This window comes from Cervus canadensis, chromosome 11 (genome assembly GCF_019320065.1).
Source record: "Cervus canadensis isolate Bull #8, Minnesota chromosome 11, ASM1932006v1, whole genome shotgun sequence".
Taxonomy (NCBI): domain Eukaryota; kingdom Metazoa; phylum Chordata; class Mammalia; order Artiodactyla; family Cervidae; genus Cervus; species Cervus canadensis.
Window position 1 is genome coordinate 12546014 of NC_057396.1, and position 72089 is coordinate 12618102.

Below are 72089 nucleotides of genomic sequence, written 5' to 3' on the forward strand. Positions count from 1 at the left end.
AGAAGGGGATGACAGAGGATAGGGTGGTTGGATGGAGTCACCAACTCAATGGACATGAGTTTGAGTAAACTCTGGGAGTTGGTGATAGACAGGGAAGCCTGGTATGCTGTAGTCCATGGGGTCACAAAGAGTCAGACACAACTGAGTGACTAAACTAAACTGAGTATTCCATTGTATATCTGTACCACAGCTTCTTTATCCATTCTTCGGCTGATGGACATTTAGGCTGCTTCTGCATCCTGGCTATTGTAAACAATTGCTACTGTAAACATTAGGGTGCATGTATCTTTTTGAATTATGGATTTCTCCAGATACATGTCCAGGAGTGTGATTGCTGGATCCTATGGTAGCTCTATTTTCAGCTTTTTAAAGAACCTCCATACAGTTCTCCACAGTGGCTAATTTTTTGTTCAGTCACTAAGTCATGTCCAACTCTGTGACCCCATGAACTGTAGCAGGCCAGGCTTCTTTGTCCTCCCCATCTCCCAGAGTTTGCTTAAATTCATGTCCATTGAGTCAGTGATGCTATCCAACCATCTCCTCTTCTGTTGTCCCCTTCTCCTCCTGCCCTGAATCTTTCCCAGCATCTATGTCTTTTCCAGTTAGTCAGCTCTTCACATCAGGTGGCCAAAGTATTGGAGGTGCAACTTCAGCATCAGTCAATGAATATTCAAAACTGATTTTCTTTAGAATTGACTGGTTGATCTCCTTGCCGTCCAAGGGACTCTCAAGAGTCTTCTCCAGCACCACAATTTGAAAGCAACAATTCTTTGGCTGTACATGTTTTCATTCCCACCAATAGTGTAGGAGGTTTCCCTTTTCTCTACACCCTCTCCAGCATTTATTGTTTCTGACTGGTATGAATTGATATCTCATTGTGGCTTTGATTTGCATTTCTCTAATAATTAGTGATTTTGAGCATCTTTTCATGTGCTTTAAATCATCTGTATGTCTTCTTTGGAGAAATGCCTGTTTAGATCTTTTGCCCATTGTATTCTGATTGAGCTGTTTGTTTTTTGATAATGAGGTCCATGAGCTGTTTGTATATTTTCGAGATTAATCTCTTGTCAGTTGTTTCATTTGCAAATATTTTCTCCCATTCTTCAGGCTGTTTTTTTAATCTTGTTTATGATTTCCCTCACTGCTCAAAAGCTTTTAAGTTTAATTGGGTCCCATTTTTGTTTTATCTTCATTACTCTAGGATATGGATTAAAAAAAAATCTTGCTGTGATTTACATCAAAGAGTGTTTGCCTGTTTTCCTCTATGAGTTTGTAGTATTTGGCCTTATGTTTATGTCTTTAATCCATTTTGAGTTTATTTTTGTATGTGGTATTAGAGTATATTCTAATATACTCTTCACTCTTTCACATGTAGCTGTCCAGTTTTTCCTACAGCACTTATTGAAGAGACTCTTTTCTCCATTGTATGTTCCTGTCTCCTTGTTATAGATTACGTGACCATAAGTGTAAGGGTTATTCTCTGGACTTTCTACCCGGTTCCATTGATCTATATTTCTGTTTTTATGCTAGTACATACTGTTTTGATGACTGTAGCTTTGTGGTATGGTAAGTTTCCTACCTACAAACCTTCAAGTTGTGAACTTTCAAAGATGCAAACATGAGTTCACAGTCCAATCATATAAGTCAGTTCAAGTGTCTGGGATGAACGACTGTATTTTCAAGGTACTATACTATAAAACTAAAAATTGTTTTTGCTTTTTGTGTTTGTTTTTTATGTATTATTTGTGTGAAAACTATCATAAGCCTATTTCAGTACACTACTACATAGGCAATTGCATTAGTTTGGTACCTAGGCTAACTTTGTAGGACTTAGGAACAAATTAAACTGAGGAACACACTCTCAGGATGCAACTCATTTGTATGTGGGAGATTTACATATAGTCTGAGCTCAGGGAGCCTGATTCCTCCAGCTCCATTTTCCTTTCTCCCTTTGGCTGGTCCTGATCTTTTGTGTTTCCATACAGATTTAAAATTTTTTCTGTTCAAGTTTTGTGAAAATGCCATTGGTAGTTCGGTCAGATTGCATTGAGTCTGTAGATTGCTTTGGGTAGTAGAGTCATTTTTACAATATTGATTCTTCCAAGCCAAGAACATTGTATATCTCTCCATCTGTGTCATCTTTTATTTCTTTCATCAGCATTTTACAGCTTTCTGAATACAGATCTTTTGCCTCCTTAGGTAGGTTTAATCCTAGGTATTTATTCTTTTTCATGCAATGGTAAATGTGGTTGTTTCCTTGGTCTCTCTTTCTGATCTTTCCTTATTAGTGTGTAGAAATGGCAAGTGATTTTTGTGTACTAATTTTGTATCCTGCAACTTTACCAAATCCATTGATAACCTCTAGTAGTTTTCTAGTAGCATCTTTAGGATTTACTATGTATAGTATCATGTCATCTACAAACAGTAACAGTTTTGCTTCTTTTTCAATTTGGATCACTTTTATTTCTTTTTCTACTCTGATCACTGTGGCTAGGACTTCCCAAACTATGTTGAATGAAAGTGGCAAGAGTGGACACCTTTGTCTTGATCTTGATCTTAATGAAAATGTTTTCAGCTTTTCAACATGAAGTATGATGTTAGCTGCTAAAACATTTCATTTGTCATGCATGGCCTTTATTATGTGGGGGTAGCTTCCCTCTAAGCCCACTTTCTGGAGAGTTTTTTTTTTTTTTTTGGTCATAAATGAGTATTGAATCCTGTGAGATTTTTTTCTGCATCTATTGAGATGATCATATGATTTTTATATTTCATTTTGTTCATGTGTGTATCACGTTGATTTCTTTGCATATAACAAAGAATCATTGTGTTCCTGGTATAAATCCCACTTGATCAGCATGTGTGATCCTTTTAATGTGGTGTTGGATTTGGTTTGCTAGCATTTTATTAAGGATTTTTAAATCTATATTTATCAGTGATATTGGCCTGTAATTGTCTTAGTTCACTGATTTTAGATATTGTTTTCTAATACAAACATTTAAAGCTATATATTTTCTTCCATATACTCCTTTAACTACATCCCACAGATTTTGATGTTTTTATTGACATTCACTTAAAAATATTTGATTTTTTTTTCCTGTCATGAATGATTTTGAACTGCTTTAATTTCCAGATACTTAGGGTTTCCTAGATGTCTTATTGGGCTTCCCAGGTGGCACTAGCTAACTAGCTAGTAAAGAACCTGTCTACCAATGCAGGAGACAAGAGATATGTGTGCAATCCCTGGGTCAGGAAGATCCCCTGGAGGAGGGCACAGCAACCCACTCCAGTATTCTTGCCTGGAGAATCCTATGGACAGAGGAGCCAGGGGAGGCCACAGTCCTTAGAGTCTCAAAGAGTCAGACACAACTGAAGCAACTTAGCGCACACACACAGATGTCTTATTAATTACTATTGCTTTCCCTTTCAACTGTTGTAGATTGTGATGGCTAATTTTATATGTCACTTGGCTACACTGCCCTACCCAGAACATCATTCTAAACATTGCCATAAATATTTTTTAGATGTGATTAGCATTTAAATTAGTAAACTCTGAGTAAAGCACATTACCCTCAAAATGCAGGTAGAATTTGTCTAAATAGTTGAAGGTCTTGAGAGAAAACAGGTCCCCTGAGTAAGAAGGATTCTGCTTCCAAGAAGCCTTAAGACCTGATCCTATAACTTTAACTCTTCCCTTGTCTCCAGGCTATTGGACTGTCCTGTAGATTCTGGATTTGCCAGTCCCCACAGTTATGTGAACTGATTCTTTAAAATCTCTCTCTGTCTAATGTGCTACCTAGCTAGCTAGCTAGATGTGTATGTATATGCTTATATATGTTTGTGTGTGCATGCTCAGGTGCTTCAGTCATGTGTGACTTTTTTGCAACCCTATGGACTGTAGCCCGCCAGGCTCCTTTGTCCATGGGATTCTCCAGGCAAGAATACTGGAGTGGGTTGCCATTTCTTCCTCCAGGGGATCTTCCCAACCTAGGGATTGAACTCGCTTTTTGTCACAGGGGAAGCCAATATATATATACACACACACACACATACATATATCATTAGATATAGATATGCACACACATTCTGTTGGTTCTGTTTCTCTAGAAAATTCTAATACACAGGTAGAAAACACACTCTTTTAAATTTTAATCCATACTAAATTTATCGAGATTTGTTTTATGACCCCAAATAAGACCTATCTTGATGAATGACCGTCTACTCCTTAAATTCATGTATATTCAGCTGTTGCTTGATGCAGTATTCTATAAATGCTAATTTGGTAGAGGTAGTTTACAGTGATGTCCACATCTTCTTGGTCATTACAAATCATTTTATCTAGCTGTTATAAAAATTTCTGTGACAGAGATGTTAACAGAATCTTATTGTGATTATGTATGTCTGTCTATGACTCCTTCACATTCTGTGAAAATTCACATATTCTGAGTTTCCATTGTTAAGTATATATTTGCTATACTTTTTATGTCATCCTCATGATTCATCTTTTTTATCGTTTTGAAATATCTCTTTATTTCCAGTAATTCTCTTTGCCTTAAAAACTCTACTGTATATAACATTGCTATAGCCACTTCAAGCTTGGTAGGCTTGTGGGTCATGTGGTATATAATTTTCCACCCATTTACTTTCCATTTATCTGTGTTTTATATTTAAAATGTCTGTTGTAGGAAGCATATAGTGAGTCTCAGTTCTTTATGAACTCTGTCATAATTAGACTGCTTACACCATTAACATTCAATATGCTTTTGTGTTGTTTAAGTCTACCATCTTACCTTTTTTTACTGATTGCTACTCCATTTTTTGTTCCTCTGTTCCATGTTTTCTTACTTTTATTGGGTTATTTAATTTTTTACTGCTTCTTTTTAATTTATATCTTGATTCTTAGATATTTTTCAAGTGTAAAATTTTATTGGTTTGCTCTAGGGATATACATTCTTAAACTTTCACATCTGCTTAGAGTTAATATTATATTACATCATATAAAGTATAGAAACTTGGCAATCATATATATCCCTTTATAACCCCCCACTGATCTTCATGTTACAGTAGTCATATGTATTACTCCTACATAAACTGAACACTCCAACAGACAATGTTATAACTTTTGCCTTAAACACATGTATTTTAAAGGACTGAAGAGGAAAACAGTCTTTTTTAAAGACTGTTTTTTAGAGCAGTTTTGGGTTCACAGAAAATTGAGGAGAACATACATAGCTTCCCCATATACCTCCTGCCCCCAGGGGTACAGTCTCCCCATTTACCAACATCTGCCGTCAGAGTGGTAGATTCATAAAACTGATGAATATACATTCTACTTACCCAAAGTCCATAGTTTACATTACAGTTCACTCTTGGTGGTGTATTTTCTATGAGTTTAGACTAGTGGATAATGACTTTGAGCCACCAGGGAAGCCCCAAAGGGTAAAGAATCTGCCTGCAGCACAGGAGACGTAGGTTCAGTCCCTCGGTCAGGAAGATCCCCTGGAGAAGAGGATGGCTCCCTGCTCCAGTATTCTTGCCTGGAGAGTTGCATGGATAGAGGAGCCTGGTGGGCCACAGTTCATGGGGTCCCAAAGAGTCAGACACGTAACATGTATCCATCATTATTGTGCCATGCAGAGTGTTTTCCCACCCTAAAAATCCTCTGTGCGCCACCTACTCATCTTTCCTCTCAACCTGGATCTTTTTACTGTCTCAGTTTTGCCTATTCTAGAGTGTCGTCTAGTTGGAATCATTTAGTATGTAGCCTTTTCAGATTTCCTTATTTCACTTAGTTAGTTATTTCATTTAAGTTACCTCCAGGTCCTTTCATGACTTGATTACCCACTGCTTTTTAACACTACATCATGTTCCATTGTTTGGATATACACAGTTTGTTTATCTATTAACTTACTGAGGTGTGTCTTATTTGTTTTGGCAGTTATGAACAATGCTGCTATAAACATCCAAGTGCAGACTTTTGTATGGACCTGAGTTTTCATCTCCTTTGGGTAAATATCAAAGAATGCAATGGTTGGATTGTAAAGTATGTTAAATTTTGAAAGTAATTACCACTCTGTCTTCCAAAGTTTCTGTACCATTTCACAATCCCACAGCAATGTATTAAAATTCCATTGCTCCACACCTTTACCAGTATTTGATGTTATCAGTGTTCTGCATTTTTGCCGTCCTAAAAGGTGGGTAGTGATACCTCATTGTTTCTTAACTTACATTTTCCTGATGACATATGATGCGAAGTATCTTTTCACATGTTCGTTTGTCATCCATCTATCTTCTTTGGTCAGGTTTCTGTTAAAGTCTGGCCCATTTTTAAATCAAGTTGTTTCTTTTCTTATTATTGAGTTTTAAGAGTTTTTTGTATATTTTGGATAACAGATGTATCTTTAATAAATATTTTCTCCCTGTGGGTGGTTCTTATCTCATTCACTTGACATTGTCTTTCACAAAGCAGAAATTTTATATTTTAATGAAGTCCAGCTTATCAGTTCTTTCTTGGATGATGCCTTTGATGCTTTATCTAAAAAGTCTCTCCATATAAACTCTAGAATTAATTTAAAATCAATATCCACAAAATAAATTTGCCTTGAATCTATAGATCAACTTGGAAATAACTAACATCTTGTCAATACTGAGTCTTCCTTATCCATATACGTGGAGTATCTCTCCATTCATTTAGTTCTTCGATTTCATTTGTCAGAATTCTGTAGTTCCTCATATAGATCTTAAATGCATTTTGTTAGATTTATACCTATTTCATATTTATACCTAAGTATTTCATATTTTGGAGTACTAATGTAAATGATACTGTGTTTGCTATTTGAAATTCCACTTGTTCATTGCTGGTATATAGAAAATTGACTGACTTGTGTATATATCCTGTATCCTACATCCTTGCTATAATTACTTACTGGTTCTGGGTTGGGGAGGAAGGTATTTGTTTTTTGTCTGTTCTTTTGGGCTTTCTATGTAGATGATCATGTCATCTGTGAACAAAGATAGTCTTTCCCTGCTATCTGATTTCTCACCATTAAGTATGTTTAAAATGTTTTGCACACCTGAGATAAATCCCACTTGGTCATGTTATATAATTCTTTTTGTATATTGTTGGATTTGGCTTTCTAAGATTTCATTGAGAATCTTTGCATCCATGCTTATGGGAGATATTGGTCTGTAATTTTCTTATTTTATCTTTGTCTGTTTTTTGGTATTAAAGTAATGCTGACCTCACAGGTTGAGTGCAAAATTATTCCTTCTGCTTCTGTCCTCTGAAAGAAATTGCAGAGAATTAGTATAAATACTTCCTTAAATGTTTGGTAAAATCCACTATTTAGCTCATCTAAACTGGAATTGTTTTGGAAGGTTATTAATCATTGATTCAATTTCTCTAATAGGTATTGGGCTTACTCAGATTGTCTTATTTCTTCTTGTGTGAGTTTTGGCAAAATGTGCCTTTAAAAAAATTGATCCATTTCATGTATGCTATTAAGTTATGGGCATAGAACTGTTCATTATATTCCTTTATTATCCTTTGAATGACCATGGGATCTGTAGTGAGATCTAATTAAAAGAGTTGTCCCTCCTTTCATTTCTGATGTCAGTAGCTAGAATCTGCTCCTTTTTGTTAGCTAGCCTGATTATATATATATATACATATATATATATATATATATATAATTGACATTTTCAAACAACTAGTTTTTGGTTTCATTAATTTTCTCTATTGATTTCCTATTTTCAGTTTCTCCTCTGTTTCTTATTTCTTTTTATCTTCTTACTTTGGATTTAATTTGCTCTTCTATTTCTAGTTTTCTAAGGTGGAAGCTTAGAATATTGGTTTCAGATCTTTCTTCTTTTCTAGTATATACATTAAATACTATAAATTTCAAACTAAGCACTGCTTTTAATGCATCCCACAGAGTTTGATAAGTTGTATTTTAATTTTCACTTAGCTCAAAATGTTTTTAAGGTGCTGTTGGAATTCCTTTTTTGACCCAAGTGTTTGTCTCTTCAAATTATGTTTTCTGGCTTTCAGCATGCCTTGTAACTTTTTCTTGATAGCTGAACATGACATACCCAGTAAAATGAGCTTCCGTAAATAGATCTTTAGTAAGGAGGTGGTGAGGTGTAGTGGGCAAAGTGTTCTATAGTCCTATGATTAGGTCTCAGTCATTTAGTGAATCCGTGCTTCTGCTCTGTGACCTTCACAAGTGTTTCTCCCCCGTCAGGTGGAACAGGGTTGCTAGAGATATGATGGCTGGGGCTAGGTATTTCCCTACCCCCAGGTGAATTAGATTCTGGTAATACCCAAGCAAATCCCATCACTTCATGGCAAATAGATGGGAAAACAGTGGAAACAGTGACAGACTTTATTTTCTTGGGCTCCAAAACCACTGCAGATGGTGACTGCAGCCATGAAATTAAAAGACAGTTGCTCCTTGGAAGAAAAGCTATGACCAACCTAGACAGCATATTAAAAATCAGAGACATGACATTACTTTAACAAAAGTCCATCTAGTCAAAGCTATGGTTTTTCCCGTAGTCATGTATGGATGTGAGAGTTGGACTATAAAGAAAGCTGAGCACTGAAGAACTAATGCTTTTAAACTGTGGTGTTGGAGAAGACTTGAGAGTCTCTTTGACTGCAAGGAGGTCCCACCAGTCAATCCTAAAGGAAATTAGTCCTGAATATTCATTGGAAGGACTGATGCTGAAGCTGAAATTCCAATACTTTGGCCACCTGATGCAAAAAAACTGACTCATTTGAAAAGACCATGATGCTGGGAAAGATTGAGCGTGGGAGGAGAAGGGGACAACAGAGGATGAGATGGTTGGATGGCATCACCGACTCCATAGACATGAGTTTGAGTAAGCTCTGGGAGTTGGCGATGGACAGGGAAGCCTGGCATGCTGTGGTCCATGGGGTCACAAAGAGTTGGACATGACTGAGCAACTGAACTGAACTTAGTATCCAAGCAGGTAAGGCTCTGGTTAACTAGTTTTGCCTGAGGGCAGGCCTTGTTAAGAAAAACAGAGTGCTCTATCTTATTTCAAAATAAGTCCTTTTTCTCTCCCCCTGCCAGAAGCTGGAGGGGATTTTCCTTGAATATTTACTGTAGGAAGCTGATTGAGCACATGAAAATGAATCTCACAACACAGTTTTTGATTTTTCATTCTGTTTAGCTTTTTATTTGCTGTTAAGACAGAGTGGTGACTTCCAAGCTCCTTATCTGAAGATCCAAATTTCCCTCTGGTAATATTTTATTTTTTTCAACTGGAAGAGTTTCCTCTAGCACTTAAAAAAAAAAAGAGAGAGAGTACATTGTCTGGTGACAAATTCTCTTTACTTATTAATAACTCATGTGAAAATGTCTTTATTTCTGAAGAATCATTTTGCTGAATTTAGAATTACAGGTTTATGGATTTTCTTCCTCCAGTACCTTAAAGATGTTGGTCCTTTGCTTTTTGTTCCTAATGAAAATATGCAGCCATGCGTATTGTTGTTCCTCTGTATTTTATGTGTTATTTTTTTCTAGCTGCCCCTGGGGTTTTTTTTTCCCTTTATCTTTGATTTTCAAAATTTCAAATTATGATGTAACTAGGCATGATTTTCTTGAATTATTCTGTTTAGATTTTACCAAGCTTCTAGAATATGTAAGTTCTTGTCTTATCTATGTCTTAAATCAAATTGGGAAATTGTTGTGGGCTGAATTATCTTCTCCCAGAGAATTTGCTAAAGTCCTAACCCAGGTACCTGTGAATGTGACCTTAGCTGGAAATAGGGCTGATGTAATTAAGGTGAGATGAGGGCATTTGAGTAGGTCCTGCTCCTGTGTGCCCTTATAAGCCCTTATAAGCATAAAGAGCAGTGCCCTTATAAGAATAAAGAAATGTGTGTGCAAACACACCCAGGGAGAGCACCAGCTGATGACAGTGTCTGAGGGTATAGCCATGCAGTTATGAGCCAAGGACACCTAGAACCTATGAACATCACCAGAAACTAGAGCGAGGCAGGAAAAGATTCCACCTAGTCTTAGAGAAAGCATGGCCCCACTGATGCCTTGATTTCATATTTCTAACTTCCAGAATTGTGACAGGGTATATTTCTGTTGTTTTAAGTCACTCAGTTTGTAGTACTCTAATACAACAGCTCTAGGAAACCAACACAGAGAGTTTTCAGCAGTTATTCCTTAATTTTTTTTCTTTTTCTTCTTTTTCTGAGACTCTAATTCTATGTATGTGTGATCATATGATATACAGATCTTAGAAGTTCTGTTCTTTAAAATAATTTTTCTCTTTAGTTTTTAGATTGTATAATCCTACTGATCTATTTTAAATTTTACTCTCTTTACTCTGTAATCTCTGTCTTGGTACTGAGTCCATACAGTGTCATTTTATAGACACTGTAGAGGTTCTAGTTGTAGTTTTGGGTTCTACAACTTCCATTTGGTTATGTTTGTATAATTTCTATTTCTCTTGTTATGTTTCCTGTTTTGTATTTATTTCAAATAAGTATTCCCTTTGTCTGGTTTCTTGCCTCTTGGAAGGAAAGCTATGACCAACCTAGACAACATATTAAAAAGCAAAGACATCACTTTGCTGACAAAGGTCTGTATAGTCAAAGCTATGGTTTTTCTAGTGGTCATATACAGATGAGAGAGTTGGACCATAAAAAAGACGAGTGCTGAATAATTGATGCTTTTGAACTGTGGTTCTGGAGAAGGCTTGAGAGTCCCTTGGACAGCAAGGAGATCAACCAGTCAATCCTAAAGGAAATTAACCCTAAGCATTCATCAGAAGGACTGATGCTTAAGCTGAAGCTCCAATATTTTGGCCACCTGATACAAATAGCTGGCTCATTGGAAAAGACCCTGATGCTGGGAAACATTGAAGGCAAAAGGAGATGAGGGTGGCAGAGGCAGCCATCACCATCACCATCTCAATAGACATGAACTTAAGCAAACTCTGGGACATAGTGAAGGACAGGGAAATCTGGTGTGCTGCCATCCATAGGGTCACAAAGAGTTAGACACACTTAGTGACTGAAAAACAATTAAGTGTTCCCTTAGCACATTAAGCATAGCTATAGCTTCTACCTTAAAGTCTATTAATTCCAATTTCTGGATCACCTCAAGGTTGATGTTTATTGATTGCCTTTCCCTTAAGTTATGTTTTTCTGGTTCTTTAACTATTGGTATATTATGCATGCTACATTACTTAGATTCTGGTTTTTATAATATTCCTCTGGAGAGTGTTGATAGTTTTGTTTTAGCTGGCAATTAACCCAGTTGGAATAAGACCATCAAGCCTATCTCACCTTCAGTGGTTGATATTCAATTCTAAATTCAGTTCTCATAGCCCTTCTAAGTTGGTTTCAGTTTATTTCACACATGCACAGTTCAGGGCTTAAGCTGAGACTTGTAGAGGTGGTTCAAATATCAGTTCAATTCTCAAAGGCCTTGCTATGTTGGTTTTCTTTTGCCCCACCTATGTGTTGTACAGGAGAGAAGCTGAGATATGTGATTTCTTTAACATAATTAGGGAATGGCATTTTCCTGACCTGGAGAAGGAAATGGCAACCCACTCCAGTACTCTCGCCTGGAAAATCCCATGGATGGAGGAGCCTGGTAGGCTGCTGCCCATGGGATTGAGAAGAGTCAGATACGACTGAGCGACTTCACTTTCACTTTTCATTTTCATGCATTGGAGAAGGAAATGGCAACTCACTCCAGTATTCTTGCCTGAAGAACCCCAGGGACAGGGGAGCCTGGTGGGCTGCCGTCTATGGGGTTGCACAGAGTCGGACATGACTGAAGCAACTTAGCATTTTCCTGACCTCTCCTTTATCAGATTCTCCCCTTTCACTCTGGCTTCCATAGCCTGCTTTCCCTAGTTCCTCTAGCTGAAAAGGCATTAGGGTTCCTGTTAGATTTTAGTTGCCATTGCTGTGCTGCTTGGTGACTGGTTCTGACCCTCAGAGAAAAGAATCGGGAGAAAATTAGAACAGGAAATACACCCCCATGCTGATTCTTCTCCAAGTTTTGATTTTCCTTTATAGTCTTTCTGCTTTTAATTTTCTTCAACTTTATATTTTAAAATAATTATGATTTCTAGGAAGTTGCAAAAATAATACAGAGCCATCCCAAGTACCTTTATCCAACTTCTCCCCAAAAGTTACATTTTACATAATTATAGTATAATATCAAAGCCAGGAATTTCATATTGGGACAGTGTGTATGTATAGTTCTGTCATTTTGTCAAAGGTATAAATTCACATAACCATGACTCCAAGATATAGAGCTATTCAATCAGCACAAAAATGTCCCTAATGCTACCCCTTTATAGTCACATTCAAACCCTCTCCCGATCGTCCTTAACTGGTTAAGTCGCAACTATTAACCTGATTTCCATGTCTATAATTTTGTCTCTTCAATAAGCTTATGTAAATGAACCATACAGTTTGTGAACTTTGACTTTTATCACTCAGCATAGTAATCTTGAGATCAATTCAAACTGTTGCATGGATCAATAATTCATTCTATTTGATTGTTGAATAGTATTCCATGGTATGTATATACAGAATTTGTTTTTTCTTTTACAATCACAGAAAACTAACCAATCTAATCACATGGACCACAACCTTGTCTAATTCAATGAAACTATGAGCCATGCCATGTAAAGCCACCCAAGATGGATGGGTCATGGTGGAGAGTTCTGACAAAATGTGGTCCACTGGAGAAGCGAATGGCAAACCACTTCAGTATTCTTGCCTTGAGAACCCCATGAACAGTATGAAAAGGCAAAAAGATAGGACACTGAAAGATGAACTCCCCAGGTCAGTAGGTGCCCAATATGCTACTGGAGATCAGGGGAAAATTACTCCAGAAAGAATGAAGGGATGGAGCCAAAGCAAAAACAACACCCAGTTGTGGATGTGACTGGTGATGGAAACAAGGTTCAATGCTGTAAAGAGCAATATTGAATAGGAACCTGAAATGTTAGGTTCATGAATCAAGGCAAATTGGAAGTGGTCAAACAGGAGATGGCAAGAGTGAGCATCAACATTTTAAGAATCAGCAAACTAAAATGGACTGGAATGGGTGAATTTAACTCAGATGACCATTATATCTACTACTGTGGGCAAGAATACCTTAGAAGAAATGGAGTAGCCATCACAGTCAACAAAAAAGTCCGAAATGCAGTACTTGGATGAAATCTCAAAAACCACAGAATGATCTCTGTTCGTTTCCAAGACAAACCATTAAATATCACAGTAATCCAAGTCTATGCCCCGACCAGTAAAGCTGAAGAAGCTGAAGTTGAATGGTTCTATAAGGACCTACAAGACCTTTTAGAACTAACACCCCAAAAAGATGGTCTTTTCATTATAAGGGACTGGAATGCAGGAGTGGGAAGTCAAGAAACACATGGAATAACAAGCAGATTTGGCCTTGGAGTACAGAATGAAGCAAGGCAAAGGCTAATAGAATTTTGCCAAGAGAATGCAGTGGTCATGCAAACACCCTCTTCCAACAACACAAGAGAAGACTCTACACATGGACATCACCAGATGGTCAACACTGAAATCAGATTGATTATATTCTTTGCAGCCAAAGATGGAGGAGCTCAATACAATCAGCAAAAACAAGACCAGGAGCTGACTGTGGCTCAGATCATAAACTCCTTGTTGCCAAATTCAGACTTAAATTGAAGAAAGTAGGGAAAACCACTAGGCCATTCATGTATGACCCAAATCAAATCCCTTATGATTATACAGTGGAAGTGAGAAATAGATTTAAGGGACTAGATCTGATAGACAGAGAGCCTGATGAACTATGGATGGAGGTCTGTGACACTGTACAGGAGACAGGGATCAAGACCATCCCCAAGAAAAAGAAATATAAAAAAGCAAAATGGTTGTCTGAGGAGGCCTTACAAATAGCTGTGAAAAGAATAGAAGCAAAAAGCAAAGGAGAAAAGGAAAGATATACCCATCTGAATGCAGAGTTCTAAAGAATAGCCAGGAGAGATAAGAAAGCCTTCCTCAGTGATCAGTGCAAAGAAAGAGAGGAAAACAACAGAATGGGCAAGACTAGAGATCTCTTCAAGAAAATTAGAGATACCAAAGGAATATTACATGCAAAGATGGGCTCAAAAAGGACAGAAATGGTATGGACCTAATAGAACCAGAAGATATTAAGATGAGGTGGCAAGAATACATGGAAGAACTGTACAAAAAAGATCTTCATGACCCAGATAATCACAATGATGTGATAACTCACCTAGAGCCAGACATCCTGGAATGCCAACTCAACTGGGCCTTAGGAATCATCACTTCGAACAAAGGTAGTGGAAGTGATATAATTGTAGTTGAGCTATTTCAAATCCTAAAAGATGATGCTGTGAAAGTGCTGCACTCAATATGCCAGCAAATTTGGAAAACTCAGCAGTGGCCATGGGTCTGGAAAAGGTCTGTTTTCATTCCAATCCCAAAGAAAGGCAATGCCAAAGAAGGCTCAAACTACCACACAATTGCACTTATCTCACACACTAGTAAAATAATGCTCAAAATTCTCCAAGCCAGGCTTCAACAATACATGAATTGTGAACTTCCCAGATGTTCAAGCTGATTTTAGAAAAGACAGAGGAACCAGAAATCAAATTGCCAATACCCACTGGATCATCAAAAAAGCGCGAGAGTTCCAGAAAAACACCTACTTCTGCTTTATTGATTGTGCCATGCCAAAGCCTTTGACTGTGTGGATCACAATAAACTGTGAAAAATTCTGAGAGAGATGGGAATACCAGACTACCTGACCTGCCTCCTGAGAAATCTGTATGTAGGTCAGGAAGCAACTAGAACTGGACATGGAACAACAGACTGGTTCCAAATAGGAGAAGGAATACGTCAAGACTGTATACTGTCACCATGCTTATTTAACTTATATGCAGAGTACACCATGAGAAATGCCGGGCTGGAGGAAGCACAAGCTAGAATCAAGATTGTTGGGAGAAATATCAATAACCTCAGATATGCAGATGACACCACCCTTATGGTAGAAAGTGAAGAAGAACTAAAGAGCCTCTTGATGAAAGTGAAAGAGGAGAGTGAGAAAGTTGGCTTAAAACTCAACATTCAGAAAACAAAGATCATGGCATCTGGTCCCATCACTTCATGGCAAATAGAATGAGAAACAGTGTAAACAGTGACAGACTGTATTTTTGGGGGCTCCAAAATGACTGCAGATGGTGACTGTAGCCATGAAATTAAAAGACGCTTATTGCTTGGAAGAAAAGTGATGACTTACCTAGACAGCATGTTAAAAAGCAGAGACATTACTTTGCTAACAAAGGTCCATCTAGTCAAAGCTATGGTTTTTCCAGTAGTCTTGTATTGATGTGAGAGTTGGACTATAAAGAAAGCTGGGTGCAGAAGAATTGATGCTTTTGAGCTGTAGTGTTGGAGAAGACTCTTGAGAGTCCCTTGTGCTGCAAGGAGATCCAACCAGTCCATCCTAAAGGAAATTAGTCCTGAATATTCTTTGAAAGGACTGATGTTGAAGCTGAAATTCCAGTATTTTGACCACCTGACGCGAAGAGCTGACTCATTTGAAAAGACCCTGATGCTGGGAAAGATTGAAGTTGGGAGGAGAAGGGGAAGACAGAGGATGAGATGGTAGGATGGCATCACCGACTATGGGCATGAGTTTGAGTAAACTCTGGGAGTTGGTGATGGACAGGGAGGCCTGGCGTGCAGCAGTCCATGGGGTTGCAAAGAGTCGGACATGTCTGAGCAACTTAACTGGACTGAATTTATTTATTTTAGTTGGAGGCTAATTACTTTACAATATTGTGTTTAACACAATTTGTTAAACTATTTACTTGTGAGAAACACTTTAATTGTTTCCAGCTTTAGGCTATTACAAATAAAGCTGTTGTGAACAATCATATGTGGAGTTTTGTGAAAATGAGAGTTTTCATTTCTATGAGATAAATGGCCTAAAGCTCATGGGTCATGCGCTTTTGTATATTTAGTTTCCCAAGAAATTGCCAAAATATTTCTCAGATTGGATATACCATTTTGTCTTTCCCCCATCAATAAATGAGAGACTCAGTTTTTTCCACATCTTAACCACCCTTATGGCAGAAAGTGAAGATGAATTAAAAAGCCTCTTGATGAAAGTGAAAGGGGAGAGTGAAAAAGTTGGCTTAAAGCTCAACATTCAGAAAACTAAGATCATGGCACCTGGTCTCATCACTTCATGGGAAATAGATGGGGAAACAGTGGCTGACTTTATTTTTCTGGGCTCCAAAATCACTGCAGATGGTGATTGCAGCCATGAAATTAAAAGACGCTTGCTCCTTGGAAGGAAAGTTATGACCAACCTAGAGAGCATATTAAAAAGCAGAGACATTACTTTGCCAACAAAGGTCCATCTGGTCAAGGCTATGGTTTTTCCAGTGGTCATGTATGGATGTGAGAGTTGGACTGGAAGAAAGCTTAGCACTGAAGGATTGATGCTTTTGAACTGTGGTGTTGGAGAAGACTCTTGAGAGTCCCTTGGACTGCAAGGAGATCCAACCAGTCCATCCTAAAGGAGATCAGTCCTGGTGTTCATTGGAAGGACTGATGCTGAAGCTGAAACTCCAATACTTTGGCCACCTCATGTGAAGAGTTGACTCATTGGAAAAGATCCTGATGCTGGGAGGGATTGGGGGCAGGAGGAGAAGGGGACGACAGAGGATGAGATGGCTGAATGGCATCACCGACTCGATGGGCATGAGTTTGAGTAAACTCTGGGAGTTTGTGATGGACAGGGAAGCCTGGCATGCTGCGATTCATGGGGTCCCAAAGAGTCAGACACAACTGAGCGACTGAACTGAAATGAACTGAACTGAACCATCATTTTAGCTGTTTCAGTAACAGTGAGTAATAGCTCACTGCGGTCTTAATTTGCATTCCCCTGAGATGTTGAACATCTTTTCATTTGCTTATTTGACATCTGTACATGCTCTTCAGTGAAATAGCTCTTCACGTCCTTCGCTCATTTGCTAATTGCATCATTTTTAGTTTGGATAATGCTTTATATACTCTGAAAGAAAAGTGAAAAGTGAAAGTTAAGTCTCTTAGTAGTAAGTCTCTTTGCCACCCCATGGGCTACAGTCCATGGGATTTTCCAGGCAAGAATACTGGAGTGGGTTTCCATTTCTTTCTCCAGAGGCTTCTCCCGACCCACGGATCGAACCCAGGTCTACCGCATTGCAGGCAGACTCTTTACCGTCTGAGCCAGCATGGAATCCCTTTTATACTCTAGATTTGTCAGATATATGCTTTATAAATATTTTTCCCATTCTGTAGCTTGTATTTTGATCTTTCTAACTGAGTCTTTTTCAAAGCAAATGTTTTAAACTTTGGTAAAGTCCAATATTTAATTTTTCTATTATGGATGGTGCTTTGGGTAATAATCTAGGAAGTCTTTACCAAGCCCTGAGTCCTGAAGATTTTCTCGTATGTAGTTTTCTAAAAGTTTTATAGTTGCATGTTTTACATGTAAATCTGTAATCTTGTCTGAGTTAATTTTGGTGAAAGATGTGAGGTTTATATTAAGGTTCATTTTTTTTTTTTTTTGCCTATGGATAAAATGCCAATTGATCCAGCATCATCCATTGAAAATATTACCCTTCTTCCATTGAATTTTCCCCCATAATTTTGTCAAAAGTCACTTGGCTTTAATTGTGTAGGAGTTATTTATGGTTTCCCTACTGTATTCCACTAATCTATCTGTCTATTCTTCCATCAGTATCACACAGTCTTGTTATATAACTATATAATAAATCTTGAAATCAAGAGAAGAGATTCTTTCCACTTTATTATTCTTTTCAGAATGATTTTCAGCAAATCTAGATCACTTGTCTTTTTGTAAATTTTAAAATAAGCTTGTTTATGTCTAATAAAAAATATTGCTGGGATTTTGATAGGAATTGCACTAAACCTGTGTGTCAATGTGGGGAGAGTTAACACTAAACTATAGTGAATCTTCTAATATTTACATGAAGATAGATGAGTGTCCCATTTATTTGGGTCCTTTTTGACTTCTTTCAACAATATTTTGTAGTTTTCAGCATAGAAGTCCTGTGTGTTTTTGTTAGATTTACTCTGACAACCAAATATTTATTTTAGAGTGACTGTATATGCCATTGTATTTTTAATTTCTGTTTTTACATGCTTGTTTATGTTTCTATGGAAATACAATTGCTTTTTGTATTTTTATTTTTTATCCTGCATGCTTACTGAACTCACTCATTAGTTCTCAAAATTTTTAGTAGGTTCCTTGGTATTTTTCTCCTTAGACCATCAATCTGTGTCATTCTTCCTTTTCTGATGTTCCAAGATTCCTTATTCTGTGATTTCCACTATGCTCAGATAACATTCTTAAGCTATTCTTTGAGGTTTGCTGGTGAGAAATTTTGTTAGTTTTCTGCATGTTTTGTTCCAGTCTGGTGAGGATGAAAAACCCACATGCCCACTTGGCCCTCTCAGACATCACTCAGCTGGGAGGTTCTGTGCCTCTTTAGAGCCTGATATGTGTGCAAGTTTAAGGTTTTCATCTCGCCTTTGCTGGCAGAGATAAGGTAGGGTCATAGTCTTTTTTGTGATATTTGGCTTAAGTAAAATTTTGATCGAAAATTTTCTGTTTTCCTGAACTTCCTTATTCCTGATGTTTTGACTGAAGACTACAGGCTTTTCTGAGCTTTTTTTGTTTGTGTCTCCTGTTTTTCCAAATTGCCAATTTCTGCAGTATACAATCTGGGCTGTATGAGACAAAAGAAAGTCCAAAGAACTTCTCTCTGTGTCATTCCTGGGGCCCCAGGTTCTCTAGTCGGTCTGCCTTTTTCTGTCCACTTTTCAGTCTTCTTATATTTGCTTTATATGCAATATCCAGAGGTTTTTCAAATGTACTCAGCAGGAAGAATAGGGTAGATATGTCTACCCTATATTCCCAGAAATAGAAGAGTTCTTAAGTACTTTTGAGAGTTTCCCTGATAGCTCAGTTGATAAAGAATCTACCCACAGTGCAGGAGACCCCAGTTCGATTCCTGGATCAGGAAGATCCACTGGAGAAGGGATAGGTTACCCACTCCAGTGTTCTTGGGCTTCCCTTGTGGTTCAGCTGGTAAAGAATCCACCTGCAATGTGGGAGACCTGGGTTTGATCCCTGGGTTGTGACGATCCTCTGGAGAAGGGAAAGGCTACCCACTCCAGTATTCTGGCCTAGAGAATTCCATGGACTGAATTGTCTATGGGGTCACAAAGAGTCGGACACGACTGAGTGACTTTCACTAAGTACTTTTGAGAGTTCTCAAAATAGTTGATTTGTATAGTTTGATTAGATAGTTGATTTTGTATAGTTGTAATGAATGCGAAGGATAGACTATGGGGATTTTACACTGCCAGAGAATTTGGAATTCTCCATTTTTTAAAAAATAGTTTGAAACATGTAAAGGGAACATGTTTTATATTAACCAATACACTTACCATTTGCAACACTGTTTACTCATGTTAATCCAAATTTCTCTCTGATATCATTCCTTTCTGCCTATAGAATTTCAGACTTTAAGATTTTGCATAGTGAAGATCTACTGTCAATAAATTATCTCAGTGCTGGTGTCATAAAGTTTTTATTTTACCTTCATTTTTGAAAGATATTCCTACTAAGCACAGGATTTCAGATTGACAAATTTTTCTATCACCACTTTCAAAGATGTGGTTCTATTATCTTCAAATTATGTAGTTTCTTATAAGAAACCTTCTCTCATTCTTACTTTTGTTCTACTCTAAGTAATGTATGTGTGTATTTTTCCCTCTAGATGCTTTTGTGACTTTCCCTTTGTCACTGATTTTCAGCAACTAAGTTATGATGTGCCTTGGTGTGAATTTCTTTATGTTTATTTGATTTGGTGCTTGATGACCTTTGTAGATGTATGGATTTGCAGTTTTCTTCTCATTTGAACATTTATTATTATTATTTCTTCAAGTATATTTCCTTTTCTGGAACCACAATTACATGTATTATATTGTACGATTGCTTGATACTAGCCCCCAGCTCACTGAGGATCTTTTCATTCATTTCAGGTTATTTTTCTCTCTGTGTGTTTCATGTAGTATAATTTTTATAGCTTTGTTCTCAAATTACTATTCATTTTTTCTTCAATTTCTAATCCTCTGTTAATCCCATCATCTGGTGTATGTTTTGTTTTGCATACTGTATTTTTCATTTCTAGAAGTTTTATTTACATTTCACATATCTATCATTTTTCTACCCATTGTATTCATGTTTTCTTTTAAATTCTTGAACTTATTTAGGATTTAGAATAGCTCTTTTGAGGTACTTCTTTAATAATTTGGCTAGCTGTTTTACATAAGTCATTGATTAATTTTTACTTCAATGAGCATTATTATTTCTACTTTGTAATTAAGGAAACTAAAGCTCAGAGAGGCAAATTAACTTGCCCAAGTAATTTAGCTAATAAGTAGAAAATTAGAGCCCAGGGTCATTTAATTCTAGTCTTCATCCTCATAGCTACCATGCTATGCAATATTAACTCTCTAAACTGGTTGTTTGAACAAGTATTCTAATTTTGTAAACCTCAGTTTCCATGTCTATAAAACTAAAGATCGTGAAGATACCTACTTCACAGCATTGTATATTAAAAAAACTTTTCCTCTTAAGTTATTTTTGCTGCAGTTGGGATAAGAAACTTGTTTCATTTCAGAGGACAAAACAATAACAGAGCTAAGCATGCATTTGGATGGGTGTGGGTAGGGGGACAACACTTTGTGGAAGGCTTATATAAATAAGGAAGCTTGAAGACATAGGATCATTTCCCGTGGAGGTCCTTGGATAGGAAACAAAAAGCATTAGTGCTCCACTCCATAAATATTTCTGGTACTGCCTGAGTATGTCAGAGAAGTTATAGTTTTAACCATTTTTTAAATGTGAACTTGCCTTCTGACATAAATATAGCGTGGAAAAGAAAGATTGTTATATACTGGCCATCTCAATAACCTCTTCCAACAATCCAGGTGGTGATAATGACTGAGATGGCATCTACTGGAAGGAGTTTTTATTGTTTTAGATAATTACTTCTTCCTAGATTTATATGCCTTTGCAGAACCTTATCTATGAATGGAGAGCTCAGTTTATTTGCCCTGTGTATCCAGGGTAGATAAATGAGTTCCATGATAGATATGTTTCTTCTTTTACTAATTTTTTTTTTTTGTCTTTTGAGCTAGTACTACTAAACAGAAACTATTCTAGGCAACAATCTCAAAAATTCATTCAGAGTTCCCTATTGATGCTTCTGAATTGATGCTTCCATATTGTGGTGCTGGAGAAGACTCTTGAGAGCCCCATGGGCTGCAAGGAGATCAAACCAGTCAATCTCAATACACATTGGAAGGGCTGATGCTGAAGCTGACTCCAATTCTTTGGCCACCTGATGCAAAGAGCTGACTCATTGGTAAAGAGCCTGATGCTGGGAAAGATTGAAGGCAAAAGGAAAAGGGGATGACAGAGGATGAGATGGTTGGATGGCATCACCAAATCAATGGATGTGAGTTTGAACAAACTCTAGGAGATAGTGAAGGACAGGGGAAGCCTGGCATGCTGCAATCCATGGGGTCACAAAGAGTCTGACATGACTTAGTGATGGAACAATAACAACAACGCACTCTGTACTAGGGATACAGAGCTACATGACATGAAATATCTGCAGCTATGGAATTCGTAGACTAGTGAGGAAGATAAAATAAATGTTAAACATGATGTAATCATAGGTCTATCTCAGAAGGTGTGGGAAAATCCAAAACCGAGTATCCCTTAGTCATCTGGCAAATGGATAGACAGACAAGACTCTGAAGGGATCATAGGGAGGGTTCAGTTCAGTTCAGTTCAGTCATTCAGTTGTGTCCGACTTTGTGACCCCATGAATTGCAGCACGCCAGGTCTCCCCGTCCATCACCAACTCCCGGAGTTTACTCAAACTCATGTCCATTGAGTCAGTGATGCCATCCAGCCATCTCATCCTCTGTCATCCCCTTCTCTCCCTGCCCCCAATCCCTCCCAGCATCAGGGTCTTTTCCAAGGAGTCAACTCTTCACATGAGGTGGCCAAAGTATTGGAGTTTCAGCTTCAGCATCAGTCCTTCCAATGAACACCCAGGACTGACTCCTTTAGGATGGACTGGTTGGATCTCCTTGCAGTCCAAGGGACTCTCAAGAGTCTTCTCCAACACCACAGTTCAAAAGCATCAATTTTTCGGTGCTCAGTTTTCTTCACAGTCCAACTCTCACATCCATACATGACCACTGGAAAAATCATAGCCTTGACTAGACGGACCTTTGTTGGCAAAGTAATGTCTCTGCTTTTTAATCTGCTATCTAGGTTGATCATAACTTTCCTTCCAAGGAGTATGCGTCTTTTAGTTTCATGGCTGCAATTACCATCTGCAGTGATTTTGGAGCCCACAAAAATAAAGTCTGACACTGTTTCCACTGTTTCCCCATCTATTTCCCATGAAGTGATGGGACCAGATGCCATGATCTTAGTTTTCTGAATGTTGAACTTTAAGGAGTGTTAGGCTTGACTAATTTCTGAAAGGGAAATTAGGATGAGTTTGAGGATGAGTTTGTCAGGAGTGGAAGTCACAGCAGGGAAGGAGGTTCTCAGCAAAGGTAGGGAAACATGTCTGAAGGTTTGCAAGAGTGGGGAGTGTAGCGTCTCTCTTATCTGTAATTTGTTTTGACTGGGGTTGGGGGGAGATAAGACAGGACAGGTAGCCAGGGCTCAGACCATGAAGGGGCTATTATGTTTCTTGGTCACAAGGGAGTCTGTAGGTGCGAGCGTGGGTGAGGTGGTATTAATTCATATCCACACTGGAAAAACAACTCAAAGTACAGGCTGGTTGCTGACAAATCAGTTGCCTCAGATTTGTGTCTGATCCCACACGGGGGTTGACACAGAAATACCGACGGCTGACTGGCTCTAAGCTCGCAGACAGCGAGGAAATCTGCTGAGTGGAAGCCTTTGGGGTCTGACTATGGGATAAACAGCTTTGCTCAGAGCTCTGCCCTCTGGGTAAACAGTGGCTTGTTTCTGAGGGGAGGCAGCTCCGCTGGGGGTGGGTGGTGTTGGCTCTCGAGGCAGAAATAGTGCTGCCTGGGCTTGTGCAGGCTCTGGAGCTCGCAGGCAGACCGCAGGAAGCTGACAAACCCAAAGAGGCATGGACATGGTGAAAAGAGCACTATCAAAGACTGAGAAAATGTTAAAAACCAAGCGGGGAGTAAGGAGAGGAATGCCCCACTGTTAGTACCATCCTTACCGCAGAGACCTAGGGCTTGCTGTTTCCTCCTCGGCTCTGTAACTAAGGCTACCAGGTACCAGACTTTGACCTAAGTGCTTTCTTTACAGGATAATAACAATAGCTGATATATTTTGAGTGCTTGCTTTGTCCCCGTGTACTGTTCTAGATACTTCCCATACCGTGACTCATTTAATTCTTACATCTACACTATGGAAGTTAAAAATACTATTTCATGTTACAGATGAGGAAACTGAGTCTCAGAGATGAGGTATGCCTAATATTACACACGTAGGAACTAACTGTGAACTTCCCATGCGGCTCAGCGATAAAGAATCCACCTAAAATGCAGCAGCTGCAGGAAATGCAGGTTCAATGCCTGGGTCAGAAAGATCTGCTGGAGAAGGAACTGGCAGGCTCCACTGGCAACTCACTTCAGTATTCTTGCCTGGAGAATCCCGTGGACAGAGGAGGCTGGCAGGCAACAGTCCACGGGGTCTCAAAGAGTCGGACATGACTTAGAGACTAAACAACAAGGAAATAAATAGTGGGTCTGGGGTTTGGGCCCATGCAGTGGGACTTCACAAACCCCTGGTTCATTTCTCTATAACTCTCTAGCATCATTTTTCCATATGTATGGGTGGGAAAACTGAGAATAAGAGTAGGTAAGAAAATAGTGGAGCTGGAATGGACCTTAGTCCTTGACTTCAGTTCTAGTTGCTTTCACCACTGCACTCCATTGGAAACAGGGATACTTTCTGTCTCTATGAGACTCTTGCCTGATTAGAGCAATATCTGAACCTGGATTCAGGAACCAGGTCTGTGGGGAGGTCCAGCAAGACCCTCTTGCATAAGGGTGGCCCCCAGAGAGCAAAATGTGTTAACCAAAGAATCGGCAACGTCCATCAGGCAGGGACCATCGCCTAAGGTCCTTCCTCCCCCACTCTCACAATCTCAAAAAGCAGAGAACTTAAGCCTTAGAAAGAGAAGTTGGGAAAATATTCCAGACCCAGACATGGACCACACTCTCCTTCACTCTCCAAGGAGCTGGAGTAGAAAAGGACATAGAAGAACAGCCCTCCTCCCTACCCCCCAACGCCATCTTACTCTAACCCCTCAAGCTGCACAGGAGATGTAGGGAGGAGTAAATTGGTGTGAGCTGGAAATTTTCAACTGGACAACATAGACTTTTTGCTAAAAAATTAAAGAGCAATTATGTAACCACGGAAGTTTTGGAATCTGTTCAAGGCGTCATTAAAGGAAAGGAAGGGAAGAATCCTGAAGAATCCAGGGCTCATAGGCAGTGACAGAAAGATATAAAACTTTTTTATGAGACTGTTTAATCAACTGGATACGTCAGCCACCTACCAACACAGGCATTCCAACGCAGGCTGCCCATCCTGTCATCATTTTACTCCTCATTTTACTTCATTCCTCCTTAGAAGACCTCTCACTACAACCCCAATGCTGGCTACCATGGCAGTGCTCTTTCAGTTCATGGTTACAAGCTGACAGTTGTTTATTCTCTAGGATTCATACCATGTTCTCTTCCCAAACCAGATGTTGAAGCCATCTAAGGCCAAGTACAGTGGTTGTGCAAAGTTTAGACCAAGTTTTAATAAAGCATCAATGGTATCATGAATCAGGCTCTAAACACGTCCGGTAAATGGATGCTATAACCCTGTTAAGCTCACTCCCTAAGACCTTTCAAACTCATCATTGACACTGCAGAGACAAAGTGTGAGCCTTAGGTCTATTGGGGAAAATAGGCTGTATGTCCTTCTACAGTAAGTCTGGATGTCCCAGGGATAAAAATCTGCATCTTAGAGGGCTGGGGACAGAGGTGGTTTAAGGCACCTAAAAGGCACAGCCCTGGTGAAGATAGAGTTGACTTGTCTGAGATCATCCTGCCTCAGTGGTTGAAGCATAAATACTTGGGAAGACCTTGGGATATGGAAAGGGAAGAGCATAGCTCTAAGTTTTCAAACTGAGATATTAATTGGAAGTTTAATTTTTCTGAGAAAGTTTGACTCCTGCCAGGCCTCAGGTGTCTCTCTGAGGAGAGAAAACTTAGCTTACAACGTCAGGCCAATGCTCAAGGGATGTCAGAAATTCCTAAAAGAAGAGTGAAGGACAGAGGGTAGGCATCCTCTATGACGCTCCCCATACCATAAACACATTTAAGAGTTTCTCTTCATGGCCTAGAATTTTTTTTCTATCTTATTTTCACTTTTAAAATCAATTTTTTGGAGTATAGTTACAAGGAGATCAGACCAGTCAATCCTAAAGGATCAGTTCAGTTCAGTCACTCAGTCATGTCCAAATCTTTGTGACCCCATGGACTGTAGCATGCCAGGCCTCTCCATTCATCACCAACTCTAGGATTTTATTCAAACTCATGTCTATCAAGTCGGTGATGCTATCCAACCATCTCATCCTCTGTCGTCCCCTTCTCCTCCTGCCCTCAATCTTTCCCAGCATCAGGGACTTTTCCAATGAGTCAGTTTTTCGCATCAGGTGGCCAAAGTATTGGAGTTTCAGCTTCAGCATCAGTCCTTCCAATGAACACCCAGGACTGATCTCCTTTAGGATGGACTGGTTGGATCTCTTTGCAGTCCAAGGGACTCTCAAGAGTCTTCTCCAACACCATAGTTCAAAAGCATCAATTCTTTGGCCTGAATATTCATTGGAAGGATTGATGCTGAAGCTGAAGCTCCAATACTATGGCCCCCTGATGTGAAGAGTTGACTCATTGGAAAAAGACCCTGGTGCTGGGAAAGATTGAAGGCAGAAGGAGAAGAGGCAACAGAGGATGAGATGGTTGGATGGCACCACTGATTCCATGGACATGAACTTGAGCACGCTCCGGGAGACGGTGAGGGACAAAGAAGCCTGGTGAGCTGCAGTCCATGGGGTCGCAAAGAGTCGAAAACAACTTGGTAACTGAACAACAGCAGCAGTAGTTGCTTTACAATGCTGTTAGCGTCTGCTGTATCTTCATGGTCGAAAATGGATCTATCATCTTTAGGATACTTCTAAGACCACCTTTAGATTATTTTAAATTTTAGTCTATGCCTCATCTCAGGGAAAGAAAACTTCATATAATTATGGCTTGTCATTATCTTGAAATATTCCAGATGGTTAATTCAGGCATTCATGCATTCATTTGTTGAATAAATAATTATGGAATACCAACATATGCTAGGTACCTTGTTTAAGTCTCCAAGTTCTCAATGTTTCCGGGCCACTTGGGAGGCCCAGAAAAAAGATATCTCAGAAAAACAGAGGCCTTTATTCAAACTGAAAAAAGGTGGGTTTGAGAAGGATGATGGGAAAAGTCACAAATTTTAGGACAACCAAAGCCTTCCTGGAGAAAAGAAAATGAAAAAAGACAAGACTTTCACTTTGTGTTCTTATTTTTTTGGGTACTGCAATCACAGAAGCATGTCAGGTTTTGATGGGGCCACCTTGACATGAAACAGGTACCATCCACTCCGTTTAACCCTTGTTGGGAATAGTACATCTCAGTGGAACTTTCCACATGCTTGATGGAACTGAACAAGCTGCTTGTATTTTACAGCGATAGCTGTCTGTATTTTCTGTCCAGATGAAAAATTTGTCATCTTTGTGTTGTTTCAGTAGAAGATAGAAGTGGGATTTGAGAAGCAATTACAGCTTTAAGGAGGGAATTGCTTCCCCTCATGCTTTCTCAGCCTATTCAGTGAAACGATTTGGATTGCATTTTGCTTTTAGCTCCACTCTTGTGTAGGTAAAGAAATTACTGCATGAGCTCACCCTTGGCCCCCGGCCCTGGGCTATCATGCCAGTAAATCTATGATAGCAGAGTCAGCATACCAAATGCCTATATCTTTATTCTAATCTCAACATGAACTGGACTCAGAAAAATTCCTTTTTCTATATCATTTTTATCCTGAATCTTTCAAGCCATGGGGCCTTGCTCTGAGGCATTTAGTTTTTGGGCAAGGGATGGGAAAGAAATTTAAAATCTACCCTAAGACACTCACACTGGCTTTTTCACATGGGGTGGGAGGCAGGCAGCATACTTGGGTGGCCGCCTGGATGATACTGTACGGATGTGGGTGGACCTTTCTAAGGATGTTTTATGATATTATTCCCTGGTGGCTTAGATGGTAAAGAATCTGCTTGCAATGCAGGACACCTGGGTTTGATTCCTGGGTCAGGAAGATCCCCTGGAGAAGAGAATGGCAACTGACTTCAGTATTCTTGCCTGGAGGATCCCAAGGACAGAGGAATTCCATGGAATTACAGAGTCAGATATGACTGAGCAACACACACATGTGTGCGCGTGCACACACACACACACACACACACACACACACACACACACACTCTCACACATCCATAAGGGGGCACAGCAAAGATTTGCTAGGACTTTGAGCAAAACACAAACCAAAGCCTCTTCCCATTTTTTTTTAAATGAGATTTGAAATTCTTTCTTTGCATTGCTCTACTCTTTTGTGACCGAAGAATCCCATGCTTATGATATAACATGTGGAAACTACAAATAAATTTTAAAAAGCCCAAAAGTGGCATTTACAGCCCCACATCTTACTGCTAAGACACATTGAAATCAATATTCCCAGTGATAAACAGAAGCCCTTTTAATGATGCTTCCTGTGCTTTGGGACCTTGGCAGAGTCTCTGGCCTGTTATTCCACTTGCTGGAATTGGCGGTTGATTCTGCAAAACAGCCCTACAACCCTCGTCCTTGTTCTCCCTCCAGCAAAAGTGCCAGGCAGCATGTTTGCTTTGCCCACGGCCTCCCCACAGGTCAGCAGCTCCGGTTCTGTGCTCAGTTCAAGCGTCTTAAATGAAACTTGAGCACTCAGCAGGGCCCCACAGGGTCACACAGGAGGAATCTGGACGGGGTCCTAGCCTGACCCCTCCCTCATCCCCCCACGCTCAGCCCTCCCATTGGCAGAGGCAACGAAAAGGCCCGGCGGGAACCACAAACTCTCCTTTATCCACAGTCTTGGCGTGGAATCAGGTGGCTGACACCAGGGACAGCTCTCCTGAGGGAAGCACTTGGGAGACCCTGCTCTTGGCCGGCAGCAGACATCACTCCAGTGCCCTTTTAAAATCAGGACAGCACAAGATCACTTCTAATTGTGGAGGTGAGACTTGAGAAGAGCATTAAAAGTGAGGCATGATTAAGATGACTGGAGAAGATAAGAGAAACTTGGATAGAACTGGAGACTCAGGACAGGAATAATCTTCTGAGACACTCCAAATGGCTGAGGCCCCTCTCCTGAGGACTTTGGTCAAAGTGCTTATCTTCAGGACTGGAATTTATTGTAAACTCTTTGGACATAAGACAAGAGAGTTAAGTCCTCATCCTTATCTGTTCAGCTGCATATGGTCAGACCTAATACACGTGGATCACTGAGTTGTTCACTCACTCAGTTGTGTCCAACTCTTTGTGACCCCATGGACTGCAGCACACCAGGCTTCCCTGTCCTTCACCATCTCCTGGAGTTTACTCAGACTCATGTCCATTAAGTCAGTGATACTATCCAACCATCTCATCCTCTGTTGCCCGCTTCTCCTACAGGCTTCAATCTTTCCTAGACCAGGGTCGTTTCCAATGAGTCGGCTCTTTAAATCAGATGGCCAAAGCATCAGAGCTTCAGCTTCATCATGTCTTTCCAATGAATATTCAGGGTTGATGTCCTTTAGGATTCACTGCTTTGATCTCCTTCCTGTCCAAGGGACTTTCAAGAGTCTTCTCCAGCACCACAGTTTGAAAGCGCCAATTCTTCAGCACTGAGAAAAGCCACTAAGAGAGCACTTAATAAACACTTATTGGCCTGAACTGAAATGTTGTCAGTGTGAGCAAAGCTCGGCAGGTGCAAGAAAGAGTAAGGCAGGGGAGAGGTGGAAATACAGCTGGAGGGGAAGTGGGCATTTTCTCTTCCCACAGGTCTTGTCGCTGAACTCTTTTGTGTAGTCAACCGAGATTTCTGAGAACTTTGCGTAGGCTCTGCTCAGGGGTGAGAAGTAAAATGGCAAATGTGACCCTACAGTCTCCTCCCTCTCAGCACATCATATTTCCTGAGCAGATGGAAGCCAGGGGACTTCTCTCATCTCCCCATCACCATCATCTACCCTGCCTGCATTCAGACCCACATATTCTGCCCACCTTCCTGTTATGCACAGAAATGGGTCCTGCTGCTACCAGGCCCCAGCCCTCCCCCGGGTGCTGCTTCTTCTCTTCTTTCATTTACTCAGGGATTTTGCTTTATCCCCCTCTTTCTCCAGCATTGACAATTTCCCCCTCTTTGCAGAATCATTCTCATCCACATAACAGTTTGCTTTATTATCGCCCATCTTAGTTTTTGACCCATTTCTCTGCCTTCATTGATAGCAAAACTCTTCAAAAGAGTTATAATTAAAAAAAAAAAAAAGAGTTATAATATGTTACATCAGTCATACCATGTTGCTGTTGTTGAGTCACTCAGTTGCATCCAACTGTTTGCAATCCCATGGACTGCAGCACGCCAGGCTTCCCAGTCCTTCACCAACTCCCAGAGTGTCCTCAAACTCAAGTCCATTGAGTCAGTGACACCATCCAACCATCTCATCCTCTGTCACCCCCTTCTCTTCCTGTCCTCAATCTTTCCCAGCATTGGGGTTTTTTTTTCAATGAGTTGGCTCTTCACATTGATGGCCAAAGTATTGGAACTTTAGCATCAGTCCTTCCAATGATTATTCAGGGTTGATTTCCTTTAGAATTGACTGATTTGATCTCCTTTCTCTCCAAGAGACTCTTAAGAGTCTTCTCCAACACCACAGTTCAAAAGCATCAGTTCTTCAGTGCTCAGCTTTCTTTTGGGTCCAGCTCTCACATCCATATATGACTACTGGAAAAACCATAGCTTTAACTAGATGGACCTTTGTTGGCAAAGTAATGTCTCTGCTTTTTAATATGCTGTCAAGATTTGTCATAACTTTTCTTCCAAGAGCAAGAGTCTTTTAATTTTATATCATATCATATTATTTGTCTCTAACTCTTAGCCTCTGATATTCCCTTTAACCCACTCAAGTTACACTGATATCTCTGCACTCTACTGAAAAATGCTCTGGTGAAGATTTCCATCTTGCCAAAACTAACAATCTGCTCAAATAATACATTGTCCAAAGTTTTCAACCCCTCTGTTAAATCTTACTGTTCTTCAAAATCCCATGCTCTTTCCTCTGCAAACTTTGCTGCTTCCTTTCCCTGGAACATGCTTCCTTCAGACTTTTACCAGTTTCCATTCCTAACTTCAATAAAATCTTTGCTCAGGGAAGCCACCTTGACACCCTAGCTGAAAATCACATCCCTCATGATCCCCTGTTCCACCCTCTACTCCCTTACCCTGTGTCTTCCCTCTTAGCCTTTATCATGCTGAAAAAAGATATATTTGCAAACTAGTTTAGGAATTATAAACTCCAAGAGCTTAGGAACTTTGTCAGTCTTCTCCTTTTCAAATCCCCAGAACCCAGAAAAGGGCTGGTACGCAATCAGCCCTGAATGGATAGTTGTTGAATGATGAATAGATAAAGGCACAACCCTGTCCCTAAGGAACTCACAGTCTAGCTAAAGATAGTAATGATTATCATGATGATGATAATGGTACATAATACTAAGTGCCATATATATACATGGGCTTCCCAGGTAGCTCTGGTGGTAAAGAATCCACCTGCCAATGCAGGAGATGCAAGAGATGTGGGTTTGATTCCTGGATCAGGAAGATATATATAATCATTGCATCTTTATAATAATAAATGAAGTTATGAAACTACTGAAGTGGGTGGTATCATGTTTACTACATAGATAAGGAGACGGAGGCTTTGAAGTCACCTCTATAGCCTGCATGGGGCTAGTCATCAGGAAGAGCCATGACTCAAACAACCTCTGACTCCAGAGCCGTGGTCTTCAACTTTCAGCTCTTTGATCTTGCAGTCTGACAGTCTGTGAAAAGTTCACCCCATCTGCTCAGGTTGTCTTAATGTGGATAAGGCAGTTCCGCCTACTTGTGAACAGCGAACACCCATTTATGCTTGCTTAGTAGAAAAGAGTGCTGACTACTCATTTTGCTATGAAAGCACTCTCTATGCCAGAAGCCAAAATACACAGAGTTGGTAAATATTTTGTACTTGGTTACAAGCAAAGACCCAAATCCAATTAATGTTGGCTCGGTGTGATATGGTTGTTCACTAGTTTTAGGAAATATGTAGGTAGGTTTGATTCCAATTTGAAGACATTCCTTGGTCATATTTCAGCTGAGTGTTTTAGGAAATTAAAACCTTTTGATCCACGGAGCTTGTTTCTGAGTTCAGCACAGTTTGTTCCCCGTCATAGTTTATAGTCCAATTTGGTGCAAGGCCCTGGCTGTTGGGTTTCCCGTAGGCCCATAACCTGCCCTAATGAATATGGAGAAGCCAAAGAAAAGCTCTGCCCAAAGACTGTGTGTGTGGATCTTAACTTGCATCAAGCTAGGATCGACAGCCTTCTTCTTGGCCAGCCACATATGTAATTTTAAAGTTTCTAGTAATCACACACACACAAAAGAAATAAGTGAAATTAATTTCAATAATAGATTTTATTTAACAAGTATATCTAAAATATTATTTCAACATGAAATCTATATAAAGAATTATTAAATCTATTCTGTATTTTGGGCTTCCCCACTGGCTAAGTGGTAAAGAATTTGCCTGCAATGCAGGAGATGGGGGTTCAATCCTGGGTCAGGAAGATCCCCTGGAGGAGGGCATGGTAACTCACCTCAGTATTCTTGCCGGGAAAGTCCCATGGACAAAGGAGCCTGGTGGGCTACAGTCCATAGGGTTGCAAAGAGTGGGACACGACTGAAGCAATTGAGTGCAAGCGCAAGCACAAGTCTGTATTTTACATTTACAGCACATCTCAAATTAAACTAGCTACATTTCAAGTGCTCATTAGCCACATGTGGCTAGAGTGTCTATCATACTGAATAGTGTATCTCCAGAGTGTAAGAACAGATTTTGATTTTGTTGCTGTTGAAAATAATGGTAATGATGCAATTATTATTAACTTTGAATGTGCCAGACATAAAGCATCATTACCTGTTAAGAGAACTTAGGGTTTGTATAATCTAAGTTATCCATTCAATGCTTGACTCTTTTCTAAAGTTATCACCTACAAGAGGTTATTCAATATCTACTTACACAGGAATAGGGAACCCATCCCCTTTGAAGTAACTTATTACATCTCCACCCAGCTTTATTTATGGCAGTATCACTTTTATGGAGCTGGAAAATGGCCCATTAGTATTTCTGCACTTTGGTTCTGCACTTTGAAGCCAGAGAGAGTACACCTGATTCCATTTACGTGACTTTTTGTATTTGAAGATAACTAGCCTGTCTTGTTGAGTCAACCTTTTCTAAATAAACTGTTTTATTGTTCCCATCATTACTCCTGCTATTTGCAAGTATTCTCCACATTCTGTCCTGTGAACAGTTTCCAGATTATCAATGTCCATCTTTAGGTTTGATGCCCAGAGCTGAATATATTGTTCACAGATGGCCCCACTACTCTTTATTATAGTGAGACTATGAACTCTTACATTGCACTTCTACTGCACCATGGTCACAAATTGCTGTCGCCTGTACTGAGCTGTTTGGCTCCAAAACACCTAAACCTGCCCCTGTGCACACCTTCCTTCTGTTTTTATGTGTACACTTCTATATGGACCCAAGGCAATGCCATCAGCTGGGCATGGTTCATATCTCATCCAACTCTGGGGATGTAGAGAGAACAAAATTAAGGAAAATTATCCAGGTAATGACATGAGAGATTTAAAAACATTATTATTTGCACAGTGGTTGTTTAGTCTCTAAACCATGTCCAACTCTTGGTGACCCCATGGACTACAGCCCACAAGACTCCTCTTTCCATGGGATTTCCCAGGCAAGAATAGTGGAGCAGGTGGCCATTTCCTTCTCCAATTATTTACATAATACATACGAATTACTATACAGGAAACATTGTATTCCTTTAGATATAAATTATGTGCATTTTCTTTTTTTTTTGCATTTTCAATTTTCAATGTGAAAAAAAAAAAAAAGCTAGTCGCTTAACCATGCTGACTCTTTATGATCCCATGGACTGTAGCCCACCATGCTCCTCTGTCCATAGAATTCTTCAGACAAGAATACTGGAGTGTGTAGCCATTACCTTCTCCAGGGGATCTTCCCAACCTAGGGATTGAACTGGGTCTCCTTCTTTGCAGGCAGAATCTTTACTGTAAACGCTGATTGTTTGCTTATAGTAGGAAAAATTGTCATCATTATTTCTTACAATCTGAAATGCTAAGATATTTTTGGATACATTATTGAGTGTATTAGTGGGTGCTTTCAACTAACTACCCATCATTAGCAAATTTTGATGAGAGAACTCTTTGTATTTTTATACGTCATCAGTAAAAAATATTGAGTATGTTATTTCCTAATGCAAAGGCTTACAGCATGAGGTCTTCACTAAGTAGTACACTTCAGGTGAATGTGTTCATCCAATTTAAAACTACCCAATTTTCATTAGACTGGTTGATATTTCTCAATTTTAGAAATATTTTGGCTAAGGTTCTAGGCCTTAGAACATATTTTCTGGCCCTCTTGGGACTATCTTATCCTCATTTCTGCCTGGAAAATTTCTGCTTGACCTTTTGTGTTTTATTTTTGTTATCCCCATTTGTTCTGGTTTTTAGGTACCATTCTTATGAGCCCCCACAGTGTTATATGCTGCCCTATTAGAGCAATCACCACACTCCTTTTGTAATTTTCTGTGTATCTGCCTCTATCTCTACTAGACTGTAAACAGTGTTAGAAGAGGAGTTGGCACTCATTTCTTAAATGTCTAGCAAAGTACAAAGTACATGCTCATTAAATACTTTTGGGTTAAATCCTCATGATCACATGTGGAGGTAGTTATTATCCTCATTTTATAGATGAAGCAATTGAAACTCAGAGAGTAAGCTTATTAAGGCACAGAGCAGCTGGCAAAGCTGTGGACAAGGCCCGGGATTCTGAATCTGGACTTCAGGCTCTCATCATAAAACCTGTTACATGTGCCTTTGATACCCTCATGGATATCTGAAGTTCCTTAACAGATGGCAGTGCCTTTATGATCTTACTGAAGATAAGACTTATAATGAAAGCATCAGAAGGAGAGAAAGCACAATAGACTGCTTCTGATAACACTAGAGTATTCAGTACTGAGGCCAGATCATCTCCTAGGCACAGGTTCTGACTTGAAGGGAGAGTGAACCTAGGGTTCTTGTCATGCAAGTCTGTGTAATCACTTTCTGTCAGCCTCTCAGTTTCTCAGAGTAAATGCTTGCTAATTATTTGGCTTGTTAGCAGTTAGATAAGAACAGGCTTCCATGCTTCATTCTTTTTCATGTGAACAACTGTAATCAAAACTGATTTATTACAAAAGTACTGTTTTACTGCTTATAAAAATTAGACATGTTTATTATTAAAAAATTGAAAAGATAACTTTAAATATACCTAATGTCATGCTTTTTTTCCCCTTCTTTTACAAATACATATGTGCCTTCTCTAATTTGGGATCAATTGTTATGTGTTCTTTTATCCCTAATACATTAAGAATTTTCCTGTATCAAAAATTCCCTGCCACATGTGTGCATAGATTCATTCTGTGCACAGTCCACAAATACATCTAACCAATCCTTACTGTAGCTATTTAGGGCTATTTCCAGTTTCAAATTCTATAAATAATATGGCAATACTCATCCTTGAATGTTAATCTTTATACACATGGCCGATTAAGAAGAGATTTTTTTTTCTCTCGTCTAGTTGGTCATATGCTATTCTGAGTATTAGGATACGAATTCCCCAGAACTGGGCTGTCACCTTAATGTGCTTATAGGATTTGGACCCTCAGCAGTAATCAGATTGAATCAAGGATTAGAATTCCTGCTCCCCAGTACCTAGATTGGGAGGCTTGAGGCCCTCCATTGCACTCCCCATTTTGTTGTGGCATCCCATGTGCTGATTTCCAGGGTGGGGCTAGAGGCCTCCTTGTTTCCAGTCTGGGCTCCTTATCTCTGTCCCTGTGTCTCAATGCCAAGCTAGAGAAGGAGAGTTAGCATGGAGAATGAGGACAGCAAGAAGTGTCTCTGCCCAAAGGCAGGAGAGAGAAAGAGAGAGACAGAGAGCCCAAGTGAGCAAAGGAATGAGATGAACACGTATTCTCTTTCTTTTTTTTTTCTAGTCTTTCTTTCTCTCTCTCTCTTTCTTCTTCTTCTTTTTAACCCAGGGAAGTAAAGAAAAACAACTGCCTAAATTAATACCGCCCTGAGGGCAGCCTGAATGGGCCTGACTTGAACAGAGTAGCTTGTTACCCTGCTGCCATAATGACCCTTACAGGGTCCAAGAAAATGCATGGATGAACTCACTGGGTTGAACAACACACTCAGTGTCTTGAGAACAAACAGACTTTTCTTTGGTGTTAGTTACAAACATCTTTTCTTCCTGCTCGTTCAGTTCTGTTCTCCAAGAAGCAAGAGCTAATCTCCTGTGAAAATTCAGGGAAAGGCATGTGACACAACTCCGCGCTGCCTTAACCACATGTTGGGGGAAGGCCCCTGGTTGGCTCTGGGGGGGCTCTGCCTTCTGTGCCAGCCGCCCTACCCTGTGTCTAAGGGAAGAATCATCAGGCAGAGCCTGAGACTTAGTTTTCTCATCTTCAGAATGGAAACAGGAGTAGTCCATCCAATTGACCAAGCTAATTTATAGATTTTTTGTTTTATGGATTCATTAACCTATATAGCACTGAACTGCTATGCACTAAGCCAGAGACTGAGGACACAAAAGCACGATTTCTGCCTTTGAAGAACTCAAAGTTAATGGGAATCCTAGACAATTATTGGTCAATTACAATGCAATATTAAAGGGGCAGGAGAAGTAACAGTATAGTAATAATATCACTATATAGTAATAGTAATAGTATCACTTAGAATGGTCACTAACCCAAGCTCAAACAGGAAACCACTCAGAAAAAGCATCCTTATAGAATTGGTATTTACATTGAATCTTAGCGGATGAGTGAGTTAACCAGTCAAGAAGCAGGGACAGAAAAGTTCCAAAGAGCTTACAATCAAGAGAAAGCCTGTTTCCTCTGGAAAACAAGATGGGTATGAATGACTAAAGCCTCCTGGGAAGAGTAAGAGATGATGCTGAGAAAGGTAGATGCCAAAAGAGGCAGGGCTACTCTAGATTGAGCTGATTTTGATTTATGCATAATGTTTTGGTAAAATTTTACTTACCAGTAAAGTCTATGTTATAACACACTGTCAAAGGTTGCAATGAAGACCTTAGGCCAAAATCCATATGCTCTGTCTTTCTCATATGTTTCCTTTTCTTGAATCCCAAACACAAAATCTCTACCACTGTATGATTTAATGTGTTGTTGCAATAGTATTTAAGATGTTGATCACTGGAAACCCAAATACAGACCATTTCAAAATACAAGTGATTTTGGAGATTTTCTATTTTCCAGAGGCAGTTTAAGCCCCAGAGATACAGTATGTAATGTAGTGTATAGTTCTGTTGGTGACTTAGTTATGTTTGGAACTACATTTCCCAGAATCCCTTTTCTTACACGACCTGAGTTAGAGTTGCCAAAAGTGAAATTCCACACTACTCTCAGAACAGAAATTCCATGACAAACCTGGACAGTGTTTTAAAAAGCAGAGACATTACTTTGCCAACAAAAGTCTATCTATTCAAAGCTATGGTTTTTCCAGTAGTCATGTATGGATGTGAGAGTTGGACTATAAAGAAAGCTGAGCACTGAAGAATTGATGCTTTTGAACTGTGGTGTTGAAGAAGACTCTTGAGAGCCCCTGGACTGCAAAGAGATCAAACCAGTCAATTCTAAAGTAAATCAACCCTGAATATTCATTGGAAGGACTGATGCTGAAGCTGAAGCTCCAATACTATGGCCACCTCATGCGAAGAGTTAACTCATTAGAAAAGACCCTGATGCTGGGAGGGATTGAAAGCAGGAGGAGAAGGGGATGACAGAGGACGAGATGGTTGGATGGCATCACCGATTCAATGAACTTGAGTTTGAGCAAGTTCTAGGAGATGATAAAGGACAGGGAAGCCTAGCGTGCCGCAGTCCATGGAGTTGCAAAGAGTCAGACATGACTGAGCGACTGAACAAAAACAACTCAGAACATAACACACACTCCTTAGCTTTGCCTAGGCAGTCCTCAGGCCTCTTGAAGGGCCCAGGCTAAGTCTATACTCATCTCTGTCTTCATCTCTGCCTTGAACATCCTTTCCCCTTCACCTCTATTCCCTTTTTTTAACTCTCAGATTATATCTCTTTTTCTGTGAAGATTTTTTCTTGTGGTTTTAAAGAAGCCTATGAACACTTCCAAATCCTTTCCCTTTAAATCTCAATGTTTTTTGACTACTTTGACCACTACAAAACAGTGGAAATGACACTATGTGACTTGTGAGTTTAAGTCATAAAAAGCTATGTATTTCTACATCATTTACTGGAATACCTTCTCTTGGAATCCTGATTTACATGCAAGAAATCTGGCTACTTTGAAGCCTCCATAATGGACACACCATGTGTATGTATTTGCAACAATAGCTATAGTTAAGACTTCAAGAAATTTCTACCAAGCCAGCAGCAAGTGAATGAAGTTTTCTGGGATCCTACATTCTAGGTCAATCCCTAAATGAATAAAGGATGTTAACTTGTGTCATGACTCACATTTCCTCTTAATTTAATAAAAAGTTCTCTAAGTATCTTAATGATGTATCTCATAGGCCTTCTTAGTAAAAGTATTGTTTCCAAGACTCATAAAGGCCCAAAGTTGAAAAGAACTCATCTTTAAGAGATTTATGACAGTGACTTTTTGTTTATTGCAATAAGTTTTATTAATTGTTACATTAGAAACTCAAAAACTTTTAAAAGAAATTATATCAATAGGGACTGAAAGGGACAGAAACAATATAAAAAGAAAAGATGTCTTTTCTATGAGCAAGAAGCCCACTGAGAAAATTACTCAGCTGAAAACACAGGCAGGGAGTGGAATCAAGAGAGCAGAGAATGGACCTGGGAGTCATGGAGAATTCCTAGGAGCCTGACTCAGGCCTACTCACAGAATAAAAAACATATTCTTGATTCAGTTTCAGAATTGTTATGAATCAGTGACTGTGATGTGCCTTCTATTGCCCTCCTTTTGGAACAAGATGATATATTTCAGTTTTCCTATTCCTTATCACTACCTTGGGGGTGAAGATAGAAAAATGAGGAGCTGTATCTAGAGAACTGGACCCGAGGAGACTCATCTATTTCTTGATATAATTTGGGCAATGACATGTTGGTTCTCAGGCCTGAACACAATGCCACAAGATGAGACTTTTAAAGGAGGAAGAAGTGAATGTATTTTGCATATATGAGAAATTTAGATGACTTTTGGTAACAGAGATGACTGTGACAATTTTGAAACATAGCTACAGATTCTTTAATGCTCCTATGAAAACAAGTTATCTAAATCCTCTCCACTTGAACCTACAAAGGCTTGTGACTGCTTTGACCCACAGAGTCCTGTTATCCCCAGCAAGGTCACAGACAAGTTAGTGAAGTCATGTTGGATTTTTCAGAATAATCTGACCCCAAAGCTGAATATCACCAAGTAACCTCCATCAATAACATGCAAAAGAAATGAATCACCTAGCTGACCCCTGCCTAAATTCCTGAATTACAAACAAATGAGCTCTAAATAAATGGCTGTAGTTTTTAGTGACTAATTTTTGGGATAGTTATACAGCAGAAAGTAACTGGAATATCACTCAAGACCAGCTAAAAATGCCCTGTGTCTATGCCTCTATGAAACTCTATCCTCTTTAAACTATGTAGTATAATTATCTGTGAAAGACCTATATTCTGACAAATATAAAATACGGATGAAGGAAACTGAAGATGATATAAAGTGAAAAGATATACTGTGCTCTTGGATTGGAAGAATGTATGTTATTAAAATGGCCATACTACTCAAAGCTATCTACAGATTTAATGCAATCCCTATCAAATACCCCTTAAAATTTTCCAAGAACTAGAGCAAATTATCCTAAGTTTTAGATGGAATTACAAAAGATCCAGAATTACCAAAGTGATCTTGAGGAAAAAAGTTCAAAGCTAAAAGTATCATCCACATTTCAGATTATACTACAAGGCTACAGTAATCAAAACAGCACCAAATATGCACAAAAACAGACACATAAATTAATGGAACAGAATAGAGAGCTGAGAATTAAACCCAGGCATCTATGGTTAATTAATCTATGACAAATGAGACAAGAGTACATAATGGAGAAAAGACAGTCTCTTCAGTAAGTGATACCAGTAAAACTGGATAGCTACATGTAAAAGATTGGGAGTAGAACATTTCTACACACCATATACAAGAATAAAGTCAAAATGGATTAAAGACTTAAATGTAAGACCTTAAATCATAACATTCCTAGAAGAGAACATAGAACACTCTTTGACATAAATCAAAGCATTATTTTTGTGGATCTGTCTCCTAAGGCAAAAGAAATAAAAGCAAAAATAAACAAATGGACCTAATTAAATTTAAAAGCTTTTGCACAGCAAAATAAGCCATCAACAGAACAAAAAGACAATCTACAGAATGGGAGAAAGTATTTGCAAGTGATACAACAGACAGGGGATTAATATTAAAAGTATATTAACAGCCATAAAACTTGATATCAAAAAACAAGCAATCACAATAAAAAAAATGGGCAGCTATGTTCCCCAGAAAGACATACAGGTGGCTAACAGGCAGATAAGAAAATACCCAATATCACTACTAATCATGGAAATGCAAATCAAAACTATAATGAGATGTCACCCCATTCCTATTAGGATGGCTATTATCAAAGAGTTCATAAATAACAAATGTTGATGAAGATGTGGAGAAAAGGGAATCCTCCTACCCTGTTGGTGGGAATGTAAACTGATACAACCACAGTGGAAAACATGGAGGTTCCTCAAAAAACTAAAAATAAAGCTGTCATTTGACCTAAAACCCAGGATATATATTCAAAGGAAGGGAAGTACTAATTTGAAATGATACACATATCCCCATTTTCATAGCAGCACTAATTACAATAGCCAAGACTTGGAAGCAACCCAAGTATCCATCTACAGATGAATGGATAAAAAAGTTGTAACAGGTAATCCAGTGACCTATTGTTGCTGCTGCTGTTTAGTCACTCAGTCGTGTCCAACTCTTTGCAACCCTGTGGACTGTAGCCTGCCGGGCTCCTCTGTCCATGGAATTTCCCAGGCAAAAATAATGAAGAAGTTTGCCATTTCCTTCTGCAAGGGATTGACAGGCCCAGGGATCAAACCCGAGTCTCCTGCATTGGCAGGCAGTTTCTTTACCACTGAGCCACCAGGGAAGCCCAAACCACCATAAAAAATAATGAAATTCTGCCATTTGTAGCAATGTGGATGAAACTACAGAACATTATTCTTAGTGAAATAAGTTAGAACAAAAAATACAAATGCTCTATGATAATCACTTATATGTGGAATCTAAAAAATGAAACAAATGAAAGTATATAGCAAAACAGAAACAGACTCACAGATATAGAAAACAAATGAGTGGTGCCCATTGGGGAGGGAAGGGAGGAGGGGCAAGATAGGGGTATGGGATTAGGAGGTACAATCTACTATGTACAAAATAGACACAAAGATTATACAGCACGGGGAGTTACAGCCACTATTTTATAATAACTTTAAATAGAGTATAATCTATAAAAATGCTGAGTCGCTATGCCATATCCCTAAAACTGCTGCTGCTGCTGCTGCTAAGTCGCTTCAGTCGTGTCCGACTCTGTGGACCCCATAGACGGCAGCCCACCAGGCTCTCCTGTCCCTGGGATTCTCCAGGCAAGAATACTGGAGTGGGTTGCCATTTCCTTCTCCAATGCATGAAAGTGAAAAATGAAAGTGAAGTCGCTCAGTCGTGTCCGACTCTTCACGACCCCATAGACGGCAGCCTACCAGGCTCCTCCACCCATGGGATTTTCCAGGCAAGAGTACTGGAGTGGGGTGCTATTGCCTTCTCCGATCCCTAAAACTAGTATAACGTAAATCCACTACGTGTGTGTGCATGTGTGCTAAGTCACTTCAGTTGTGTCCCACTCTTTATGTCCCCATGGACTGTAGCCTGCCAGGCTCCTCTGTCCATGGAATTCTCCAGGCAAGAATCCTGGAGTGGGTTGCCATATCCTTCTCCAGGGGATCTTCCCAGCCCTGGGATCAAACCCAAATCTCTCACATTGCAGACAGATTCTTTACTGTTTGAGATACCTGGGAAGCTCCACGACTCTCCTTAGATTAAAAAAAAACAAAAAAAACACCTGTAGTATAATTGTCTATTCACCTTGGTGAGTGCTTCTTGAGGATGAGGGTGGTCCCTAGCATCAAGAACATTAGCTTGCATAGTAGGTACCCAACATATTATTATTTTTTCTTTTTCTTACCCTGACATATATATGCATGTAAATGCATTACATATATATATATACATACAATATATTAATATATAAATAATAATAAATAAATTAATAATAATAATTAAGTTTGGATTAATGATATATATATATGTAGAGAGAGAGAGAGTGATCTATCTATCTATTATTTCTCTACGGTTAAAGTGTGGATGAAGATTTTTAAACATGTTCCTTTGTTGTTGTGGTTCTGGTCTCACTAGATTGAGTTTGGGTCTTCTGACTTCTACCATGTCCTATAGGACTATAGGCTTGGTCTGTTTGTGAATATTTCTATGAGGGGCATCCACCAAAATAAAAAAAAAAACCAAAAACAGGCCCAGAGTAGTTAGTTCCTCTGGAAATGTATGTGGATTTGAAACCAAAGGGGATAATTGCTCTGCAGGAACATGTTTTGAGTTTTGCCTCTCCCAGAACCTTTGAAAAATAGAACATAATGTGTAGCCAAACCTCAAACACCCCTGGGTTTGCACATCTCTAATAATCCCATCCAGATACATTTACTTTCATATAATAGATTTCTGGGTCCAAGGTTTTTCCAGTATGAAAAACAACTCCTAGAGAGAATTGGTCTTCTGAGAGCAGCAGCCTGCCTGATTCTCCCACAGCTGCAAAGTTACCCCAGAAATTTCAGACCTGACTCTCAACCTTCCTGTTTCAAAAATAATCACTTTACTTAAATGTGCGAAGAGTTTAACACTGAAAAGAGTTGGGATCCAAGCCAGGCTTGAATCTCAGCTCTGTCTCTCACCAGCCATGTGACTGTCAGCAAGTTACTTAATCTTTCTGAGCCCGTTACCATATAAGCAAAAGGAAGGAATACTAGTGTTTGCTTATAGGTGGTTGCAAGTAATGCCTTGTTGGTACTATTCTTCCCTTCCCTTCTCCACTTTTTCAATAAAAAATTATCCAACTGGAGGGACCAAAACCTCCTCTAGGCTGTCTGACTCTGTTCAGAGATACTGGATTGGTCACAGTCACCCTGGAAACCCATTATCTTGCCTCTTTTCTTGAGAGAAAAGTGCTTGGCATAAAGTGTGAGGGAATCAATATCACAAAGGAATATATGTATATATATATATATTCCAGTTTATTTTTCTTTAGTTCATGACCTGCCCCATTTTTCTGTGATTTCTACTCTTAAGCTGTCAAGGGCAGACTTCTATTGTTACACGACTGTATTTTCTGAACTACAAATAAGGATTCATGGGTTCACAAATACAAATGTTCTTAAGGGGGCAACATGACTCAGTATTTTAAATAGAGACTGCCTTTAAAAAATGTAGGACATATGGTGACCATACCCATAGTTCTCAAAGCCAGATGCTGACTGGCTCCAAGAGAAGAAAAACAAAACAGTCAGAAATCTCTTCTATTTGCCAAAACAAATCTTGTGTCTCTCCCAATGTTATTTCTGTAGATATCTTTGTTTGAATTGGGCCTGTTCACCAGTTCCATTTCTGGTACCATCTCTGGTGATGGGGGAAAGAAAACACCTTCATATTCACTCATGTTAGCAAGGAATATGTTTTTGGATGGATTTTATAAGCAAAGAAAATTAGAAAATTGATTTATGTGTGTACAAAGCTAGTGGAGGTGATGGAATTCTAGTTGAGCTCTTTCAAATCCTAAAAGATGATGCTGTTAAGGTGCTGCACTCAATTTGCCAGTAAATTTGGAAAACTCAGCAGTGGCCACAGGACTGGAAAAGGTCAGTTTTCATTCCAATCCCAAAGAAAGGCAATGCCAAATAGGCTCAAACTACTGCACAACTGCACTCATCTCACATGCTAGCAAAGCAATGCTCAAAATTCTCCAAGCCAGGCTTCAGTAGTACATGAACTGTGAACTTCCAGATGTTCAACCTGGATTTAGAAAAGGCAGAGGAACCAGAGATCAAATTGCCAACATCCACTGGATCATTGAAAAAGCAAGAGAGTTCCAGAAAAACATCTACTTCTGCTTTATTGACTATGCCAAAGACTTTGACTGTGTGGATCACAACAAACTGTGGGAAATTATTCAAGCAATGGGAACCCCAGACCACCTGACCTGTCTCCTGAGAAATCCGTATTCAGGTCAAGAAGCAACAGTTATAATTGGACATGGAACAACAGACTGGTTCCAAATCAGGGAAGGAGTACGTCAAGGCTGTATATTGTCACCCTGCTTATTTAAATTATATGCAGAATACATTATGAGAAATGCTGGGCTGGGTAAAGCACAAGCTGGAATCAAGATTGGCAGGAGAAATATCAGTAACCTCAGATATGCAGATGACACCACCCTTTGGCAGAAAGCAAAGAAGAACTAAAGAGCCTCTTGATGAAAGTGAAAAAGGAGAGTGAAAAAGTTGGCTTAAAACTCAACACTCACAAAACTAAGATCATTGCATCTGGCCCCATCACTTCATGGCAAATAGATGGGGAAACAATGGAAACAGTGACAGACTTTATTTTGGGGGGCTCCAAAAGGACTGCAGATGGTGACTGCAACCATCAAATTAAAAGACACTTGCTCCTTGGAAGAAAAGCTATGACAAACCCAGGCAGCATATTTAAAAGGCAGAGACACTACTTTGCCAACAAAGGTCTGTATAGTCAAAGCTATGGTTTTTCCAGTAGTCATGTATGGATATGAGAGTTGGACTATAAAGAAAGCTGAGCACTGAAGAATTGATGCTTTTGAACTGTGATTTGGAGAAGACTCTTGAGAGTCCCTTGTGCTGCAAGGAGATCCAACCAGTCCATCCTAAAGGAAATCAGTCCTGAATATTCATTGGAAGGACTGATGCTGAAGCTGAAACTCCAGTGCTTTGGCCACCTGATGGAAGAACTGACTCATTTGAAAAGACCCTGATGCTAGGAAAGATTGAAGGCAAAAGGAGAAGGGGATGACAGAAGATGAGATGGTTTGTTGGCTTCACCGACTCGATGGCCATGAGTTCGAATAAGCTCTGGGTGTTGGTGATGGACAGGGAATCCTAGCGTGCTGCAGTCCATGGGGTTGCAAAGAGTCGGACATGACTTAGCGACTAAATCATCATCAAGTAGTGGGAACAAAGCTGGTGAGTACAGAGCAGAGTTTAGGAAGTGGAATTAAGTTAGAAAAAGGAACATCAGAAGTTGAGTCTTAGCACTGTGTAGGGCTAGATTTTATCATTTTAAATCATCTTTATTTCGACCAAAAATATTTATTAGAAAAAGGCTTCAAATTACAGAGTAGAATCAAGAGGCAGAAAAAATTGGTGTCAAAAGGGTAAATGTCAGAGAATAAAATAATTTTGATTTTGGTTGAAAAAACAGGATACTTCTTTTAAGTGATTCTGCTGTGAGAAAAAAAGAAAAGCATTTTAAGTTATCACCTTAAATAATTTCCAGTTGAGATTATCAAGCTATTTCATCCACCCTTCTCATTTACCTCCTACAACATTTAGCTGCCCAAATATATTTGACTTGATGTGGAGAAAGCATGGGGGAAAACACTAACATTCTCTGTGATCATTTTGACCTTAAGGTTCTCAATTTTTATTTTCTGAATGAATTTCCACTAATCCCAGTGATAGAACTCTAAATATTTGTGCTCATGAGAGTCAATATGGAATATACAGAAAAATCAAAAGATCAAAATAAAATTTCCCATAGTCCTACTATTCTGATATTGTTAACATTTTGACATATTTCTAATTTATTTTTCTATTTTTTATTTTAAAGATGAGGTTATAAAAATACTCTTATTTTACTCAAAGTATATCTTAAGCATTTGCCCATGTCATTAGTGGACATATATTTTAATCACAGTCTAAATGTGTATCTACATATTGTAGTGTATTTAAGCCATTCTCTGTTGTTGGATATTTAGATTGATATCAGGTTTCCACCATTACAAATGTGGTGTCCATTTTTGTACATGATCATTCCATGGCCCATAGATCTGTTCAGCGTGTCTCAGCATTTTTTCTTTCATAGACATGATTGATAGTATTCACACTTGAGACTTTTCCTACAGTCGTGTTTTAGACTTATCTAAGGTTATATCCAATTTCTTGTGTTTTAATTAAATGTAATACCTATACATTTTTCTTTCCCTCCATGCAGAAGGGTTGAGATGAGTAAAAAGTGATGTAAGGGATTTCCATGAGTCCACTATATTTTATAAATAAACACTGTATGAATTTCAGTACTGTATGACTAGTGATAATTTATTTCAAACATATCCTATAGCTGATTGTGCCACCTAACTGGAAAAGCACTGTTTAGCTGACCTAAGCAAGCACTCTTGTACTCCTGAGTGGCTTGAGCATACATTCACATTGAAGACAATAGCTAGGATTTCTGCCCTTAGAAATAAATGCACTAGTATTTATTTACATAGTATTACATAGTAGTAAATTACAAGCTGTAGACAGAATTAGATCTTCATGTGAGAAGGGAGAAGCTTAGGCTTTGGGAAGGGCTGAATAAGCATAAATGGATACTTCTTGGGTGCCTCCCCATCCCACTCAGTCCAAAGGTTCTGATGAAACTTTTCTGAGGGTTAGCCCCTCCCCATGCCCCCAACTCTGAATCATTGCTTCAGAGAGAGCATAACTAAGCCTTTTTGTTCTCTTGGGACAACATCTGTGGTCTGAAATCCTAGCTAATTCAGCTGCCTATTTCTTCATCTTTGAGTAAGGTAAGGTCAAGATGATTCTTTTCTTTTTTTTTTTAGGTTGGGAGATGCATGAACATTTACCAGAACTGAAAAGCACATGGGTTGAGGCATGTGGGTGGTAACTTGATATTATCTCCTCCAGGGGCAGTGTTCTACCTGAAACATTTGTAGGATGTGACCTTTTCACAGCTGAGAAGGGCAAGCCATCTAGGTTTGGTATTGACAGAGTGGCCCAACTTGATGGGTCTGAATGTTGTGTCTCAGAATAATCTAATCGTAGGTAAAAGACATTTACTGGAAGAATTTTAGTGCTGTATTAGTTGACCTTTTTGTCTGCAATGAAAGCACTAAAACTAGAACTAGTTTTCTTTTTTCTTTAAGGGAATTAATTTTGTTCATTACAACAAAGAAATTGTTTAACAACCAAATTATGGGAAGAATTTCTTTTCGGGTAAAGAAACAAGAAACTCTCTCTCTCCTTGCCCCCCGCCCCGCTCTCTTTCCAAATCTGGCCTGGTCTTCTTCCCTCATAGGAAATTCATTATGTGTCACTGCAAATTAGTTTTGTCCACATTGCTGAAAACGTGGGGTGGGGTGGGAGTGATAGCTCCAAGCTTTTTAAAAATTTCTTTTAGTCTTACAGTTTCTACCCCTTGGGAGGACCAACAGACTTTTCCACCACCTCAAGTCCGAGACTATACCAAAAGATTTCTTGGCTGGTTTGGGTCAGGTGAACAAAGAGGTGTCCTAAGAAAAACAGAGACATTAACAAGGAAAGTTTCTCCTAAAAAAAGTGCTTACTCCATTAGGCTGACTGAAAGCCTTCTGTTTCAGATGATTTGCTGAAGAAGGGAGTGGAAAGGGGAGGGAGAAGACAAGGAAAGAGTATTGTGTGTGTGTGTGTGTGTGTGCACTCCGTCATGTCTGACTCTTCGCAACCCCAGGCTCCTCTGTCCACGGAATTTTCCAGCAAGAATACTGGAGTGGGTTGCCATTTCCTTCTCCAGGGGATCTTCCTGACCCATGGTTCGAACCTGCATCTCCTGCGTCTCCTGCATTGGCAGGCACATTCTCTACCAGCTGAGCCACGAGGGGAATCCCCTGAGTGTCACAGGACACATACCCAAGTCGCCTATTTTTCCTGGTGCTCATGATTGTGTTTCTCCCCTCAATTCTCTGGCACTAAGGTTCACAAAGCGAGGCTGGAAGTCATCTTCTCCAGCTTAGGGAGCAGGAGCTGGGTGTTTTTTGCAGGGTGTCGATTTCCCTGGTGAGTTCTAGCTGTAAAACAGTAGAGCTGTGTGCTCTTTCCCACACCCTGGCATTCAGCTGCCTTCCTCTGCGGCCAGCTGAAAACTGTATGCTAATGGGAAATGCATATGGTAAACCCAGAAAAGCCACAACGTCAAAGGCAATAGGCAGTGGACCAGGCAAGTACGAGATAGGTCTCTACTGGCCTCTACCACCATTTCTACCTGAAGTTTCAATATGAGAAGTAGTTTTTGACAGGCATGATTTTTCCTTCAAAATTTCCCTGCCCAAGTCCACGCAAAGGACAGGTGGTATGATATAGGTACATGGCCTTGAGCAGCTGACTTTGGATCTGTGCCTAAATTACAAATGTAATTTTATATATATATACATTGGAGATATCAAACTTAAAAGTCTAGATGCCAGGCAAGTTACATTAAAAAATGTTGTAGAAAGGATGAAATGAAAGATTATAATTTTCTTCTAGCAGGTTATTGTTATAGGGCTTACTACTATCCAAACATCTCTCTTTTTTTCTTTTAAGAGAACGTGTACATCCAGCCTTTTCGAGAATGATTGAACATGGCCCACCCAAATGCATAAATGGACTGTTTTCAGGCCCTTTCACTCTGTAGGACTGACTTTCAGCTCGTTTTCCTGTTTTTGGAGATCTGGCCTTTAGACACCCTTTGGCATTGTATGTTTCTGTTCTTTATTTGGTGGCCAGAGAAGTCGTCTTGTTTTTTTGAGCAAGGCTACATCTTTTTGTCTTTCACTTCTCATTTTACCTTGCTTGTCTGTCTTTGAGTGGGGAAGGAACTCACAGCAACATTTTGACAAGAAACTGGCTTGTGCTCTTTCAACTGTACCATATACAGTGGTTAGGATGCTTTATTCTGTTATAATTCAATCCATCTCAACTAAAAGGATTGGATTTATTAAATTCCCTGCTGAAATTCACATAACATATGTATACAGCACCATGAAAGGAAAAATTAAATTAGTTTGGCATATTTTTTCTTAGTAGACTTATGCTGTTTTCAAGCAATTGGTACTTTCTTTGCTCAGTGCTATCCAAACATCTATTTAATAATTTATTTTAGCATTTTGCTAGGAATGAATAGGCAATCTCAGTGATATAGCTTTTCTGAGACATTTCTTTCTCCTCCTTTTCAAAGTTAGGACAGCATGTGCCTATAAGTTTTTGAAACCTTACTTATTCTCATACTTATTAAAACTACAGCCCTGTATCAATGGCACAAAACTGGAGGAGAAGCCAAAGTATTTAAGAATAATATCCAAACTCAGAAGATCTTGACAAGTTACAGCAATGAACTCAATTTCATGTAATACATATTAAGAAGTAGCAGCTATACTTAAGGAAACAAAACAACAAAACCCCCAAGAAATATGAGCAGAAATCAAAGATTTTGGTTGACTGCCAACTCAGCGGGAGTCCTAAGGGTGATGTGGTTAACAAAGCCGAAACAAAAAACAAGCAAAAGCAAAAACAGAAGAACACTAATTGAGGAGTAGTACAGTGTTCAGAAATGTGGGCGGCAGTGATATTTTTTCAAAACTGAAGCTTGGACTTCCCTGGTGGTGCAGGAGACCCGGGTTTGACCCCTGCCCCAGGAAGATTCTACCTGCCATGGAGCAGCTGCGCCCACGTGCCACAGCTACTGACCCCGACTGCAAATCCTGATGCCCCGTGTGCCTAGTGCCCGTGCTCTGCAACACGAGGAGCTGCTGCCGCCGAAGCCTGTGCACCAAAAGGAAGAGTAGCCCTGCTCGCCGCAGCTAGAGAAAGCCCACGTGTAGCGATGAAGACCCAACACAGCCAGAAATAAGGAGAAAGAAATAAATGTGAAGCTCAGTAGAAGAGCACCTAGCTTAGTTGATAGAATTAAGGTTACCACTGGCTGGAATTACAGAGTTTACCCATATTATAAAATATGTGAACAAAGTATCTTTAAGGTCCTATATCTCCTGCCCCTCATAAACTGCACATAAAAACTAAGGAGAGTAGATTATATGAAGTCCCAAAGCAACTTAATTTCCAAATCAAGCCACCTTCTCCCCCATTCCTCTTCTTGAGTGTCCTCTCCCTCTCTGAAGGCACCTCAACACCCAGGTGTCCCGCCAAACACACACATAGACACACACACACACACACACATGATAATACTGTTTCCCTCCCTTTCTCAATGACTGTCAGTATCCAGTCTATAACCAGACGTAGTCACATTCCAACCCCCACTGGTCCAGGGTAATTGTACCTTGCAGAGTTTTCCATCAGGCCTGTGCAGACCTGTATCTCAATGGCCATCACACAGCATGCCCTGTTTCCTGTTTCTGTCCCACCCTCCACCTGTCCCTGCTCTTCCTGGTTCATAAGCATCTTGAGACCAAAGGCCTTGTTTTTTCCATCAGCCCCAATACTTGTCACACTGCTCAGCACTTAGTGCTTTCTCGATAAACATTTGTAGAGATAAATGCTTAGTTAAACCTGGAGGAGGGAAGTCACAAAACACTCTGCAAGAAACCTGCAAATATCTCCAAGCAGACTTATCAAAGGGGTGTTAGACCACAGGGTGAGCCTGATAAGCAGGGCAGTGCAGTGATGAAAAGTGCAGACTGTGGAGTCAACCGCCTATGGTCAAGTCCTACCTCCTCTGCTTAACAGCTGCGGGCCTCGGACAAGTTATTCATCCTTCCATGCCTCACAAGTAAAAGAACACCTATTTCACTGACTTGTTGTGAGAACTGAACAAGTCAAAGCAAGTAGCACATGTCAAAGAACGCCTGGTGTGAGTGAGGCTTCAGTACACACTAACCATGGCACTGACCATGAGTCTTCATTTACATCTCAGCCTGTAACAGTCATGTTCAGTGGTCATCCATCCCAAAGCAGGCTCTAAAGCAAGGTTTCAGCCAGTCAGTCAGGTCAGTCACTCAGTCGTGTCCGACTCTTTGCGATCCCATGGACTGCAGTACGCCAGGCCTCCCTGTCCATCACCAACTCCCAGAGTTTACTCAAACTCATGTCCATTGAGTCAGTGATGCCATCCAACCATCTCATCCTCTGTCGTCCCCTTCTCCTCCTGCCTTCAATCTTTCCCAGCATCAGGGTCTTTTCAAATGAGTCAGCTCTTCGCATGAGGTGGCCAAAGTATTGGAGTTTCAGCTTCAGCATCAGTCCTTCCAATGAATATTCAGGATTGATTTCCTTTAGGATGAACTGGTTGGATCTCCTTGCAGTCCAAGGGACTCTCAAGAGTCTTCTCAAACACCACAGTTCAAAAGCATCAATTCTTCAGTGCTCAGCTTTCTTCATAGTCCAATTCTCACATCAGTACATGACTACTGGAAAAACCATAGCTTTGACTAGATGGATTTTTGTTGGCATAGTAATGCCTCTGCTTTTTAATATGCTGTCTAGGTTGGTCATAGCTTTTCTTCCAAGGAACAAGCGTCTTTTAATTTCATGGCTGCAGTCACCATCTGCAGTGATTTTGGAGCCCCCCAAAATAAAGCCTGTCACTGTTTCCATTGTTTTCCCATCTATTTGCCATGAAGTGATAAGACCGGATGCCATGATCTTTGTTTTCTGAATGCTGTTTTAAGCCAACTTTTTCACTCTCCTTTTTCACTTTCATCAAGAGGCTCTTTAGTTCCTCTTCACTTTCTGCCATAAAGGTGGTGTCATCTGCATATCTGAGGTTATTGATATTTCTCCCGGCAATCTTGATTCCAGCTTGTGCTTCCTCCAGCCCAGCGTTTCTCATGATGTACTCTGCATATAAGTTAAATAAGCAGGGTGACAATATACAGCCTTGACGTACTCCTTTTCCTGTTTGGAACCAGTCTGTTGTTCCATGTCCAGTTCTAACTGTTGCTTCCTGACCTGCACACAGATGTCTTAAGAGGCAGGTCAGGTGGTCTGGGATTCCATCTCTTTCAGAATTTTATACAGTTTGTTGTGATCCACACAGTCAAAGGCTTTGGCATAGTCAATAAAGCAGAAATAGATGTTTTTCTCGAAAATAGATGCTTTCTCTTGCTTTATCAATGATCCAGCGGATATTGGCAATTTGATCTCTGGTTCCTCTGCCTTTTCTAAAACCAGCTTGAACATCTAGAAGTTCATGGTTCATGTATTGCTGAAGCCTGGCTTGGAGAATTTTCAGCATTACTTTGCTAGCATGTGAGATGAGTGCAATTGTGTGGTAGTTTGAGCATTCTTTGGCTTGGCCTTTCTTTGGGATTGGAATGAAAACTGACCTTTTCCAATCCTCTGGCCAGTGCCGAGTTTTCCAAATTTGCTGGCATATTGAGTGCAGCACTTTCATAGCATCATCTTTTAGAATTTGAAATACCTCAGCTGGAATTCCATCACGTCCACCAGCTTTGTTCGTAGAGATGCTTCCCAAGGCCCACTTGTGTAAAGAAAGGTTTACACACAAGTAATTTATTTTGAGGACTATTCTCAAAGAACAGGAGTGTAAGCCAGTGAGGACTAATATGAAGGAGAATGAAACCTCCATCCTGCTAGAAACCTTCTGAGGAACGATGTAGAGTGCACCTTGAAATGGAAGAGAAGAGGCTGCATGAATCCACCAGTGTCTTCACTGGTCAAGGGCTGTCCATAGAGTAAATCTCTTTCACCTCCTATTTGCACCTTCATCAGAACAGCTGGGGCTTCCCAGGTGGTGCTAGTGGTAAGGAAACTGCCTGCCAATGCAGGAGACAGAGGAGATGTGGGTTTGATCCCTTTGTTGGAAAGATCCCCTGGATGAGGAAATGGTAACCCACTCCAGTATTCTTGCCTGAAGAATCCCATGGACAGAGGAACCTGGCAAGCTACGGTCCACAGGGTCGCAAAGAGACACACGACTGAAGATACTTAGCACACCCACACAGAACAGCTGAGTAAACCTCACTAGTGGAGAAGAGATCTTAGGAAAGACTGATGTATACTAAGTATGTATAACAATGTAATGTATTATATAAAGAGATACATAATGTAAGATGTATATGCATATTATATATATATAAATATATACATATTTTTTCATATATATATATATATATATATATATACACGCATATATATGGACTTCCCTCCTAGCTTAGTTGGTAAAGAATCTGCCTGCAATTCAGGAGATCCGAGTTCAACCCCTGGGTTGGGAAGATCCCCTGGAGAGGGAAATAGCAACCCACTCCAGTATTCTTGCCTGGGAAATCCCATGGACAAAGGAACCTTGCAGGCTACATTTGCCTTGACTGGGAAATCCCATGGACAAAGGAGCCTGGCAGGCTACAGTCCATGGGATTGCAAGAGTCAGACATGACTTAGTGACTAAACCATCATATATATATATGGTAGTTTATATATATATAATATATATAATATATAAAATATATAATATACGGTAGTATACACACACACACACACACACACACACACATATATGTGTGTATATATATATATATATACAGGGCTTCCCAGGTGGGGCAGTGGTAAAGAATCTGCCTGCCAATGCAGGAGACACAAGAAATGTGGGTTCAGTCCCTGGGTCAGGAAGATCCCCTGGAACAGGAAATGGCAAAATACATATGCATACTTCCTTTGTATTACACACACACACACAAGGCACACTGTACCTAAGGTAAAATGCTGTCATTTATGTCTGGGTGCTGCAAGTGGCTGGAATAAACAAGTAACCAGAGTGGATGTCAGGTGGGCATAAGGAGTGGTGGGCATAAGAGGTCCTTTCTCTGTGGTAGAGATAAACTGATTCGGCTCCCAGGAGGGGGGACATGGCTCAGCCTGACCAGTCAGAGTTCTCCACCCACCTGCCACAGATAGAGTTTCAGGAATGGATATGCAAGCCTGGGCTGTTTTATTGCTAAAAGAGAACATATCTGTCTTTGCCCAGAAATGCAAAGTAGCTGAGCATCATATAGTCATGCTCTTTGCAAGGCTGGAAATCTGAATCCTCTACCTCAGACAAATGTTGGTGGGAGCAAGACAGATGTTGGTGGGAGGTGGGGGAGGACCCAGGTGGATCCAGAGAATATACAAACACCTCCTGCTGTGTATTTCACTGACAGTGCTTGTGCTTACCTCTTACTGCTATAGTCTGTGGTTCTGAGGTGCCCTGAGGCATAGTTAAAAATAGAAGCAGTTCTTTGAGAGCAAGAATGATGATAAAGAGCCAAGCATATTCCTAAGACACAGAAACTATGAAACAGGGTACATGTTCAAAGACCATAACTCAGTAAGATATACTGTTGTGTTTATTAACAAGCTGGCCAGTTGCTGATTGAGTTTTTAAGGGGATTGTACTGCCAGAGAAACCCTAATCCGGCAACTTCTCAACCCTAAAAAAACCCTAAAATTCCATATCTGCATCCAGAGCCAATACAGTTCGATTTAACAGAGACAGGGCCATTCCCCAAAAAGGAGTCATGTGACACTGGGCCCCTGGAGCAGAACCTGGCATCAGCCAGGATGGCCATCCACTGTCTTACTGCACTGCAAGCAGGGATTCCTTGCTAATTCTGTCCACTTGTGTGAGATCTGTTGTGATCTAGTAATCTTGGCATACTGTCTTAAATTCTCTCCTTTTTCAACTGGGAATTTGAATTGCAAATATTTTATTTCCCCCTGCGTACTGCATGTTCTTTTTTTGAGGGAGACTGCTTTAATATATCACTTAGTAATGTATTATAAGGCCTACATCTGGCCCTGCCCTAGAAGAATGCTTGTCAGTTGGACAACCTCAGTTCACAACTAAGTGCAGGACTTAGTGGTAGCTGAATATATCTCTTGGCAGAGAATGTCCTTTCTTTCCTGTTGTATATGGAGCAATTGACATCATGTGGGGAGATGGGTATATGCGAAATGATCTGTGCACCAAGAATGAGGTTTTGTCTATGCAATATCATTCTTCACTCCTTCTTTTGTGTAATTCTCTTTCTCTTGTTTTATGGGGATTCTATTCAGCCTATGTGGTTCAAGAGGGACTGATTTCTCTTCCCCCAGCCCTTGGTCCCAAGAGATGGATGTTTGACTTAGAGCTGATGGACCAGGATCCCCTAAGCTCACGACTACAGTTACTGGCACACAGATGAGTGGGAGACAGTTCAATCAAGCTTCTCAGGGCCTTGGAACCTCTGGATCCAGCTAAGCCTAAACAACTCTGGGGGGCTCTTCAATTAGTCCACTCTTAAAAAACCAAGATAATTTGAGTTAGGAATTATGACTTGCAACTAAGATATTTATGGCTAGTCCTCAGCTTCTTATATAGAAAATATTTCCTAACATTCAGATTAGCCAAGAATGGAAAAGACTATTTTGAGTTCCCTTTCCCTGGAGGTTATCCAGTAAGTGGATGGTAACCACATCTACGAAATGCATTCAGTCACTACCCGAAGAGAGGCAACTTAAAATCTCATCCAGGACTGTATTCAGCTCTCAGTCCATAAGCTCTAGACGATGAGTTGATCTATCAAGGCTTGATGTGACTTCTCTTAGTGCTGAGATGTATTCCCAAGGGTTAATGAAAGAGAAAGATGCTTGGGGATGGTTCTTGGGTAGACAGTCAATCCCATGTGCCTTACCAGTCAGCAGAGATTTTTGTTGAGTATCTCATATATTCTCCAAGGTCTCATTCAAATCTGATATGCCTTATCTTATGAAATAAAAATAGAACAAAATCAACTTTAAAAAATGCTTTTCCTAGTCTGTTTTGTTTAAATTATATCCTCTGGTCTATTCCATCTCTAGTGTTAGTAGATAGTTGCTCAACCCTCCTTTCTCATTAGACATTAATTTAATTTACTTTCACTTTATAAGTGGGAAATGAGTGTTGAAATTTCTCAAGCCTGATATAACTTCATAGAGCTTGAGTTATCTAATTTTGATGAGGATTACTGCCATAGAGTACAGATTTTTGTTGTGAGGCATCTGTATAAAGACATTGTAATTCTTGGAGCAACTTAGATTGCGAGAAGTTGAACATTTCCTTCTGTTACTGTTTTAAAAAATAATAGTCATAGAGCCTGTGGCTTGCGAAGTTTTATGGGAAGCCATGAAGTGAAGCTGTTGTATGAAAGGATGCTTATTAAAATCCTACATACATTATGTATGAATCTGCACTTTTTTTGACCTCCTCTCTTGGAACTATCCCAGTCCAGATTACACCAGGCTGAACTCAGAGAAAATGGAAAGCCTCTTTAATTGGGGCATTAGGAAGTTTCAAAACAGCAGTTCAAGAAAGCCTCTCAAGGATTTAAGTTTATCAAAATATATATGCCAGGTTCTTGTGCGAATGTCATGTTCTACCCCAAGAAAGATAGTTTCAGGCAACATGGAGCACAGCAGGCTGGCGGGCAGTGAAAAACAGGCATCGCAAGCCTTATTTTAGAGTCTTTGTGGGACCAGCAAAATTAGGGACATAGTAAGTGCGTGACAGAGGGTTCTGCTTTATATTTACAAACTAGAGATTCTCCACTTCTCAGCCTTAGCAGACATAAATGAATAGGTTTAGTGTAAAGGGAAGGTAGAAGTAACATGGAAAGAGCAGATGCTTTTTTCAGGCACATTTAAAATGCTCAGAACCAGCTGGTATGGAATTCTGGAAGGAACCTTAATCTTTTGATCTGGGGAAAGGCATCTTTGCAGCTTGAAAGGCAGAGAAACAAAAAGGGGATGCCCGAAAAGGGGCTATCTTCTTTAACAGCTGAAATCTCCCATTTGGTGAGGAGGGCACGGTTGAAATCAGGCATGCAAAAATAAACGACAGAACCACCCACCTCTTCTCCTACTCAACTGTCTGAGCTAGGAGTTCGGGAGTGCTGGCACCCTGACCCTCAGAACAACTCAGAGGGGATGCAGCTATGGTCAGGGTTAATGGTGGCAGGAGAGGAAGGGCAGTGAGGGGGCCAAGACTTGCTGTATATAAATATGCCCTGCGCATGCGTGCTAAGTCATTTCAGCTGTGCCTGACTCTGTATGACCCTATGGACTGTAGCCCACCAGGCTCCTCTGTCCATGGGATTCTCCAGGCAAGAATACTGGAGTGGAATGCCATGCCCTCCTCCAGGGGATCTTCCCAACCCAGGGATCGAACCTGTGTCTCTTATGTCTCCTGAATTGGCAGGTAGGTTTTTTACCACTAGCACCACATGGGAAACTGCACATCTGGGCAATAGGAAAACTTCTCTTGGAAACCTGAATAATACATAGGAGTCAAAGACAAGTATCAAATCTCTGAAAACACCACTTAGGAAAATGCATTTTAACTTTTCTGTAGATCCCAAAGTATGTTTGACCCATTTTCTAATATCATTATCTGCTCTGTAACCACTATCTGTTTAAACTTTTAGGTATAGCTCATATCTAGTTGTAGGCATGAGCATAGCAAAACAACTCTTGGAGACATTCATTCCATCTTTTTCCCTTTTTTTCTTAAGCATGACTGAAAATGCCAACTGTTCATTGTGTGAAGTAGTTGGGAAAGAAATGAATAAACCCAGTTCTGCCTTGAAGGAATTTAGTGGCAGAAACATAAATACCAAAATAATTAAGGGTTCTGGTTAAATGTTAGTGACTGACACTCCTGGTTTACCATCTCTCCTTCCCCAGACCTTATAAAACATCATAGTAAAGGAATAGAAAGATGTGGTAATCCATAAGAGCAAAAAGAATAGCAGAGATGGTGACAAGAGAGCAAATTTTTGGACAAATATTGCAGATAGAAGAGAAGTACACATTGAGAGGAATGGAAGAAGGTAATAGCCCAAAGCTCTCCTGACGGGGATGTAGAATGAAGTGAGAGATTCACCAGCAGGTTCCACAGCTGACACCATAAAAAGATGCCCTTTCCATCACAGAGGACTGGAATGCAAAAGTAGGAAGTCAAGAGATACCTGGAGTAACAGGCAAGTTTGGCCTTGGGGTATAGAATGAAGCAGGGCAAAGGCTAACAGAGTTTTGCCAAGAGAACGCACTGGTCATAGCAAACACCCTCTTCCAACAAGACAAGAGAAGACTCTACACATGGACATCACCAGATGGTCAATTCTGAAATCAGATTGATTACATTCTTTTCAGCCTAAAACAGAGAAGCTCTATACAGTCAGCAAAAGCAAGACCTGGAACTGACTATGGTTCAGATAATGAATTCCGTACTGCAAAATTCACACTTAAATTGAAGAAAGTAGGGAAAACCACTAGGCCATTCAGGAATGACCTAAATCAAATCCCTTATGATTATACAGTGCAAGTGACATAGTAGATTCAAGGGTTTAGATCTGATAGAAGAGTGCCTGAAAACTATGGATGTTGTTAACACTGTACAGGAGGCAGTGATGAGAAAACCATTGCAAAGAAAAATAAATGCAAGAAGGCATAATGGGTGTCTGAGGAGTCCTTACAAATAGCTGAGAAAAGAAGAGAAGCAAAAGGCAAAGGAGAAAGGGAAAGATATACCTAATTGAATGCAGAATTGTAGAGAATATCAAGGAGAGAGGAGAAAGACTTCTTAAGTGATCAATGAAAAGAAATAGAGGGAAATAATAGAATGGGAAAGACTAGATATTTCTTCAAGAAAACTGGAGATACCAAGGGAACATTTCATGCAAAGATGGGCACAATTTATTGACAGAAACAGCAAAGACCTAATAGAAACAGAAGAGATTAGGAAGTGGTGGCAAAACTACACAAAGGAATTGTGCAAAAAAAGTCTTAATGACTTGATAACTATGACGGTGTGGTCACTCACCTAAAGCCAGACATCCTGGAGTGTGAAGTCAAATGGGCCTTAAGAAGCTTTACTACAAACAAAGTTAGTGGAAGTGATGGAATTCTTACTGAGCTATTTCAAATCCTAAAAGATGATGCTGTGAAAGTGCTGCACTCCATATGCCAGCAAATTTGGAAAACTCAGCAATGGCCACAGGACTGGAAAAGATCAGTTTCATTCCAATCCCAAAGAAGGGCAGTGCCAAAGAATGCTCAAACTACTGCACAGTAGCCCTTGTTTCACATATCAGCAAGGTTATGCTCAAAATCCTTCAAGTTAGGCTTCAACAGTATGTGAGCCAAGAACTTCCAGATGTACAAGCTGGATTTAGAGAAGACAAGGGAACCAGAGATCAAATTGCAGACATTCATTGGATAGTAGAAAAAATAAGGGAATTCCATGAAAACATCTATTTATGCTTCGTTGACTACACTAAAGTCTTTGACTATGTGGATCACAACAAACTGGAAAATTCTTCAAGAGATGGGCATACCAGACCATCTGATTTGCTGCCTGAGAAACCTGTATGCAGGTCAAGAAGCAACAATTAGAACCAGCCATGGAACAGTGGATTGGTTCAAAATTGGGAAAGAAGTACATCAAGGCTGTATATTGTCACTCTGCTTATTTAACTTATACGCAGAGTACATCATGTGAAATGCCGGGCTGGATGACTCACAAGGAGTCAAGATTGCCAGGAAAAATATCAACAACTTTAGATATGCAGATGATACTACTCTAATGGCAGAAAGTGAAGAGAAACTAAAGAGCCTCTTGATGAAGGCAAAAAGGGAGAGTGAAACAGTTGGTTTAAAACTCAATATTCAAAATACTAAGATCATGGCATCCAGTTTCATCACTTCATTGCAAATTGATGGGGAAAAAATGGAAACAGTGGCAGATTTTATTTTGGGGGGCTCCAAAATCACTGCAGAAGGTGACTTCTGCCATGAAATTAAAAGATGCTTCTTGTAGGAAAAACTATGACAAACCTAGACAGTGGATGAAAAAGCAGAGACATCACTTTGCTGACAAAGGCCTGTATAGTCAAAGCTACAGTTTTTCCAGTAGTCACTTACACATGTGAGAGTTGAACCATAAAGAAGGCTAAGCACCAAAGAATTGATGCTTCAAATGAACTGTGGTTCTGGAGAAGACTCTTGAGAGTCCTTTGGACCTCAAGGAGAGCACACCAGTAATCCTAAAGAAAAACGACCCTGAATATTCATTCACTGGAAGGGTGGATGCTGAAGCTGAATCTCCAATACTTCGGTCAGCTGATGTGAACAGCTGACTCACTGGAAAAGACCTTGATGCTGGGGAAGATTGATCACAGAAGAGGGTGACAGAAAATGAGACAGTTGGATGGCATCATCAACTCAATGGACTTGAGTTTGAGCAAACTCCGGGAGATAGTGAAGGACAGGGAAGCCTGGCATGCTGCAGTTCATGGGGTCACAAAGAATGGGACACAACTTAGCGACTGAACAACAACTGCTGCTTTGGATTTTCAGTACTGCTAGCCTTGGATGATGGCTAATCACATCCCAAATGAATTCCATCCCTTTTAGGTACCATGGAACAGAGAGAGCAGGGAAGCAGATGAGAAAGTTCATTCATTGGTTTGCACAGCAGAAGACAACTGGCTCCATTTGTGTGTAAACTTGTAAATGGAAAGTGAACTGATTTCATCTTCCAAGTGTCCCATGATTGCAGCCAACCTTAAAAAAAAAAAAAAAAGACTGTGGAGAAACATGCTCTCTTGTTAGCATAAAATAATTAGCTAAGTACAAACGGGAAAGAAACCAAGTGGTGAGGGAGTTTCTGTTGTTTCCCTCCTTCCCAATTCTGGACTGCAGTTTCCAAAAGCAACAGGAAGGCAGTTTTGCCCCAAGAATTTTCAAACCACATAAACCATTCCAAGCTCCCTTTGATATGCCCCAGCCATCCAGCATTTCCCAAGAAATCAGTCCAGCTTACTTTCCTTTTAGAAGTCATGATGTGCAGCAGCTCTAAATGGAGAGGTACACAGTCAGCCCACGAGCCCATGAAAGGCTCTGACACAATAAGATAAAGGACCCATAATTTTTCTTTGAATTTTCTCCTGTGGCCCCAACCATAAAATGTGAGAATGTTGACTTATGCAACCAGGGCTGGTCAGTGGGTGGGGTTTCCATTTCTGTTTTTTTGGATAATTCAATGAGAAACAGATTAAATATTCATAGCTCTGCCCTCAGTCTCTTTTTGCAGAAGCCAAAAACTGCTAGGCTGTTTGTAGAGAAAAAAAAAACAATTTTGCCAAATGTTTGTGGTAAGTTTCCCAAGAGTGTGGAGGTGATCTGAGCACCAGTGTCAACTTGACATTAAAAAATATTTCTTTAATTAAGAGTTTTCTGATTAAATATCTATTGCCAGTAATTTTGGAAATCCAGAAAAATATCAAGAAGGTAGAATTGATGGTTGTTTGCTGATTGATTAATAGGATATATGTGACAATGAAAGGGGGAATTGAGTATAGTGGTTCAGATGGTAAAGAGTCTGCCTGTAATGCAGGAGACCCAGATTCAATCCTTGGGTCAGGAAGATCCCCTGGAGAAGGAAATGGCAACCCACTCCAGTATTCTTGCCTGGAAAATTCCAGGGGCAGAGAAGCGTGGTGGGCTACAGTCCATGAGGTTGCAAAGAGTCAGACATGACTGAGCAACTTTCACTTCACTTCTTCAGGTTTCTGACTCGAACCACTGAGGTAGAGAGGAACATTAGCTCTAAGAGCTATACATTAGGAAAAAGATAATAAATCATTTAGTACATTTGAACTTGTGATGTGCGAATAACATCTGAATGGTTAGCCACAGAAGGAGTGGGAGAGGCTGCTCAGAGCTCAAAGAGAGATAAGAACTGAAGACACAGATTTGGAAGTGCCTGTAAGTATATGGCATGAAAACTGTGGAAGGAGTTAAAATGGGATAATGGGAAGCGTCGAAAGGCATGCAGAGATGAACACATGGAAACAAATTCACAAAGAAGACTGGAAGAGATGTCCAGAGAAGGAAGGTGAAAACTCAGTGGGATGCAAAACAATGAAGCCAGTTGGTGTGGACAACATTTTCAAGAGATTTAGTTGTGAACAGGAGGAGCAAGATATCAGGGGCCTGTATGCAAAACTGATTTAAGAGATAGGGTGAGACTTGCTCTATCCAATCTTTTTAAAATTGTTTATTTGTTTAATTTGGTTGTGCTGGGTCTTAGTTGCTGCATGTGGACTCTTAGTTGTGGCTTGTGGGATCTAATTCCTTGACCTGAGATTGGACCTGGGCGCCCTGTTTTGGGAGCATGGAATCTTAGCCACTGGACCACCAGGGAAGTCCCTCAGTCTTCTTTTACAACACAGAGTATGGAAACACTATCTGTACATAGATGTATAGATACTTCTATGACATCAGGCCTTAACTTCTCATTCACATCTACTTGGAAAAAAGCACAACTTTGTCTAAATCCAACACTCTCCCTACTGCACACCAGCACTCAGGGGGCTCAGCATTGACAGAGGAAAAACACAGGATCATACTGATGAGTTTCACTTCCATCTCATGATAATTAACCTCAATGGGTTCTTAGCATTCCCCAGCAACCCTGCACATCCTTCTGATTCATTCTCCCTTCCACGGGATTATATGAGACCTTCTCATCCCTCAACAAATCTCCAGCCCCTTCTGCTCCATCCTGAAGCTTAGCTGATGGCCTGGCTTCCTATTTCACTGGGAAAAGCCAAACAATTAGAAAAGAATTTCCACAAGCTCCAGACCACATCTCCTCACTGGCATACATACCATGGTTACTCTAGATGAACTGTCTAGGCCCCTGTCCAGCTCCCCGTCTTGAGCTCAACATCTCGTTCCACTCATCCCTGCCCCACCTCCAAGCTTTCTGGGCTTTCTTCCCTAATCAAGCATCTAAAGGGTAACGCCTGTCCACACAGGTTGACGCCCAGACCAGTGTCTGATAGCTTGGGACTGTAGCGTGCTTGTTGTCAGCTGCATCTAATGTGACCTCTGAATGTGTCCCAGGCTTATTTCCCTTGCTCCATCTTGATTTGCTTTCATTTGCTCATTTTATGCTGCAGCAGTCAGACTAGATACATAGTCTCTACCCAAGCTGTCTGGTTTCTTTCCTACGTGCCTTTACTTCTGCCGGGTCCTCTGCTTGGAATGATATTCTCTGTGCTCCACTCTCTGAGCACAACTTCCCAAACTTTCCCTCCTGTCTGGCTAATTCCACACCAAATGTAACACTGAAGGTGTGCAATTTTTACCACCAACAGTGAACACCTTTTTTGAAAAAATAATTTATTTTTTATTGAAGGATAATAGCTTTATAGAATTTTGTTTTCTGTCAAGCCTCAACGTGAGTCAACCATAGGTATACATACATCCCCTCCCTTTTGAACCTCCCTCCCATCTCCCTCCCCATCCCACCCCTCTAGGTTGATACAGAGCCCCTGTTTGAGTTTCCTGAGCCATACAGCAAATTCCCATTGCTTATCTATTTTACATGTGGTAATATAAGTTTCCATGTTACTTTTCCCATACCTCTCACCCTCTGCTCCCCTCTCCCCATGTCCATAAGCCTATTCTCTTTGTTTCTCCATTGCTGCCCTTAGATAAATTCTTCAATACCATTTTTCTAGGTTCCATATATATGCATTAGAATACAATATTTATCTTTCTCTTTCTGACTTACTTCACTCTGTATTACAGGCTCTAGGTTCATCCATCTCATTAGGACTGACTAAAATATGTTCCTTTTTATGGCTGAGTAATATTCCGTGTATCTTTATTCATTCATCTGTTGATGGACATCTAGATTGCTTCCATGTTCTAGCTATTGTAAACAGTGCTGCAATGAACAATGGGATACATGCATCTTTTTCAATTTTGGTTTCCTGAGGGTATATGCCTAGGAGTGGGATTGCTGGGTCATATGGTGCTTTTATTCCTAGTTTTTAAAGGAATCTCCATACCATCTTCCATGGAGGCTGCATCAATTTACATTCCCACCAACAGTGCCAGATCGTTCCCTTTTCTCCACACCATCTCCAGCATTTATTGTTTGTATACTTTTTGATGATGGCCATTTGGACTGGTATGAGATGATATCTCATTGTAATTTTGATTTCCATTTCTCTAATAATGAGCGATGTTGAGCATCTTTTCATGTGTTTGTTAGCCATCTGTATGTCTTCTTTGGAGAAATGTCTGTCTAGGTCTTTTCCACACTTTTTGGTTGGGTTGTTTATTTTTCTGGTATTGAGTTATATGAGCTGCTTGTATATTTTGGAAATGAATCCTTTGTCAGTTATTTCATTTGCTATTATTTTCTCCCATTTTGAGGGTTGTCTTTCCACTTTGTTTATACTTTCCTTTGCTGTGCAAAAGCTTTTAAGTTTAATCAGGTCCCATTTGTTTACTTTTGTTTTATTTCCATTACTCTAAGAGGTGGGTCATAGAGGATCTTGCTTTGATTTATGGCATAGCGTGTTCTGCCTATGTTTTCCTCTAAGAGTTTTGCAGTTTCTGGTCTTACCTTTAGGTCTTTAATCCATTTTGAGTTTATCTTTGTGTAAGGTGTTAGGAAGTGTTCTAATTTCATTCTTTTACATGTAGCTGTTCAGTCTTCCCAGCACCATTTATTGAAGAGGCTGTCTTTGCCCCCATTGTATATTCTTGCCTCCTTTGTCAAAAATAAGGTACCCATAAGTGCATGGGTTTAGGTCTGGGCTTTCTATCTTGTTCCATTGGTCTATATTTCTGCTTTTGTGTCAGGACCATACTGTCTTGATGACTGTAGCTTTGTAGTATAATCTGAAGTCAGGAAGGTTGATTCCTCCAGCCCCCTTCTTTCTCAAGACTGCTTTGGCTATTTGGGTCTTTTGTGTTTCCATATGAATTGTGAAATTTTTTGTTCTAGCTCTGTGAAAAATGCCACTGGTAATTTGATAAGGATCACATTGAATCTGTAGATTGCATTTAATAGTATAGTCATTTTCACAATATTGATTCTTCCTACCCAGGAACATGGACTCTCTCTCCATTTGTTAATGTCATCTTTGATTTCTTTCATCAGTGTCTTATAATTTTCTGTGTGCAGTTCTTTTGTCTCCTTAGTAAGATTATTCCTAGATATTTAATTCTTTTTGTTGCAGTGGTGAATGGGATTGATTCCTTAATTTCTCCTTCTGATTTTTCATTGTATATTTCATTCTTAATATAAAGAAATGCAAGTGATTTCTGTGTATTGATTTTGTATCCTTAAACTTTTGCTAAATTCACTGATTAGTTCTAATAATTTTCTGATACTATCTTTAGGATTTTCTATGTACAGTATCACGTCATCTGCAGTGAGAGCTTTACTTCTTCTTTTCTGATATGGATTCCTTTTAATTCTTTCTCTTCTCTGATTGCTGTACCTAGGACTTCCAGAACTATGTTGAATAATAGGGGTGAAGATGGACACCCTTGTCTTGTTTCTAATCTTAGGGGGAATGCTTTCAGTTTGTTACCATTGAGAATAATGTTTGCCATAAGCTTATCATATGTTAAGCCTTTACTATGTTGAGGTAGGTTCCTTCTCTGCCCATTTTTTGAAGAGCTTTAATCAAAAATGGGTGTTGAATTTTGTCAAAGGCTGCTTCTGCATCTATTGAGATGATCTATGGTTTTTATCTTTCAATTTGTTAATAGGGTGTATCACATTAATTGATTTGCATATATTGAACAATCCTTGCATCCCTGGAAAAAGCCCAGCTTGATCACAGTATATGAGCTTTTTGTTGTGTTGCTGAAATCTGTTTGCTAAAATTTTGTTGAGGATTTTTGAATCTATGTTCATCAGTGATATTGGCCTGGAGTTTTCTATTTTTGTGTTGTCTTTGTCTGGTTTTGGTATCAGGGTGATGGTGGCCTCATAGAATGAGTTTGGAAGTATTCCTTCCTCTGCAATTTTTTGAAAGAGTTTTGGAAGGAAAGGCATTAGCTCTTCTCTAAATGTTTGGGAGAATTCTCCTGTGAAGTCGTCTGGTCCTGGGCTTTTGTTTTTGGGGAGATTTCTGATCACAGCTTCAATTTCAGTGCCTGTAATTGGGTTGTTCATAATTTCTATTTCTTCCTGGTTCAGTCTTGGAAGATTGAACTTTTCTAAGAATCTGTCCATTTCTTCCAGGTTATCCATTTTATTGTCATATAGTTGTTCATAATAGTTTCTTACAATCTTTTATATTTCTACATTGTCTGTTGTAACCTCTTCTTTTTCATTTCTAACTTTGTTGATTTGATTCTTCTCTGTTTTATTCTTGATGAGTCTGGCCAGAGGTTTGTCATTTTGTTTATCTTCTCAGAGAACCAGCTTTTCATTTTATTAATCATTACTATTGTTTCTTTCATTTCTTTTTCATTTATTTTTGCTCAGATCTGTATGATTTCTTTCCTTCTACTAATTTTTTTTTCCTTCTTCTTTTCCCAGTTGTTCCAGGTGTAAAGTTAGGTTGTCTATTTGGTGTTTTTCTTGTTTCTTGAGATAGGATTGTATTGTTATAAACCTCCCTTAGAACTGCTTTTGCTCCACATCACAGGTTTGAGTTGTCGTGTTTTCATTGTCATTTGTTTCTAGAAATGTTTTGATTTCCCTTTTGATTTCTTCAGTAACCTGTTGGTTATTTAGAAACATGTAGTTTAATCTCCATGTGTTTGTGCTTCTTACACCTTTCTCTTATAATTGATATCTAGTCTCATAGCATTGTGGTCAGAGAAGATGCTTGATACGATTTCAATTTTCTTAAATTTACTGAATTTTGATTTGTGACCCAAGATGTGGTTTATTCTGGAAAATGTTCCATGTGCACCTGAGGAGAAGGTGTATTCTTCTGCATTTGGATGGAAGCTCTGAAGATATCAATGAGATCCTTCCCATCTAATGTATCATTTAGGACTTGTGTTTCCTTATTAATTTTCTGTTTTGATGATCTGTCCATTGGTGTGAGTGGGGTGTTAAAGTTTCCTGCTCTTATTGTGTTGCTGTCAATTTCTCCTTTTATGTCTGTTAGTGTTTGTCTTATGTATTGAGGTACTCCTACGTTGGGTGCATCAATATTTACAATTCTTATGTCTTCCTCTTGGATTGATCCCTTGATCATTATGTGGTGTCCTTCCTTATCTCTTGGAATTGTCTTTATTTTAAGGTCTATTTTGTCTGATATGAAAATTGCTACTCCAGCTTTTGCTTCCCATTTGCATGGAATATATACTTTTCATCCTCTCACTTTCAGTATATATGTGTCTTTAGGTCTGAAGTGCATTTCTTGTAGACAACATATATATGGGTCTTGTTTTTGATTCATTCAGCCAGTTTGTCTCTTTTGGTTGGAGAATTTAATCCACTTACATTTGAAGTAATTATTGATATGTATGTTCCTATTGCCATTTTCTTGTTTGGGGTTGATTTTGTAGATCTTTTTTCTTCTCTTGTATTTCTTGACTATATAAATCCCTTTAACATTTATTGTAAAGCTGGTTTGGTGGTACTGAATTTTCTTAGCTTTTGCTTGTCTGAAAAGCTTTTAATTTTCCCATTAATTTTGAATGAGATCCTTGCCAGGTAAAGTAATTTTGGTTGTAGATTTTTCCCTTTCAGTACTTTAAATATATCCTGCCATTCCCTTCTGACCTGCAGAGTTTCTGCTGAAAGATCAACAGTTAAGCATATGGGGTTTCCCTTGTATGTTACTTGCTGCTTTTCCCTGGCTGCTTTTAATATTCTTTTTTAGTTTTTAGTCTTTGGTAGTTTGATTAGTACGTGTCTTGGCATGTCTCTCCTTTGATTTATCTTGTATGGGACTCTTTGTGCCTCTTGGACTTGATTGACTATCTCCTTTTCCATTTTGGGGACATTTTCAACTATAATCTCTTCAAAAACTTTCTCATACCTTTTCTTTTTCTCTTCTTCTGGGACCCCTATAATTTGAATGTTGGTGTGTTTGATATAGTCTCAGAGGTCTCTGAGACTATCCTCAGTTCTTTTAATTCTTTTTACTTTATTCTGCTCTTCAGAATTTATCTCCACCATTTTATCTTTCAGCTCACTGATTGGTTCTTCTGCTTCAGATATTCTGCTATTAATTGTTTCTAGAGTATTTTTAATTTCATTAATTGTGTCATTTGTCTCTTTATGTTTATTCTTTAATTTCTCTAGGTCTTTGTTAATTGATTCTTGCATTTTCTCCATTTGTTTTCATCTTTACTATCATTATTCTGAATTCTTTTTCAGGTAGTTTTCCTATTCTTCTTCATTTATTTGGACTTTTGTGTTTCTACTTTGTTCCTTCATTTGTGCATTATTATTCTGCCTTTTCATTTTTTTTTTTTTTTAAACTCATTGTGTTTAAGGTCTCCTTTTCCCAGGCTTCGAGGCTGAATTCTTTCTTCTTTTTGGTTTCTGCCAAAGTTTGGTCCAGTGGTTTGTGTAAGCTTCATATAGGGAGAGATTTGTGCTGAATTTTTGTTGTTGTTTGCTTGTTTGTTTTTCCTCTGATGGGCAAGGCTGAGTGAGGTGGTAATCCTGTCTTCTCTTGATTGGGTGTGTATTTTTGTTTTGTTTGTTGTTTATATGAGATGTCCTGCACAGGGTGCTACTTGTGGTTACTGGGTGATGCTGGGTCTTGTCTTCAAGTGATTTCCTTTGCGTGAGTTCTCATTACTTGATACTCCCTAAGGTTAGTTCTAGAGTCTTGGAGCCAGTGCTCCGACTCCACAAGCTCAGGGCTTGACCTCTTCAGAGATTCAATGGTGGCCTGCTTGTAAATCTTTCCTCCAGGATCTTTGTTCTGAGAACTGTTCTGGATTCTGCAAATTTATCCATGCCTAGGGGACTCCAACTACCTTCATGTGCTTGTATCATGTTCAGGAAAAGCAACCTGCCAAGCAGCTGGGCCTCTCTGGTACACCCCCTCTGAGGGCCCATGCCTGGGCCTTAAGGGATCAGAATACCTTTCAGGGTGGCAGTTTATCAGAAAAGGCTCCACCAGTTGGCTGAACTCCCAGACCAGCCAGTGGAGTGGGGCTGCCATGGGCAACAGTGAGTATCTTTTGGAGAGTGAGTAAGGACAATGAATGGGAATTTAAATATATATATATATATATATATACATATATATATAACATATGGACACAACCTAAGTGTCTATGCATGAGTGAATCAATAAAGAAAATGTGCTATATGTGCAATGGAACATTATTAAGTCATGAAAAAGGAAATCGTGCCATTTGCAACAACAAGAGTTGTTGAATAATTTCTGAGCATCTGATGTACAGAATGTCACTGTCAATATTACATATTGTATACTTCAAATTTGCTGAGAGTAAGTCTTAGTCATTCTCAGTAGATACATGTACACAAAGTAACTATATTAGGTGATGGATTGTTAATTAACTTGATTTGGTAATTATTCCACAGTGTATACATATGTCAAATTATCACATTGTATACTTTAAATATGTATACTTAATTTGTCAATTATATTTCCATGAATTTGGAAAAAAGAAGTCTTGTTGGTAAGAATAAAGTAATAAATATATTCTCATATATATATTAAATTCTTATATTCTTGAAGTTGCCACATTTTTAAAATTTTTCATGGTAATTATGATTTAAATTATTCTCTTTTCATCCATTATCCTAATATGGAACTTATCAAATATATTGAACCTCAGAAAATATGATGTCTTATATATCTCAAGTTCTCTGTGGGATTTCTCTAAGTAATGCCATTCTTTCTGGGTATCTTTATTACTGTGTGTGTGAGTGCTCAGTTGATCAGCTGTGTCCAACTGTTTGTGACCCTATGGACTGTAGCCCACTAGGTTCCTCTGTCCATGGAATGTTCCAGGCAAGAATACTGGAGTGGGTTGCCATACCCTCCTCCAAGGGATCGTCCTGATCCAGGGATTGAACCCTTCATGTCTCTTGTGTCTCCTGCTTTGGCAGGTGGATTCTTTATCACTGCACCACCTAATCAAGTCTATAAGTCCTCTGAACTTCAGTTTCTGAGCCTGTAAAACAGGGATGATAACACTTACCTCAAAATTCTGCTGCAAGCATTAAATTAGATAAAGTGTGTACAGCACTTGACACAGTGCCCGACACACAGCTATGGCTGTGTAAGTGTTATTTCCTCCCCCACATACTCAGCAGCTAAATTATTTGTCCAAAACTCATTTGCCAATCAGTGGGCAATTTAATTTCCTCTGGCTGGAACTGTGGAAGTTATGGATACAGAAGAACCCATTAAGATCCTTTATGATCTTACTGGAAAGCCTTAAGATAAATAGAGAGGGCAAGTGAATGCTGAATTGACTGGGATGATGAAGAGTCTCAAATAGGATTTAGAGAGGAGATATATTAGAGAATCAGTGAAATTTGGCTAGAGTAGGAAAAGGTGTTACTAGAACTCACTGGGAAGCCATAGAAAAGTATACTAGAAAAGAATGAGTTTCATTTCAGGTGCCTCTTCTAAGTATTTGGTTGTGATGATGAAACGGAGCAAGACCCTGCACTCCTTGTCCCCCAAGTCCTTTACCTGCTTTTTGTCTGTGGATATACTTTAGCCAAAGAATAAGTTTAATCAGAGAAGTGAGAAAATGCAGAAACAAAGGAAAACAGCCAAAGGAGACCAAATGATAATAATGTAGTCACTAACCTTTAGTTGCTTTTCAAGGACTATAGATAATATTCTGAGCCATATCCTGTGAGCTGCCTTATAGATATTGAAACCACCACCGGGTGGTAGAAGTTAACTACACAATGACCGGAGTGTAGCTATGACATAAACTGCCTCAATTCCAAGAACTGGCCTCAAGGAAATGGGAACAAACCAACCCTGGAACCGAAGATTCACTGTGCTTACAACAATCAAGATGACATTAGTCGAACGACTGGTAACGAATTACAAGATTACTTTCAGAGCTGACTGTACTATTTCTGCCTGTAGCCCCTTCCCTTAGCCTATGAAAGCTCTTGCCCACTCCCACTGATTGTCAGTGGGTGGGGGTGGGGGGCAGTCAACCTTTGGACAGGCATCTGCACTCCCTCTTTGTTGCCAGCTTGCAAAATAAAGCAAACTTTCCTTTCCACCAACCCTGTCCCTCTTTTGGCTTTTGAGAGGCAAGCAGCTGGACCCCACTTTCAGTTATAAGAAGGACCAGCTTAGGTCATGAGAGCAAGAATGCCCTGCTTGATCACTAATATCTGCTGTGACTATGCATGCAATGGACTTTCCCAAGATGAATGCAGCCACCTACTTACCAAGACCATCCCAGAGCATCATGGGAAGGTGAAGAATGAAAATTATTCTTAGCTGCCCCCTTCAGAGGCTTTCCCTTCTTTTTTTCCTTTTGGTGCCTCAGACTTTGGCTTATCAATCACCTCGCTCTGACCGGGCTGGTTGGGCAGGACCTGCTGCATTCTGGTTACTTGGCAAGCTCACCATTACAGTTCTCACAACTTAAAAAATGTGAAAGTTCTGCCCTGTGAAGAACTAAGGTTTGCCAGTGGCCTCCAGGGAAGCACCATTATAAAATGCCTGACAGTTCCTGTCCTAAATATGCCACATTGTGAAAAATGATGGCAAGAATGTTAATCCCAAGTAGGCTTCCCTGGGGTTCCTCACATGGAATAAACTGGGTTACCTGAAGATGAATGGTGGGCCTGACATCAAATATGGAATATTCTGCCATCTTTCATCTGTCCTAACGGTCTCTCAAATTGTGATATCTTTTAGGAAGCCTCTGTGGGAAGGATCAGGCCACTTCACACACGACTAGAAGGGACCTCAAAGGTTTATCTAGCACTGAGTCACAGCAGTAAGGGAAGGATCTAAATTACTCTCTTAGAAAGTTCTAGAAGATTTTCTATTTTGATGTCTCCTTAAAAGACATCTATGTTTTGTGAGGAAGGCAGAGTTGGCTCTCTGTAATGCTCAGCAGAAAACGCGTCATGCCTTTGCTGAGGGTTGATATTAAGTGACATATGATATTAAGACATACATGTCCTATGTGTATGTCAGCTGTGAGGGTTCCTTTGCCCCCTCAAAGACAGCAATTAGCAAGCAATTTTTTCAGGAAACTCTTAGGGCTTATCAAGGTGGCATACTATATGTCACTGTTCCCAAGGGAAGCTCATAACATGAAATGGCCACTGCCTACTCCACCACCCCACTCCCCCTCCAGAAAAATTGAATTGCCATGGGAACAGACAGAAAAGAATGTCTGATGTGTTGCTGGGAGGTATGCTCAAGGATGTGAAAATACAGACTTA